The 72,089-nt window shown below is 35.6% G+C and overlaps 7 non-coding genes across 7 annotated transcripts; 3 read left to right on the top strand and 4 right to left on the bottom strand.

Annotated features, from left to right (window-relative positions):
• Positions 1 to 502: 502 nt before the first annotated feature.
• Positions 503 to 575, bottom strand: TRNAM-CAU (transfer RNA methionine (anticodon CAU)). Its single transcript has one exon. It is a non-coding gene; the product is annotated as a tRNA-Met (tRNA).
• Positions 576 to 1,286: 711 nt separating this feature from the next.
• TRNAK-UUU (transfer RNA lysine (anticodon UUU)) lies at positions 1,287 to 1,359 on the top strand. Its single transcript has one exon. It is a non-coding gene; the product is annotated as a tRNA-Lys (tRNA).
• Positions 1,360 to 8,077: 6,718 nt separating this feature from the next.
• TRNAM-CAU (transfer RNA methionine (anticodon CAU)) lies at positions 8,078 to 8,150 on the bottom strand. Its single transcript has one exon. It is a non-coding gene; the product is annotated as a tRNA-Met (tRNA).
• Positions 8,151 to 12,507: 4,357 nt separating this feature from the next.
• Positions 12,508 to 12,580, top strand: TRNAK-UUU (transfer RNA lysine (anticodon UUU)). The gene has a single exon. It is a non-coding gene; the product is annotated as a tRNA-Lys (tRNA).
• A 10,355-nt stretch (positions 12,581 to 22,935) lies between these two features.
• On the bottom strand, positions 22,936 to 23,008 carry TRNAM-CAU (transfer RNA methionine (anticodon CAU)). Its single transcript has one exon. It is a non-coding gene; the product is annotated as a tRNA-Met (tRNA).
• An 8,794-nt stretch (positions 23,009 to 31,802) lies between these two features.
• On the top strand, positions 31,803 to 31,875 carry TRNAK-UUU (transfer RNA lysine (anticodon UUU)). Its single transcript has one exon. It is a non-coding gene; the product is annotated as a tRNA-Lys (tRNA).
• A 557-nt stretch (positions 31,876 to 32,432) lies between these two features.
• TRNAM-CAU (transfer RNA methionine (anticodon CAU)) lies at positions 32,433 to 32,505 on the bottom strand. Its single transcript has one exon. It is a non-coding gene; the product is annotated as a tRNA-Met (tRNA).
• Between the last annotated feature and the right edge of the window lie 39,584 nt (positions 32,506 to 72,089).

Below are 72,089 nucleotides of genomic sequence, written 5' to 3'. Positions count from 1 at the left end.
ATATATATATATATATATATATATATATATATATATATATTACTGGCACATATATATATTACTAAAAATAAATGTTAAAATTAAAAGAAAATGCTGAAATTACATACCATATGCATACGTTTCTAAAAATATATATATATCATTTCCTTGTTTATGTTTAATTGAAATCTTCGACATTCATATTTGATAAATCTAAATCGTCACTTTACTAATTTCGAGTCTCTACTTTCACATTCTAAGAAAACTAGAATAACTTACTACTATTTTAGAAATTGTAACTGGACTGGAAAGTGAAAAACAGGTAGTGTTCTAAAATATGTCCTACCTTTCAATTAAACAAAAGCGAATTTAGAAAGTTTTCTATTTCTCAACTTAATCTCTTTCTTCTGTTTGCTATAACTTTCCGAATTGCGTTCAAAACTAAATAGTCCTAATAATCGGAGTGCACATTAAATATACAATTCATTTGGATTTCATTTGATTGAATTTTAAGCAAAATAAATGCCCCGGGTGAGGATCGAACTCAGCACCTTGAGATTATGAGACTCACGCGCTACCTACTGCGCTACCGAGGCTGTTGTTCCGTATAACTAACTCTATAGTAAGTAAGTAGTACATGACGTTGCTATTAGTTTCTTGCTGCAGAAATGAAGATTTTTTGTAAGTACGAGGATGTTGAAAGTTAGGAATATTTATATGTTTGTACATATTTATGACTTTTCCTACAAACTCCTTCGTCTCGATATTACGGTTGGGGCGAATTAAAGAAAAAGGAAAGTAAAAGATCACTGAATTCGGGTGCGAGCGGTCCCATGGCAAGTGAGTTTGTGTTTTACAATAATACTGTTAAAATTCGAATAATTTATCCTTTGGAAAAAAAATTCGTTAGTCGAAGAATTATTCTAATATTGAAAACAGATATTCGAATAATAGAAAAATGTCCGAATAATTTTAACAGCACAACATCGTGTATGTTGATTTTCTCGAAATTCTCCCGTTTTCACCGCTACATTCTATCGTTATAAGCTAAAGGAAGAAAATGTAAAGTACAATTCTTATATATAGCTTGTAGCGATAAAATACTAATTTTTAGCGAAGAAATTTCTCTCAAGAGCCGAACTATAGAGTTCAGGAGATAACTTAAAATGTAAACTGGCACAATTTGAAAGATAAAACAATTAAATGCAATTAACTGTTTTCAGACGTTAATGTCACAAAGTGATACATTAGACTCGTCACTTCAATGGATGACAGAGCAAAGGAAAGCGCGCCATTTATCCTTCAGAGCCCGGATAGCTCAGTCGGTAGAGCGTTAGGCTTTTAACCTAACGGTCCAGGGTTCGAGTCCCTGTTCGGGCGTATACTTTTACAACTTATAACACTGATGGTATTGACTTTAAAAATTTAATTAAAACCAAGTTAATAAGTCAACTGACAAGTTAATAAGTCTAGAACAACGACAACTGACAATAAAGGATTAGTTAACACAAACTGATTTATGGTTTTAAAAGAAACTGTTGCTTCAAAACGTTCTGGAATACTTTCGGCGAGCTCTTTCATTTAATAAAGGTCACGAACATTTCGGAGAAGTCATCTTCTTTTATATATTTTAAAATTTCTTTTTCTAGACATCTCGTCTTGCTTTAGCGATTCTAAATTTTACATGACGTCATATACTTAGTGTTGTTTCTCACACTATGACAACCCTATCGTCACTCAGCCAATCAGATGTAATATATTCTCGGAACGAGTAATTGACTGCAGAAAATTGCTTCTCGCTATCTACTAGTGCTGTTGAATTTTTGTGACATTTGCGGTTTTCGGTTTTTGAGAAAACCGGTTTTCTGAGAACCGAAAACCGCAAATGCGGTTTTCAAAACCGAAACCGCAAAAACGGTTTTCAAAACCGAAACCGCAAATGCGGTTTTCAAAACCGAAACCGAAAATGCGGTTTTCAAAACCGAAACCGCAAAAACGGTTTTCAAAACCGAAACCGCAAATGCAGTTTTTGAAACCGAAACCGCAAATGCGGTTTTCGAAACCGAAACCGCAAAAGCGGTTTTCAAAACCGAAACCGCAAATGCGGTTTTCAAAATCGAAACCGAAAAAGCTTTTTTCAAAACCGAAACCGCAGAAGCTCATTTCGAAAGCGAAAGCCGCCCGAAACCGTGTTTGCGGTTTTATGAACGAAACCTTGTTTGTCCTTTTCAAAGCAGAAACAATGTTTGATGTTTTTAATTACACCTTTTAACAATTGTGAAAGCATTTATCGATCGAGACAATTGTATTGATTTATGTCTGTTTTAACTTTTTTTTATTTGCTCCAAGACTATTATGGTAATATATGTAGCACTGTACGAAAGGGATTGTTCGATGGTTGTACAAGTCACAGCTAAATTAGGGTTGTAATATTTTAAAGTCAGAAAAGTGGGGAGTTCTAAACCGTAAGTACTGATGTGAACTTGTGTGCTACAAATACTGACCTTGAATCCTTCGCACTTTTTTTTTAAGTTACTTCTTTGATGACACTTCCAATGTACTTTTCGCCTGCAGAGAAGCAAACTGGACCCCACCTGATTTTCATATATTTTGTAAATTAGACCACGAGGAACACGAATCTGAAGGAATTTTGACATTGCGAATTTCGGAACTCGAGATATTCGAACATAAAGTGACCAAGGAAGCAAACTGGACCAAAATTAATTTTTATATATTTTGTAAACTAGACCATGAGGAACACGAATCTGAAGGAATTTTGACATTCCGAATTTCCGATCTCGAGATATTCGAACATAAAGTGACCACGGAAGCAAACTAGACCCCACCTTATTTTTATATATTTTGTAAAGTAGACTACTAGAAACACGAATCTGAAGGAATTTTGACATTCCAACTTCCCGAACTCGAGATACTAGAACTTATACAGTAGTTTTACATAGTATGTATAAAATTAACGAAGAAAGTTCTGTCGCTTTTTGACCTTTCAACACCCCGACACGAGATATATGTTTCGACTCGACGAAACCCTGCCGCCAGTGAGGGCCAATTATTATCGCAGACCTCCACAAAAAGCGACAGAACTTTCTTGGTTACTTTTATACATAAGACTGATTTTCTTTGAAATTGCACTTAATTTATTTAAGATTTTCTGACAAAAATGTTATTTATTATTCGTGACGAAAAAGACATAATTATTTTATTAACAGCTATATCTCACTTACTGTTTTACACGAAATAGCATTTAAAAAAGCGAATGAATTCCAAACTGAAAAACTGAATAAAAACGTTGCTTTTCACCAAATTTTCTATCTGATAAAAAGTTTTCTTAAAACACTTATTACAGCATATAAATAATATAATGTACTTACGATTTAGTACCATTGTTTTATGATAGAATTTGTAGTACCTTGTCAAAACGTTTGTCTTCAAACTGTCAAATACAAATCGCCGTAAATTGTGTAATCTGCTGTCACAAAAAGTATACCATACTATTTTCGGATGGCTATAAGGAAGAAATACCATACTATTTTGTGATCGGTATGGTAAAATACTATTTTTCCATACTATTTTACCGTAAATTATTAATTATATGTAAACTTTGTTATTTTTAAATGACTGAAGCGAAGTAATCTCACGATGATGTTTTAACATCTGGCCATTAGGAGTGCCAGGAAATCATTTGGGGGGGCTGGCCCCGATGCCTCCCCCCCGGGGCTACATCCCTGCCTAAGACGTACCTGGAAGATCAAAAATAGTACCCATCAGTATCAACGACCTTCTCCCAACGTTCGGGGTGGGCATGGATTCCTTCGAGGTAGAACTTGGTTTACCGTGAAGCGAAGAAGGTATCAAGTGTATTTTGCACTTTTACTACGGAGTTGAACTGGAGTTCTCTAAGGTGAGTGTCCAAGGAATGGAACAGGTGATATTTGGACGGTGCAATGTCCGGGGAGTATGGCGGTTGCAATAGTGTTTCCCATCGAAGGCGTAGGATGGTGTCCCGGGTCAATCTAGCCATGTGGGGCTTAGCGTTGTCCCGTAACGAGAGAACCCCTTAGCGATTGAGAAGTGCTGGCTCCAGGGTTTTGAGTTTTTCTTGAGCACGGCTCAACTGCTGACAGTAAACAGTTGCATTAATGTTCTGCTCTGACTAGCCGGTAACAGTTCCCGATGCACGATGTCGCGAGCAGTCCACCAAACACACAGCAGGACTTTCTGCTGCATTACTGGTTTCAGCTGTTTTGGAACCAGTTCATGGGATTTTAACCAATGATGACGACGCCATGGAGCTTCTCATCACATGTCAACATCCTGTCCAGAAATGGCTCCTTTCTCAGACGAGACAGCAAAGAAACACAGGTGTCTGCATTGTACTGCTTCCCAAGTTGATGGAGGTGCTGCCGGATGGTTTCTCCACTCACATTGAATGTTAGCCCCAGTTTCTCACAGGTCCCTCCGCTGTTCGCCTCAATTGCTACCTGAAGATTTTCATTTTGTACATGTGTTGGTCTTCCGGCACGTGGTGCGTCTTTCGTGAGTGTTTTGTTACCATCCTTAAACTTTCTAAATCACCCTTGCACTGTCTGCGTAATCACGACACCCTCACGAAAGGCCTGAGATATCTTCCGCCCCGCTGCAGTGGCGTTTGACCCAAGTTTGAACTCGTACAGCATACACACCCTTATGACGCTCTGTGGAGGTTCCATATTCACTCTGTCCTTACACAAGTTCACGTTGTAACTGAACTGCCACAAGCAGGTAGAGTGTTGGATATACGCACACCAACATCTGACCTTCGCCTTTTCTCCATTCGCATTCAACTCACGGTGTGAGGATCAATTGAACACAGACCTCCACAAAAAGCGACAGAACTTTCTTAGTTACCTTTATATATCTCACAGGACAATATTTTTCGTATAGAGAATATATCTATATTAAACTTAAAGTTTTAATATCTCGAGTTCCGGAAGTCGGAATGTCAAAAATCCTTCAGATTCGTGTTCCTTGTGATCTAGTTTACGAAATATATAAAAATCAGAAGTGTAGCGGTTAAGATTATCAGAGTTGTAGCGGTTTACGTTGAATATGCCAAGACTTTATCCATTAAGTCGTCTTAGATTTTTCTTCAATCCCAAAATGCGGGTGGTTTTTCGTGATTAAGATACGTTTAAGCGAGGGACGAATATAGAACCTGAAAATCGGGTGGTACCCGCAAAAATCGGGTAATATGACAACACTAAGCTAAATAGAAAATAAGGTATATCCCTATTTAAGATCACTACACCTGCAACACATGAAATCCAACTTGAAATCTCATCCACTTAGACTGAGATCTTTTATATTATCATTATTCTTTCACCTTGTTTCTAAATAGTACTGCCACTCTTTCTTATGTTAACAAAAAAACACCACCTCCCTTTCTTAAAAAAAAGAAAAGAAAAAATAGATCGCAATACACAATTTTATTGTTGATTTGTTGCCACTCCGATAAATGAGAATGTTGTGGTTTTGTATGTGTTGACTGGTTTCTTATCGCAAGTCCCAGACACCTGCAATAGTTCATACGTGAAGGGAACACCGATCATATTTTATTCTACGTATATCATTTTACTTCTCAATAACGATAGCCGTGCCTCTTTGTGAGAAACTGCAACTTATTTTTTTTATTCTGCCAATTGTAAAAGTATACTAAACAAGAATTTCCCTACACATTAAGACATTTTAAGAAAAAGTATCTTCTTTCCCCTCTGCAAATTTTGAGCATTTTTTTCCTCCATCTGGCAACTGTGAGTCGAAGATGGGAAAGATTCTTTGCTGTTTTCTCGTCGTTACTTGACATTAGTGCTGTCGAATTTTTGTGACTTTTTGCAGTTTTCGTTTTTTTGAGAAAACCGGTTTTCTGAAAACAGAAAACCGCAAGTGCGGTTTACAAAACCGAAACCGCAAAATCGGTTTTCAAAACCGAAACCGCAAATGCGGTTTTCAAAACCGAAACCGTAAATGCGATTTTCAAAACCGAAACCGCAAATGCGGTTTTCAAAACCGAAACCGCAAAAACGGTTTTCAAAACCGAAACCGCAAATGCGGTTTTCAAAACCGAAACCGCAAAAACGGTTTTCAAAACCGAAACCGCAAAAACGGTTTTCAAAACCGAAACCGCAAATGCGGTTTTCAAAACCGAAACCGCAAATTCGGTTTTCAAAACCGAAACCGCAAATGCGGTTTTCAAAACCGAAACCGCAATTGCGGTTTTCAAAACCGAAACCGCAAAAGCGGTTTTCAAAACCGACATTTCGGTTTTATGAAATTTCACTTTTTCCAAAAACCGGTTTTCGGTTTTTTCAAAAACCGATTTCGACAGCACTACTATCTACCCAGATTAATATTTATATTTAGACAAACAGATTCCCTACGTGGACTTAGTAAGGAGTTTGAATTTCCTAACGTTGAGGAATCGACGAAGGATGTTTGATTTACTATTTTTATATAAAGTATTAAATAATAAAATTGACTGTCCAGAGCTACTCACGAAAATATATCTGAGCATTCCAACAGGCAGAACAAGACCAGGGAATACCGGTATATTTTTCTGTGAAAGGGCACGAACAAATATTCTCAGTAAATCTCCGCTGTGGAGAATGTGTGACTCCTACAATGAATTAAGTCATAAAACTGATGTATTAGATACATTCAGTATGTCAGAATATGTATTTAGAAACAGGATTATTACCGAGTACCTGACACTCGAATTGAATTGATTAATTGTACGGGTAAAAGTATATATGTATATGTATGTATTATACAACACTATAATTAGGCATTAAGCCTGTTGTGTTGTTTTCTAAATAAATAAAAATTCTGTAGCGATCAACGTTAAGGCCAGTAATGTTTATTTTCTGTCGCTTCTGGTTTCAATAGAGAATTTAGTGTGGAGATAAGATATGGACGATAATATGACTCCGAAACTCGTTTCTCGATATTTACTACCGATTGTGCTTTATAGAGAGCAAAATAAAACCGGAAATGGTTGATTTCTGCAACGTTTGGATTTAAGAGAGGTTTAAGAGAGAAGACAGTGCTTGTTTTTACAAGGCTAAAGCGATTCCAAAAAAAAAAAGCGTTTCTCGTTATTTATTATAGATTTTACTGTATAACGATCAATGTTAAAACCGGAAGTGGTTGTTTGCCACCTTCAATTTCAATACAGGGTCAAGGGGAAAAGTAGTATATTTTCTTAAAACGCTAAATAGTTTCCAAAAAGTGTTTCTTCCTATCTCTTATTGTTTTTGGACTATGTAGATTTGTTGAAACCGGAAGTTGTAGTGGATTGTATCACGTCCGGTTTTAATACAGAGTTAACAATTGAGATAATATATTTTCTTGGAAATTTCAGTTGATTGCAGAAAACAGCTTCTCGCTATTTATGCCATTTTTAATCTATAGCGAAAACCGGGAAATGTTAATTCTACCACTTCCGGTTTCAATATCATCTCCATTAACAACCTCAATTCCTAACTTTGACCCTTTACATCATACCCAAAATTAATAATGGAGATCCATTAAGAAGTTCTTGAGATTTCTTTTGTCTCTGGAGAGCTTTCATAAACCAAACTTCTAAACAATTAAATTTTCAGAATTATTTTTTTTAAAATCATACTGAACTTGCGAATTGTATGTATTCCTCCGTAAAAATATAATTTCGTTGAAATACTTTAACTTTTTTTATTGAATTTAAATCTTCGAAGTCCGTATTTGGATGATTCTATTACGGCACTCCCCCGATTTCCGACATTCATTGTTTCTTCATTCTCACATTATAGGAAAAATAGATTAATGTATTTATTTGTATTTTAGAAACTGTAACTGGACTCTTAAGTGAAAAGAAGCTAGTTGTGAATATTAGACTTATCTTTTGATTAAATAAAAGCGAATTTAGAAAATTTACTATTTTACAACTTCGTTTTTTAAAATATATATATAATACCTCGAACAATCCGGATTGGTTCCAGATTATCGGAGTAATATTGTATTTATGAGTCACTTTCTTTACCTTTTATCGTAGTTGAAGCAAAAGGCACGCCCCGAGTGAGGATCAAACTCACGACCTTGCGATTATGAGACTCACGCGCTGCCTACTGCGCTATCGAGGCTAATAATCGCTAACTTGAAATCTAACATGAAGTACACAGTAGATGATGTTGCTTTTATTTCCTTGCAATAGAAATGGGGGCTATAGAGGTAATATTAAGAATAAAATGTGGAGAGTTACGGATGTATATACGTTTGTGTGTATTAATTTCTTGGAAACTCCTTCATACACATTTGTTTAATTCCTTTATATTCCATTCCATAATACTGTAAATTAAGAATAAATGTGCATAAAATCTGATAAATTATATTAATTAAATATAATACGTATACTTGCGGAGGAATGTTGTGGCTGAAGTCTTTATCCATGATGACTTTTATATTCTCATCTCTCCAATGGCTATATTTTAACAGTTTTGTCTTCTACTCCAGTTTCATTTCTTCAATCCTCTTTTTCTCCTCTTTCGACGAACACACAAATCCTAGATATGGTTTAAATGTGTATACACTATATAATTAATGATCATGATATTAGTAAAAAGTGTCAACACTCTGATAAATTCATGAATATTATTCCATAGTAGTTGCAAGATGCTAAATGCAGTGAGACTGTATATACAGGGTGTCCCAAAAATGGTTATACAACCCAGCATCGATCAAATATAACATTTTAATTAATTAATGTAATGGATTTATTTGCTTTGGTTTGTTCCGAGCTTAAGGTACAGGTGAAAATAAATTAAGAACAAATAAGGAAGAAACTAAGTCAATACATGTGTTGATAACAACAAGTAAATGATATAAAATGTCATGACCGATCAGTAAGGGGCTGTATACCTTCTTTTGGGCTACCTGTATATCCATCCATGAGGTCACATAAAAAATTACTTCAAAATTGGGATCTTTGAAGTATCGCTTCTCCAAATGGTAAAAGCGTCCACGTTTGAATACATTTCTAATTACAGTTTTTATACTAATTTGAAGACGCTGAATCAAATGAAACTGGTTTCAAACATTCGCGCCCATTGTGCCAACAGAAAAATGATGCGAGATATATAATGGGATCTCAAATGTGAGATATAAATATTATAAATATACTAACACCATATGGACGAATACATTTGAAGATAGCTCCTTTCGGTTCAGCGTTCTCAAATTAGTATAAAAAACACAATTAGTAATTTATCTAAGAGTGGACCCATTTTTACTACTAGTATTATTGTTAGGTCTTTGATTTTAAATTTGAACAGAGGAAAACCTAACAAGCAATACTGTGTTGGTTGGTTTGGACTTTAACGTCCCTTCGATCACCGATTTTATGCGAGAAGTGAGTATAAAACTTTGGATGAACTCCAAACCACTTGAGCTCTCACCGAGAATCAAACCCCGGCCGCTAAATTAAAATTTCAAGACTGGGAAAACATTACTTCACCCACACTTGATGACCACAGTTTATTTTATTTTCTCACTTTCTTGTTGAAATCACAATTACTTTCGTACATTCATGGAAAGAAAGAACGAAAATCATAATTTTCTAAACATGTTTTAAAAAGTTCTTATTTTTAAGGAAGATTTTAATACTCCATACATAAAATTATAGATATAGTTCTTAACTGTATTTTCCTTTGTCTTATTAGCAATATCAACAACAGAACTAACATATGCACTTAAAGCACTTATAACTACTGTAAATGCACCCGTACTCACGAGATTGGCAATGCTCATGACTTTGGAACTCACGCACACACGACAAAACCCTCATGAAGTGTGGGCAACTTACAAACCTTGATGTCAGCGGTAATTCTAAATTGTGTTGCAAATGTGCTGTTGAAATGATGGTCTGAAGGTTTTGGTTGAGTAATTGTGATGTAAATATGTTATTGGTTGTAAATTTTTACTTTTGAGCTCTACGCTGAGTGAGGTTAGTATAAAGTGGACAAGTTTACTTTTAGCAACAATTAGTAAATATAAAACCACGCTAAATTGTCTAAATATTGCAAAACATTCGTAACAATGGACGCGAGCACTAGGCCGACAGACTTAGCTATCTGCGTACGTGAATGACTTGTCCCACGTGGTTTTATGTTGCGCCATATGGTGAGGTCAACGAGTGAATAGTAATTATCAGGGCCCGGATTTTGTTGACCTAAAATTTTCTAAAAAGTGACCTATAAAATGACACTAAAATTCCTGAAAAATGACCCTAAAATTCACAAAAATTGACCTTAAAACTTGCGTTTCTTAAAACGTTTATTTCGTTAAACATTGTCATTTTTTTGAATATCTATTAGATTTTAATTATCATTTCTCATTCCCAAAGTTTTGTTTCAGTTAGTTGCAGTTTATTGATCAGTCCATTGTACGGCATTGTACGTACTTGAAAGTGTCAATTCACTCCCGAGTTGAAACTAGGAAGTACACTTAAAGAATAGCTGTTAACAAGTGTAGACTGTATACATGAGAATAATAGATAAAAACCCCGTTTAAAATCTTTGTACGTGTTCTAATCCATTTTTAGTTACTCACGTGATCACATTCCTTGTGGTCATTAATACAAAACCATCTGTTTGGCCACCTACGAACTCCTACCCCTACTCAACCAGCTAAAGCTTAGTGTTCATTAACTTTTTAGGAATGCTATTTTTCCACTCCAATAGTCAGGAAGCAGGAAAAGATCTAACTTCGTATTTTTCAAATCCGTAAACAGTGTTCATTTTAAGATTTCCTTATGTAGAAGGAAAAGAGAAAAATGACCATAAGTGACCTGAAAGTTACCTTAAAATATTAAAAAATGACCTGAAACTTCAAAAAGGCAAAAAGTGACCAAAAGTTGACTCTAAAACAATATACTTTTAGAACCTTGAGTTGAAGGATAACGTTTTTATTTAAAGTTGCCTTGTCCTATGCGTAACAGAAAAAAGTTGACTTGTCAACAAGATCCGGGCCCTGGTAATTATGTTTGTATTACGATGCAATCTGGAACGTTCAATTGGTTCAAAATTTCTCACCGTACTCTATTTAGTTATACACATAACTATAAATGTAAATAATTATAACTATCTATCTATATCTATCTATCTATCTATCTATCTATCTATCTCTCTCTCTCTCTCTCTCTCTCTCTCTCTCTCTATATATATATATATATATATATATATATATATATATATATATATATATATATCAGGGATGCCCACAAGGGGGGCTATGACGCAAACTGCGTCATTGAAATATTTGGGGGGGTTAAAATCTATATAAATATGCTTGAGGGTGTGTAAAAATTAATCGAAAAGATTTTTTTTTCATGGAAGAACACCTACGGATAATCGAGGGGGGTGCGTCATGGACATAAGGGGGGGTGGGCACCACTGTATATATATATATATATATATATATATATATAAACTGAAAATTACTTTTGGGAATGGCTAGCAAGAAGAAATGATAAGAAAATGGGGTCATAATACGAAATAGGTTGAGAAAGGCTAGATATACACAAATGCTTTCATCTTTGAAATTGTGCCAGTTATTGTTCGCTGAGTTTTTATATTCAACTACAAAGTTCATTCTTAAATTGTTCCATCTGACTTCTAATATGTTTCTGTTCTTAAAACGGAAGAAATTCACGATGTTATAACCCACCCACTTGACACGGTGGCACAGTAGTTTTTCAAATGGTTTGAGACATTGAGAATTGGAATCCTTCTTTGTTTGTGTCCATGTCATATGGGACTGAGTGAAAGACAGAATTAATAGAAGACCGTGGAGCCAATTATACCGATTGGGGCGAATTAAAAAAGGAAAAAAAAGTGAAAAGTAAAAGAGTGCTCAATCTCATGCGAGGGGTCTCATGGCAAGTGAGTTTGTTGTGCAAAAAGTGCTGTTAAAATCCGAGTGATTTATTATTTGAATAATAGATCCTTTGGATATTGGCTATTTGAATATTCCATCAAAATTCGTTACTCGAATAATTATTCTAATATAAAACAGAGACATTAAAATAACAAAAGAAAAGTTGTAATAATAATTCAAACAACAAACATCATATCTGTGGGTTTTCTCAAAATTCTCCAGTTTCCACTGCTACATGCTAAGGGAAGGAAACTTAAAAGTACAATTCTTATACACAGCTTGTAGCGATAAAATGTGTACTAACTCTTTTAACCTGTAGTGATAAGATGTTAATTTTAGCGAAGAGAGATCCCTCAAAAGCCGCCACTGCGTCAGATTGAACATTTTAAGGAATGAACTATAGAATTCAGGAGAGACTGTATGATAACTTAAAATGTTAACTGGCTCAATTTGAAAGATAAAATGATTAAACGTAATGAATATTTAATATTCTCACTAAACAATACCATTTATCCATGTACTTCAAGGATAACAGAGCTGAGGGAAGTGCGTAATTTAAGATACAGAGCCCGGATACCTCAGTCGGTAGAGCGTTAGGCTTTTAACCTAACGGTCCAGGGTTCGAGTCCCTGTTCGGGCGTATCGTTTTATAGCTATTACATTGGTGGCATTTACATTAAAAATTGAGTAAAACGAGCTTATGAAGTAAATACATTTGAATGGAATTTAGAAATTATTGTAATTGAAACAGCAGTATGTAAACTGTTTTTTTCTTCAGAATTGAAGCTACGGATAAAATAGGTTTGCTTAGAACAAACTGACTTAGTTTCATTTTTAAAAAAAGAAGGAAAGAAAAGAAAAAACTACTGCTTCAAAACCATGTAGAATGATTCGGCATACTCGCGGCCAGCTCTTTCGTTTAACGAAGACTATGAGCATTTCAGACATCCTTTTCTATACTTTGTTAAAATTCTCTTTAACGATATATTGTTTTACTTTAGCTATTCTAAATTTTACATGACGTCATATACTCAGTGTTACTTCTAAGATTATAACAAACCTATGGCCACTCAACCAATCAAATTTTATAATCCGTTAACGTTCTACGTGAGAATTTTCATGATAACGTGGCATTCGATGTCAGCCATGTTGAATTTGGGTGATGTTACACAGCTACCCAGATAGCACGAATACTTGCGGCAAATTTTTGCTTCGTTTAGTGAAGTAAACAATCTGAAAGTTTGCGAAGGCAAAATTTCTTAATATTTATTAAAAGCTTTCAATATGATCTGCAAATTTTCGCTGATTTGTAAAAATAAATTCACCACTGCAATTAACTTGCATCTTTTTTGAAAATATAGCGTTGAAAGTTTGCCGTCGCAAACAGTTTGCAACTCTGTAAAAAAAAAAAAAAAAAAAAAAAAAAACATTTCGAAAAACTTGCTGAAAGCAAATATGTGATGATATTACCGAGTGCGCGCGCATCGTACCCAGAATTCACTGCGCTACATCAACTGTGACAAAACAAGCGGGAAGTGAGAATCGAGAAAAACCAATGCACCAGAGGACTCCAGAATAAACTCACTGGTCTCTTATCAGATGTTTTTATTGACCCAGGCAGCCTGACGTTATTTTGTGAATGTGTGTGAGAGTAAGTATCGTTGAGTAAGTAGATAAATTGCGATATCCTTTGGCTGTGCGTTTATTGTTCGTAAGTTTCTTATCTTTGTCAAGTAGCTAAAGATGTTTAATGCTTGCCACTAAGAAAAGACTGATCCACATTATAAAAATTTTGATGTTTCATAAAGTTAGGTTTCACTTTATAAATTTGCAGCAAACATTACCTGATACATTTGCTGCAAACATGCTCTTGCGATGGTGAAAACACTTTCTGCAATGTTGCTGCAAACCTAATATTTTCACCAAATTTATCAGCTCATTTTCGGAAATTTTGTCAAAGAAAATTTGCACAAAATATTTGCAGCAAAGTCCTGGCAAACTTTCTTGCTGTGCAGTCGCAAACATTTCGTTTGTATTGGCAGCTGTTTTCATTTTCTGAGGCAACTTTGCTGCAAACTCAGCCAGCGTCAACTTCGTTATTTGCATTGAACTTTCGGCAAATTTTCTCATTTGAAAAGGCAAGTTTTTTTGCAAACTTTTTAGTTTGCCTTTGCAATTTTTTAAACATTTTTAAAATTTTTTCTGTGCTATCTGGGTAGTATCACTCATTCCTGCGCTTATGGCGAATGTAATAAGATTTTGTGTGGTAGTAACGTATAGCTACACACGACAGTCAATAGTAAGCTGAATTTACTGTAGTACGGATAGTGCATATATGTTTTAACCTGTATATTCAGTCTTGTGTCGTTAAGCAGTGTAAGGCTCTATACATATATCGGGTTCCAGATCTTCACAGAGTGGAGTGGGAATAGGTGAAAGCTGCTTGGAGCGAGGTCCGGGCTGTAGAGAGAGTGGTCGATAATGTCAAAGCTATGTTCAAATCTGTTGATGATATGTGCTGGTTTGACCATGTGCTCCTCGTCGATGACGTTTTCTCTACGTTATATCTTTACATTTGATATAATCTGGAAAGTTTATTTAATCCGAGGTTTCTCAACCTAAGACTTCCGAACGGAGGTGAAAACATATAAGACGTAAATATAAACATATGTGTGGAAAACTGAATATTGAAATAAAGATTATTGAAGTAAAGATTATACATATGTATATAGCTCTAACTATATTTCTATATATAAATATCAAAATTGAAATTGCTTTTGGGGGTCGCCGGCACAAGGATGATAAAAAGTGGTTCGTAATATGAAATGGGTCGAGAAAGACTACATAGTCGTTTTCATCTTTGAAATTGTGCCAGTTACTGTTCTCTGAGTTGCTTTTACTCAACTAAATAGATCATTTTTAAATTATCCGATAAGAGTTCTAAAATTATTTTGTTCTTAGCAAGGAAGAAATTTACGATTTTATAGCCGCAGACATGGCACGGTGACACAGTGGTTTGTCAAACGGTTTTGAAACATTGGGGATTGGAGTCCTTCTGTGTTTGTGTCTATGTATGGGATTGAGTGCAAAACAAAATAAGTAGAAGACAAATATTCCGGTGAGACGAATTAAAAAAAGGAAAAAGAGAAAAGTAGAAAGTGCTCAGTTCTGAAGCGAGGAGTACCATTCCAACTGAGTTTGTGGTGTACAATACTGCTGTTAAAATTTGAATAATTGATCCGTTGATATTTGTTATTCGAATAAAATTCGTTGCTCGAATAATTATTCTAATATTACAAACGGATATTTGAATAATACAAGAGAAATTATTCAAATAATGGATAATTTTCACAGCACAGCATTGTGTCTGTGCTATCTTCTCAAAATTCTATCCTTTTCACCGCTACATTCTATCGTTACAAGATAAAGGAAGAAAACTTAAAAGTGCAATTCTTATACACAAGTTGTAGCGATAAAAAGTGTACTAATTCCTTGGCCTGTAGCGATAAAATCCTTTTATATATATATATATATATATATATATATATATATATATATATATATATATATATATATATATATATATATATATATATATATATATATATATATATAGCGAAATGAGTCCCCTCACGAGCCAGAGAGAATTTTTAAAGAATGGACTATAGAGATCGGGAGATAACTCAAAATCAACTAGCATAATGATTAAATACAATCGAGTATCTCAGTCGATATTGTCAGAAAATGATTCATTTGATCCGTTTACTTCACTGAAGAGGACGTCGCAGTAGCCAGTAAGTAGAGCCCGGACATATACTGTGTTCGGTTGTTGAAGTGTGTAGACGTGTCTTCGCTCTGTACTATTACCTGACCTGGATAGCAGTGCGGTTTTGGAAGGATGGCGCTGCTGTTGTGTTTACATCAGTTTGTTGGCAAGCGCGGTAGGACAGGGGAGCGGAGAGTTTCATTCTGCAGTGTATCCAACGGTTTTTAAAAGTTGCAGTTAGGATGTTATGCATAGCCTAATCTCTTTTCGCTTAATAAAGAACGTCGTAAAGTTGTGTGGTTGTAATAAACCATTCCTGCAGTACTGCAGATGTATTGTGGATAGTGATATATGAATGGAAATTACCAATTTAAGAACAACATAGAACAATTGACAATTCAGTGAGCTTCTACCGTGTATTAAGCAGATTGTATAAAAATTGATTACGTTTTATTCGATGTCATTATAAAACAGGAGCAGCCTGTAAAACGCTGCTCGCTAATTCGTTCGCAAGTTAATGTGGAGGGTGTATTTTTGTTGTAGTTCTTTTTTTGCTTGTTACTTAAAATTTTCTGCAAATAACTTCAATAACTTTTGAAAGTGTTTGTCTTAGCTTGAGCCAGAGGCGGATCCAGGCTGAATGTTTGGGGGGCGGTCGTTCGAAGTCAAATCAAGGTAAGAGTGAATTGCAAAAAAAAAAAAAAAAAAAAAGTAAAACAACTTTAGTAAAGAAGAAGTAGCGATTTTCTGCAATTTCTAGAACAGAAATGGCCACCTGCGATTTCGAAGGTGGACATTTTATTGCGCAAGTAATTAAGTAATTTCTTGCAATTTATTGCTTTATTTGACTTCTGCAATGTAAAAAAAAGTAAGGCCTACCTATTTTAGGTTTTATTTTACATTTATTATAATACAAAAGTGAAAATTAGATTTTATTTTTAAAATTAAAAATATCCTATTCTGCGGGAAGGGGGGGGGGCAATCGCCTCGGCCCCTGGATCTGCCCCTGACTTGAGCATATGCGTGAAGTGATTTATTACGAACAGGACAAAAAGAACTCTGATAGATTGATTACAAGTAATCCAGTTAGAAACACTGCTGCTTGCATTTTAGTTCCAAAACCGGCCGCCCGCACTCGTTGGCTGGTCAGGATATACAAGGCTTGACGTGTTTACCTTCAGCGTTGCTTTCCTTAGCACTCAAGTTTGCTGTTTTTTTTTTCTTTTCTTGTTGTGTTTGTCTTCGTGACTGATTTGGTTGAATACATCATGTCGTTAAAAAGGGTAAATACCTTAAAATACGATTTTGGTGGTGTTTCGGAGCGACCAAGTAGCTTGACCTTGCATCAGTGGCTCAGTGATAATTTTCGATTTTCTGTTGATGATGTATTAAGCATAGAAATGGACGTTTATCGTAAATTTTTGTTTGTGAAACTTCGTACGGAAGACTTATGTGAAAATCTTTTGCGTACTTCTGATGGAACTGTGTATTATACTGATACAAATGGAAAACACACAATCCCAGTTTCGTGGGCTGATGTTCAAATTGTGACTGTTAAGTTGTTATGTACTCCAATGGAACTTGCAGATTCAGACATTCGAAAAGTACTTAGTGACTATGGTGTCATATCTAACATCTCTGATGAAATGTATTCTGTCGAACATGTGTACCCAATACGAACGGGACGTAAGCTAATACGTATGGAAGTAAAAAAACCTATTCCATCTTTTGTAGTTATTCAAGGGCAAAAGTTTTGTGTAACCTACCCTAATCAGATACGGACCTGTCTCAGGTGTAATGGTCCACATATGTATTCAAATTGTCCTCTTCGCGTACCCAGTGATCCTAACAGTTATGCTGGAAAAGTGGCTCCTACCATTAAAAATAGTGATCCTTCAGCTACTCTTATGCCTAAATTTGATAGCATGCCAGTTCCATCTCGCAACAGGAAGAAGGCATCAAATATAGTTTCTTGCCCACTTGACCCCAGTATGCCTGCCTTTGACGAAAATAATTTTCCAGTACTATCAAGTTCCGTGTGTGAGACAAACAATACGAATCCTCTTTCGTCAGGAGTTCAAATAAATACATCTAATGGTATTCTTACTGAGAAGCCAGTTAACTGTGATCATGATCCTCAGCTACCGTTATCTCCAGTACAAGAGGTACACATTTCAACGGAAGTCCCTCCATCTCATTCTGCACATGACATGACGATTATACCTAGTGAGCAAGAAGTTTCTTCTGATAAGTTGTATTCTACAGAAAGCGATGGTGAGGTTTGCAGTTTCCCTGGTTCCCAAGAGCGGAATGACTTGCCTGATAACAATGCAACTGATCACACCATGTCTACTTAGTCTAGTGACATACAGGTTAATTCTCCTATCACAGACTTAAGTGCAATTACCGAAGAAACCCGTACTCGTCGCAAACGTACAAAAAGGAACGAATTAAGTCAAAAGTTGTTCAAAAAGTCTGAACCTGACGCCAATATTTCTAGCATGTCTAAAGGAGGTGCTGCTATGCTGTAATTCTTTCTCTTGTAAGTTGTATTTTTATTGGGTTCAGTTACACTGGGTTCAACTATGTTAGTTTCTTTTTTATTACTTAGGTCAAGTTTACTCTATGCTATTTATATGTTCTAAATTTTGTTTAATTAATTCCTATGTTAGTTGCTATGCTATTTTTGCTATTTTCTTTCAAAAACTTTATTTTTTATTGGTCATTGTGTGTATTTGCCAATGTGATGTTGCTTAAAATAGCTACAATTAATATTAACAATTTACAAAGCCCCGTCAAGAAATTTGCACTCTGTGATTTTCTATGAAGTGAAGGAATTGATGTTGCTTTTTTCCAAGAAGTTGGTGTACCGGACCTGACTCTAAGTCCATCATACATAGTCGAAACTAATTTTAACAATAGTGGTACACGTACAGCAATTGCTTTCAGGTCTTCCACTCGTTTCTCTTCTCCTGTGTGTCACCCGTCTGGTCGCATACTAAGTGGTAAACTAGGAGATATCAATCTTGTCAACCTTTATGCGCCGAGTGGCTCACATGCTCGAACCGACCGAAATTCCTTCTTTTCCCAGGATGTAGCTCTTACACTAGGACCTAATGTTGATAGATTAATTATGGCAGGGGATTATAATTGCGTTTTACGGCCTGAAGATCAAACCCCAGGCTTTAATTTCAGTCATGCCCTCCAGGAATTAGTGACTGGACTTCATTTACAAGATACATGGATATGTCTGAAGCCACAGGCACGTGATTATACGTACTTATCCTATCAAAGTGCATCACGCCTTGACCGTATATATGTCTCCTCAACATTGGTGCCCTGTATTAAACAAGTTGAAATTGTACATACTTCCTTTTCTGATCACTCTGCTTATGTTGTAACTTTTTCTTTAAATAATCTAAATGTTGAACGAGGTAGAGGTTACTGGCAATTAAATATATCATTATTGGAAGACGAACACTTTTGCGCTGAGTTTCAATCGAAATGGCAATACTGGCTTAGGCAGCGGAAATATTTTCCCACTATTACAGAGTGGTGGCATACTTACTTCAAACCACAATTTGCGAGTTTCTGCCGTTGGTACTCCTCCGAAAAGTCTAGAGATCTTCGCAAATTGCTTTACTTTTATAACAGATGTTTACGAGAAGCTTGATGTGCTGCTGTTTCTGATTTGTTTATGTTACCTCAGGTTAAACGTTATCAAGCATTGCTCTTAAATTTGAATCGCCGACGTGTAGGTGGACTCAAGATTAGAAGCAAGGTTCCCTTAGTAGATGCTGATTAAGAACCATCATTATATCATGTACTTCGTGAAATGAAACGAGGCCAAGGCAAATGGGTCCATCACATTCGTGATGAGGAAGGACAACTTCATGAAGATCTTACCTCCATTAAAAGTGCATTTTTGTTGTATTACCAGAACCTTTATGGTCTTTCTGAAGTTAACACGATGCCTGAGGAATCTTTCACACCACCGACTTGTGTTCTTGATGATACAGCACGACAATTTCTAGTGCGTCCATTTACTATTGAAGATGTACAACAAGCAGTCATGGCAGCTCCTAAAGGAAAATCTCCAGGACTAGATGGAAGATCTGGAGAATGGTATATTAAATTTTTTCCCCTCGTTGGTGAGTTACTAACTTCTCTAGTTAACGAATATTTCAGCGACAATCCACAGAAACTGTATCGTACTCCTGATGTTACAGTGTTTATACCCAAACAAGCACATCCTACAAATGTTACTCACTATCGACCCATAACTCTTCTCAATTGCGATTACAAATTACTTGCTCGTTGTTTGAACAATAGACTCCTTCCATTTATTGAAATTCTTGCTGGACCATTTCAGTATGCCCGAGGAGGTGATAGGAAAATTTACCACGTGCTACAAACTCTGCGTGATGTTATTGCGAATTACCAGTCTCACAATACTAATCATGCCTTGCTTGCCTTAGATTTCAACCAGGCATTTGATCGTGTAAATCACAATTATTTGTGGTCTTTGTTGCAACATATGGGAGTAGACGACTTATTTATCCGTTGGATTCGAGTTTTGTATGATGCCGCACAGTCAAAACTAAAAGTCAACGGGTTTCTGACCACTCCTATTGCCATAAAACGTAGTGTTAGGCAAGGCTGTCCATTAAGTATGAGTCTATTCATAATTTCTATATGTCCCTTACTATACAGCATCAATCAACGTATCCAAGGTCTTCATATCTGCACTGTTTCTGTCAAAGTGTGTAGTTTTGCTGATGACGTAACTGTATTTCTTCGGGACCCACAGGATTTAGAACTAGTTGAAGATTGTGTTCAAAAGTACTGTGATCATTCAGGCGCACTTCTTAATTGAGCTAAAACTAAACTTATGCCCTTAGGTAATGGTTCTACAAATTCATATGACCATTTCCCGACAGTGGTGCCAGTTCTTAAAGTATTGGGCATTTATTTTTCCTGCAACTTGCATGAGAGCATTTCTAAAAATTTTGAAGATGTTTTCTTGAGGGTCAGATCTGTTTTACATCAGCACCAATATCGTCAACTTTCGTTGATATCTCGTGTGTATTTTGTGAACACTTATGCCTTTTCTAAGTTGTGGTACATATGTCAAATTCTGCCTATGCCTAAACTTTATATTCACAAATTTACAAGCATTGGTAACTGGTTTTTGTGGGCCGGTATGATTTTTCGAGTGCGCTATCCAGCTACCTGTTTGCCCTATCATGAAGGAGGACTGAACTTGATACATGTTGAAAGTAAAATAAAAGCTTTATTCTACCACAGAGGATTCCAAAATATACAAGGAATTGGAGACCAACTCAGCAGTACATTACTTTCATCTCTAGTTGATACCAATGATGGAACATTACCAGTGTGTTTGCCTCTCATTCCTCCCGACTTTTGTTATTTTACGGACGTTATATGTACTTACTTTTACTTGTCTGCCAGTGGCATCCAACATATTCCTAAAAGTGTCAAACTTCTTTATACGTTGCTATTACAACAACAAAACAGCCGCTGTCATTGCATAACTTTCAACTTACCTAATACGAATTGGACACAGATATGGAGGAACATTTCCTTCAATTTTTTATCAACCTCAGCTCGTTCGCTTTGGTACAGGGTTGTTAACAACATCATCGACACTAAGGGAAAACGACATCATCTCCAGATTACAGACGACAATCGATGTGATCTCTGTGGAAACGTGGATACGTTGGAACATCGTCTCACGCTTTGCAAAAGATCATCACCAGTTTGGAAAATCTATTGTGAAATGATTCAATATCTGTGTAAAATCAGCTTTGACTGTATTACTGTTGAAATGCTTATGTTACCTAATTTTAGACATTTTCCACAACAGAAACATCATTCTGTCGTTTGGCTTAGTGCAAACACCATTGAATATATTCTGTCTCCTCGTTCTCCTCAAGCACACCACAGGTACAAGGACTTTCTGTGTCTAAAATATGGTAAATTTCCCCCACCAAGGAAGAAAACACTATTTGCCAATTACCTTCATTATCTCTTCTATGGTCACTCTGTGTAATTATAATGTAAAAGTTTTTCTTATACAAATTTTTGTGTGCAAGTAATTACAACTGTAAATTATTTAACTTTCTCACTGTAACTTGAAAATAATGTAAATAAAAAGTAATTAAAAAAAGATAGCTCAGTCGGTAGAGCGTTAGGGTTTTAACCTAACGGTCCAGGGTTCGAGTCCCTGTCCGGGCGTGTAGTTTTACAACCTGTTACATTGGTGGTAATGACATTAAATTTTAGTAAAACGACCTTAAGAAGTAAATACACCGTGTACATATGGATGAATATTAAAATTCATTCTAATCGAAATAGCAGAATGTAGACTCTTGTTTCATCCAGAATAGGAACTACGGAAAATAGAGGATTGGATAAGAGGAACTCATTTAACCTTGGAAAATGATTTGGAATATTTCCGGTGAGATCTTCAGTTTAACGAAGATCACGAACAATTCATAGACATCCTTTTTTAAACTTTGAGCTGAGTTGATTTTGAGTTTAACGTCCCTTTCCGCAGCGAGGCTATATCAGACGGGAATTACTGATTAACGTGAAATGTGAACCACATGAGCTCCTGCCGGAAATCGAACCCGAATTTTTAAAAATTTTAACAACATATTGTTTTGCTTTAGCTATACTAAATTTTATATGATGTCATACACTCAGTAATGCTTCTAAGATTATGACAAGCGTATCACAACTTTATCAAACAAGTTTTAATATCTGTTAACATTTTATATGAGACTTTACATGTTAACAACATGGCATTCTGTGTTAGCCATGTTGAATTTACATGATACTACATACTCAGTGTCATTCATTCATCCGGTTATAGCGAATGCATTAAGCTTGCGTGTGGTAATAACGTATATATACGTAAGTAAGTGCGAAGATACAGTGTTTCTTCATTCTAAGAAAGCTAAAATAATTTATTTGTATTTTAGAAATTGTAACTGGAGATTTAAGTGAAATCAGATAGCCTACTGGTGAATATTAAACCTACCTTCTGATTAAACAAAAGCGAATTTAGAAAATTTACAACGTAACGTTAATTGCTCCAACATTCCAGATTGCGTTCAAAATTGATTAGCTCAGATAATAATCGGAGTCACATTGTATTAATAAGTCACTCGGTTTTTCTTAGATTTAATTTTAAGCAAAAGATGTGCCCCGGGTGAGGATCGAACTCACGACCTTGAGATTATGAGACTCACGCGCTACCTACTGCGCTACCGAGGCTGATGCTTTCTAAACTGAAATCTAATATTAAATAAAGAGATGATAGCGTTGCTTTTTGCTTGGAATAGTAATGGTGGTTTTTCAAGTAATCTTAAGAATAGAATAATACGCGATACCGATATTTATGTTTGTATGCCTGAATTTCTTAGAAATTCCTTCATCTCAAATTTCTTTATTTCCTTCATAGTCTATTCCAGAATAGTGCAAATTAAGAATAGGTGTTCATAAAATCTAAAAATAATATAGGATGTAAATATATTACGCGCACTTACGGAGGAATGTTCAAGTTGAAATTTCTTATCCATGATGACTTTAAAATTCTTGTCTATACAATGGCTATACTTACACTTTTGTCCTTTAGTCGAGTTTTGTTTCTTTAATTTGCCTTCTCTTCTCTTTTGACGCATAAACAAATCATAGACATGGTTTTAAATCTTCAATAAACTAAAGAACTAATGATCATGCTATTAGTAAAAAGTGCGCACGGTTTGATAAACTAAATTCTCTTTTCATAGTAATTTGAGGATGCTGAATACAATGAAACTACCTTTAAAAACATTTGCGTTTGGATCTCGAATGTGGGATATAAATAAATCTAAATATCCCAACACTACATTAACTTACACATTAGAAAATAGTTAAATTCTATTCAGTTTGTTTCAATATAACTTCATTGGATTCATCATTCTCAAATTAGCATAAAAAGCGCAATTATGAATTTATCTAAGCGTGGAGACATTTTACTAGTGATATTATAATTAGCTAGTTGATTCTAAATTTGATATGTGTATGTATTCATAAGCGAGGGAATAGATTTCATTTGAATAGAGGAAATGTTAACAAGCAAGATTGGGTTGCTTGGTTTACAATTTAGTGTTCCTTTCAGCACAGAGTCTATACAAGAAATGAAGCTACAGCTTAACATGGGATCCGAACCACGAGAATTCCCGCTGGAAATCGAACCTGGGTCTTCCACGCCAAAAGTGCGTATGCTAACCGCTTATCCACGAGGGAGCTCGCGTTTTACGTCGATTCCCACGACTTTATTTAAACCAGAAAGTGGTGAAAATCTAAGATTTCCTGTTTCAGAATTGATCACCACAGAACGGAAATGGTAACAGAGAACGAGAAGCATTCTTTTGAAATTGATTCAGCATCCCAATAATAAGTTCAGTCACCAAACTTATCGCTGTACTTGATTCGGAAGCCATACAAATCTACGACCACTTTCGGTTTCAATATTACCTGCATAGATAAAAGATTAGAGACAGCTAGAACTGCTTCTTGAAATGGGGTCAGTGTCTCAAGAATAGATTTCATTTTCAACTTATCCCTCTATTGCAACCGAAAGCGATAGGCTATGTCCATGGAAACAGGGACAAAAATTGATCAAAGAAATATAGTTATAATTTTTAGTCAAGTTGTTCTTTTGATAAAAAATATAGTTGTATGTAGCTGGCATCATTAAATTTTTTTCAGAGAATTACTATTTTCTTATTTTTCCCGTAGATTACCTTTCATCTACTAAATTTTAATGTTGATTATATTATACAAGCCTTATTTATTATTACATAGGTCTTACTTTTTTCTGTCGGAATCCCAAGTAAAATTTCATATAACTGATGAAACCTTTTCTTAAAGTAAAGTTCAATGTTCGACTTAGTTAAACTGTGCTTATTTCAAGTTATTATAAATGTATGTTACTTATACTTAATAATAAAAGACCATTGACAAATGTAACGTGAGTTACCCGACTCTGTGCATATTCCACTAAAATAAGTAGTCATAAAATGTAAATAAAAATTTAATATTTTTGTCATAATTAAATTGTGTGTGTCCCTATCTTACATAGTAATTTCATGCATATAGCTATGCCAGGAAAAAAGAAAATGTACTAAAAAATCACAGGTTCTGAATGTAGGGAAAAAATGTAACGTGAGTTACTATACTATTTTCTTTTCTCGTAGGTTTGCTGTATCATATAAAATGACGATATTTGGTAATTATCTGTATAAATATGACAGCTTTCCTTTTTTTAAAAAAGAAAACGGAGCTTTTAAGTTTATTGTGGTTAGTATGCTTCCAAATATACGTCATTACGTAACGTGAGTTACCATGGACTTACCCGATAGATCTACCACTTCTGGCTTCTAGAAATAGTATTATTTAAAGAAATATCTGTTCAACGATTTCCAAATATTTATTTTTTCTTTCACTTCTCAAATAAAAGACCTTTTGTGTTACCTTCACGAAAAGAAATCAATAATTATGGTACGTGTGAACGGAAGCATACACATACTTTCATCAAGAAAGGGTGGGGGTTGAAACTGTCCAATTCATATCATTGAAAAAATTGTGCATGCGTACCTTGGTAGGAGTGTAGATTAAAAGAGCCATGGCCTTTTTATTCAAATTTAATCATAATGTGTTCCTGAAGTCGGAAATAGTGTTTTCAGAAATTTTCAGAGTAAGAAATCCTTAAAAAGCGCCCCCTAAGTTACAACGGAATTTAAGGTCTATGCGCGGAATAGGTAAAAGGCACACGCCTTTTCGATTCAAATTTAATCATATTGAGCTCTCTAATAGTATTTACAGAAAATTTTAGACCGGGAAAACCTTAAAAAGTGTCCCAAAATCACGGTGGGATTTACCGTCTGCTGTTTATCAGTTTAAATTTGAATCATAATGTTCTTTTAAGGTCCCAAATAGTGTTTTCATAAAATTACAGACCCGGGAAACCTTAAAAGGTTCCCTAAAATTACGATGGAATTCACTATCTATGGGTAGGGTAGGTAGAATGGCCCGCAGTTTTTCTTTTCTTTTTTTTTTTTAAAGTTCAAATTTGATTACAACCTGTTCCTGAGATCCCAAATAGTGTTTTCTAAAAATTTCAGAGCGAATAAATGTAGTCCCTTTTATCTACACATCTACACCTTACTACAGTAAATGTTTATTTTTCATAATAGACTTCCCTTCTTGAAGATGACATTAATACCTGAAACTCTCCATTGTATTTGCCAGTGCATGCGAAAATATAAGATATTAAATTTTAAATCATGAAAGGTTTATAAGAGAACACAAACAGAACATTTCTAGCAGAGCGGGCCCAACGTTCATTAACTTAGAGCAACGTTTCTCAACCTACGGACGGTCCGTGGACTACCCTGGGAAGATGGTGCAGGTTGTCCACAGACAGAATTATAAATATCATAATAAAATAAGTTTAAAATAAATGAGTAAAAAATTTCTACATAAAGTGGACAGATATAAATACATTGGAAAAAGATGATCCATTAGAAAAGATGGATTACAATATACTTTTTAAAAATATACCAATATTTTATCCCACTATACTACTATTATCTCTACTTTATTCTAAAATTATGGAACATATTTCAATGGTGAGACAAAAATGAGGAAAATTACGTACAGTACATGACTGTATTTGTCTTTGTCACTAGCTTGAATAGGACCACAATACGTGCTGGCAACAATTAACATTACAGACGGGAAGGAGACATAGAGGTCGGCGAAGTATCATAAACGAGAATTTTATTGCTTTTGCTTTCCTTTGTTGTTTAAAGTCAAATGTGGTATTCGTATTTGTTAATTATTGTTATTTATAAATATACAGTATTTCCTCTTATCAATCGAAGCTCACTAGATCTTCAGAAGTGCTAATGTATAGTTCGGCAAAGTGTATTATCAGTTAATTTCACTTCTAATATACTGTATTTTAGAAAAGTGTTCTAATAATGGATAAAGTGGCCAATTTCCAGCTTTACCACGTTATGCCTACCCACTCACCACTGGATATCTTTTTGCCATATATGAACGCAGTCTCAGTGATGAAAATTTTCCGGAAAATTTTCCGACTCATAAAAACATATTCCACTTATTCCTACATCATTGTTTAGTCGAGATGTGAGGTGGAAAATTTTCTTCTATATTTTTCCGGAAAATTTTCCGTTCTTAACAAATATCAGTGATTAAGTAACAATTCTCAGTATTCCCAAAATTGATTGAATTCATATATAGAAATGTTAAAAAGTGAAAGATCGTTTAAAGAATCTGAAAATTTTCATGGCTTAGACAATTATCAGTACGATGTAGGAACTGGTGGAACAATTTTTCATGAATCAAAAAATTGTCTGTCCTGTACAATGATGAAAATTTTCCAGGAAATTTTGAAACGGAAAATTTTCCGATTCGTAAAAACATACTCCGCTTATTCCTACATCGTTGTTTAGTTGAGATGTTAGATGGAAAATTTTCTTCTATATTTTTCCGGAAAATTTTCCGTTCTTAACAAATATCAGTGATCAAGTAACAGTTTCTCAGTATTCATAAAATTGATTGAAATCATGTAGAGAAATGTTAAAAAGTGAAAGATCGTTTAAAGAATCTGAAAATTTTCATGGCTTAGACAATTTTCAGTACTATGTAGGAACAAGTGGAACAATTTTTCATGAATCGAATGAATAAGTGGAGTATGTTTTTATGAATCGGAAAATATTCATGACTTTTAATAAATTGAAATTTTAAATAATAGAATGGGATATTTGTACTCTACGAACTCGAGGTATGTTCTCTGCACTTTGTATACACACGCACGCACGCACGCACACACACACACACACACACACACACACACACAGAGCAAAAGAGAGAGAGAGAGAGAGAGTAGTTGAATTGAGTTGATTTTGAGTTTAACGTTCCTTTCAACGGTGAGACTATATAAAACGGTACCAACTGATTATCGTGGAATCCGAACTACATGAGCTCCCGCTGGGAATCAAAGCCAGGTTTTCCATGCCAAAGGCGCGTATGCTAACCGCTTAGCAACGAAGGAGCTCGCAGAGCAAGAAAGAGAGAGAGAGATACTGTAAAATTTTATTTCCCAACTTGGAATAGAAAATTTTCGGTTCCCGAAAGCTAATTGGAAAATTATAATTTCTTGCTGACTAACTTTCCTCTACTGAAATTCAATTCTGTAGCTTTATGTGCAGTTAAATATAGTGGAAAATTTTCCACCTAACATCATTATACATAATATCCAAAATTGTCAGGCCTATGAAAAGTGTTTTCCACTTGTTTCTACATCGTGATGAAAATTTTCCGATCTATGAAAATTCCTCTCACTTGTTTCTACAGAGCAATAAAACTTTCCGATTCACAAAAAAGTTGTTTTACTTCTTGCTTCAAAATGATGAAAACTTTCCGACTCATAAAAAGTTCTTCAATTTTTCCATATAAGGCAGAAAATATTTCGATTCATGAAAAATTGTTTAACTTGTTCCTACATAGTACTGAAAATTGTCTGAGCCATGAAAATTTTCAGATTCTTTAAACGATCTTTCACTTTTTAACATTTCTATACATGAATTCAATCAATTTCATGATTGCTGAGGAATTGTTACTTGATTACTGTTATTTTTTTAGAACGGAAAATTTCCACCTCACACCACTAGTCATGATATAACCCGATATAACCCAGATCGCTGTACCTACCACCGCCATCCATATACGTCTACTGTATATACTGCACAATGTAGACTTCATTGCTCTAAGTAGCATTTTATCACCTTTATCAGTAGTGATGCCAATCTGGCTAAATCTAGCCTATATGGAGAAGTATTTGGCCATACATATCTACGAAATGCTTATAGCTTTAAATATAGCTTATTTTAGGAAACTCTTGCCATTTTTGGATTTCTTATTAGCCGTTAAAATTATTCTGAAAAAAACTTTTGCTTTGAAAATAAAGTGTAATTTATTAAAAATTAGCCTCTTTGTCATTATTGATTACTCTAGACAGAGGGTGTATTACATATTACGCAACAAACACTTGTTTTACATTCTTCTCTCTCCCCACCCGCCGATTTACAACTACTTAACAATACTTATCGACAGAAAGAATTTTAATGTCGCTCCCGTAATGGCACCGTTTCTTACGAGGGTCACTACGAAAGTTTTGAGATGTGGAATAACTTACATACTTAAAATCAATTTAACACTTACATTTTCTCAAAGTATTCACCATTACTGTACACACTTTTGCATCCTCGAAAACCACTTTTTCTTCAAGTGTTGAAATGAAAAAATGAAATGAAATCTTAGATTTTACGTCCCATGGTTATGCCGGTTAGGCTAAAGGAGACGGTGATGATGAGTAATGAATGAAATGGTGGAATGAAGAAAGTGGGAGGAAACGGGAGAACCCCGACAAAACCCACGCACACCGTGTTTGTCCACCACAAAGTTCACTTGGCGGGGGCTGGGATCGAACCCGGGACCCCAAGCACCGGAGGTGAACGCTCTAGCACTGAGCCACCGCGGCCCTTTCTTCAAGTGTTGAAAGTTCATTCTCGTAAGCCACTAGAGCTTCTTCAGGGCTGTAAAATCTCTTCCCACGCATGCGATCTTTGATCCTAGGGAACAGAAAAAAATCACACGGGGCCAGGTCAGGGCTATACGGCGGATGAGTCATAAGTTTGACCGTAGATTCTAAAAACTGAATTGTGATGTTGGCTGTGTGTGCGGACGCGGTGTCACGATGAAGCAGGAACCCACGCAATCCAGTTCTTGGACGCCGATCCCGAAGCTTCTGGAACACTTTTGTTAGGCAAACAGTGGTGTACCACTGAGCAGTAACAGTCCTTTGTTCTTCAAGTGGAACAATTGCAACATGGCCAGATTTGGAGAAGGAAGTTGCGACCATCTTCTTCCCCACACTTCGCGGTCGCTTCACTTTCGTGGGTGGATTTTCGTCTGGAAAGATCCAAACTGTAGACTGGCGTTTATTTTCAGTCAAATTGATAGATCCAAGTCTCATCACAGTAACAATGTCAGAGATGCGTCGAGAATTGCATCCATCAAATCTTGCAAGCATTTCTTCACACCATTCCACACGCATGCGCTTCTGCTGTTCAGTCAAAGTGTGAGGCACCCAACGAGATGAAACCTTCCTGAGCCGAAGATGATCATGAAGAGTTTTTTGTTACTGCTGGCGATCCAATGTTCATTGTAGATTCAATGTCCTTGAAAGTTGTTGGAGGATTTTCTCGAATCATTTGTTCCACAGCGGCAATGTTTTCATCTGACACAGCTGTTGCCGGATGTCCAGCTCTCTGTTCATCTTTAAGCAATGTCCGGCCTCTTCTGAATTCACCAAACCACCGAAAAATTGTAGCACGGGAAGGAGCAAGGTTCCCAAATGCCCCTGCAAACGGTCAAGGCTTTGTGCCTCGTTCAAACCACTTTTGAAATCGTAAAGGATCATTGCCCGAAAATGTTCCCTTTCGAGCTCCATTCTAGACAGCCGAATACTGCTCACATCAACAAACAAGTAAAGGCGATACGGCCACGCCGATAAGCGAGGCGAGTTCATTGTAAGAATGAAAGTTTTCTAATACAAATTTACTAACTGTTTGGTTCTTCAAGCCACATAGATTGTTTTTGTTTTGTTTTTTTTTAAATGAAAAAATAGGATATCTAATTAGCTTGAAACTCTCAATGCAATCATGATGATTCATGTGGGTGTATGGAGAAATAAGAAGTGTTTGTAAGGACTATGACCAGTCGAAAGAAGTATTTCTACTACTGAAAATTGGGACAATAGAACTCTACACAAACACAACCAATCCACAATCCAATGATGGTGCATCCAGTTCTAGCGCCTCGGCTAGATATATCATCGATGACGACTTATTTTAATTTAATTGATAATATTGCTGTTGACTTTCACAAATCAGATGAGTTGTTGATGGATTTTATTGTAATTTAAAGTCATGTGTGTTGCTTCTTACTCTTCATCGAATAAAATTCAGGAAAAATTTTAGTATAATTTACTTATAATCCTACACACAAAAAAGGGGTTTAAAATCTACATTGTGGGTTATAGGTTAGCAGTTCAAAATCTAGCCAATTTTTGCGTAAAAAAAAAAAAAAGAAAAGAAAAGAAAAGAAAAGAAAAGAAAAAGAAAAAATCCGAAGCCCATCTAGCCTATTTTCTTCAGAGGATGTTGGCAACACTGTTTGTCAGCTTAGAACAGGAACTTTGAAGAGAAGAGCAAGTGATTCTAAGCAAAGCTAATTCTGAGACGAATGTTCTTACGGCGACTAAATGTGACTCTCCTATAAAAGTTAAAGCAAACAGTTCAAAGAAACAAATACAATAGAAACTACTAATTTGTATTTGGAATTAGAATTTACTTCATCAGGTGATGAAAATGAACAGAAACCACAGTGCGTTTTGTTTATAGAGTTTTGTCAAATGAGTGCATGAAACCTGCTAAACTCCTGACGTTTACAAACAAAGCATTGTGATGTGAGAAACAAACCAAGTGAGTAGACTTGGTTTTAAGACACACTAACTTGTGTGAAAGATAAAATTTTGGCTCGGCCATGGATTCAATTAATAGCAAAGTACTGGAAGGTTTTACCTTTTAAATTTGGGCAGAGGCAAAACAGCGAAACCTCATTCTATTGGGGAAAATTTACTTCCTACAGCTATAGAAGTTGAGGTTAAAACTAGTTGGTAAAAATTTTGTTGTTTATTTGCATCCCTGCAATAAGTATTTTCCCGGAGGAATTCTAAATGTTGTTTTAGATATATTGCGGAAATATATGTCCCAAATATTAAGAATATACGCATGCATAAAAGATTGGGTTATGTAAAATTACTGGGACGTATAAATATTTCAGACATTTTAGAGGTCCTCAGGTTTAAGGAAGTTGAGGAACGCTGACTTAGAGCATTCGATGCTGGAAGCAAGAGCCGACCGAGTGGGGCGCCCGGATAGCTCAGTCGGTAGAGCGTTAGGCTTTTAACCTAACGGTCCAGGGTTCGAGTCCCTGTTCGGGCGAAAGAACTTTTATATCATGTAATTGCAAACATGCAGGGGGTAACTTAATGGTTACAATTTTATATATATATATATGTGTGTGTGTGTGTTAATGAATACGAAGTTTTCATACTTTCAAATTAATGATAATGAGTTAAGCTTTTTGAAGCTTAACAAGGAAAGCTGAAGTATTCCGTACTTAATACATTATTGTATGACAAAGATACTATTATTCTACAAGAATAAAGAATAATATGGATCAAAAATGGTTGCGGTTGGTTTGCCTTCTGGTATTTTGTTAAAATAAACAAGATTGAGATTTTGCTGGCTATGATGTATGTGTACTAAAACACTCTTATTACATTAAGATAATTTGCAGTTAATATCTAAATTAATCTTAATTTGCAGTTAATATCATCGTAGCATCAGAAATTATCAACTAAAATTTTAATATAACATATTTGGAGCAACCCTGTTTGGGACGGACCAGTCACACTTTTAATTTCCAACAGATGCCGGTGCCTGAGCTATACATTTCTACATTCATGAGCAACTGTTCTAAAGCTTATAAAAGTTAATGCCCCGGGTGAGGATCGAACTCACGACCTTGAGATTATGAGACTCACGCGCTACCTACTGCGCTACCGAGGCAACAAATAACTACTTTGAAGAAACAGAATTTGTCTCAGAATTTTTCTTCGTATTATTGCACAAATTTCATTCTAAGAGTTTGTGTAATATTCAGTCTATATTCAGTAGAGAGGTTGAGATTTGGCTCTTAGGTCTAGCCTAGGACTGGGACGATTGAAACGAAACCTGCAGAATCCATAACTCTTCGGCCTTCAATTAAAACTTGAAAATATAACATTTTCTATCTACACATACAAAGTGGGAGGAGGCAAACTGATGCCGATTTCTATATTGCTTTGAGGCAACCGTTCGGGTTTGTCATATATAATCTAACAAGACATCAATGAGGATTTTAATACAAATACGTCTTCCCAAGGAGACTTCAAGGGGCAGGGTCCCCATAATCGGCGCTCATGGTGACAGGGCATCATGCCCCTCAAAAATTGTCCGAATAGGATCAGCCCCTCTATATGTATAAATAGAAAATATTATTGTTCGTTTTTTTTTCTTTTTAAAAAGTAGGCCGTAAAGTTATGTATTCTGCAAAAGTTCGTTTCAGTCCTCACAATTCTTTTAGGTTAGACCCACGAGCCGAACCATTACCAATATAGTATAGTTACTGAAGTTAGAAAATGGTTTGAAATTGTGTGCAGCTTTACGTGGAAATGAAGTATGGAGTTACAGAATGACCAAATAAAAAATGCTATGTTAATCCTTACAATAGGTGATAATACAGATTAATTATTTATTACTATAAGCAGACTTCTTAATTAGGGAAAGCCGGCAAAATGATTCCCTTTAGATAAATTTGCCTCTAGATCTTAGCTTGAATTTCATAGTGTGACCATTGTGTACGATTATTCATTTTCTAGGGATCGTAACATTTATATTTTGGAACATATACAAGCAACATTTTGAATATTATTTCCACATAGGGTCTGTATTTGAACCTCCACAATATATTGCAAAAGGATTGTTTTGCTTTAGTTATTAGACAAAATAATCCCTCCATTGAAAATAACAGGAAAAACGTTCTAAACTTCTGCTAATGTATTTACAATAGAGTTCCTCAAATCTGGACTACATAGGACTGGACTCTGTCCGGATCACCGGAAGTCCGGATAAATTTTAATTTAAGCTTTGTCTAAGGTTTCTTTTATGTTTTTTTTTTTTTTTTTATGTGCTTCTGTTGCCCAAACTGTCATTGCTAACCGTTTGGACTCAAAAATCATCAATTTCTTTCTCACTGCGGGCGTCAAAACTTGCGCAGTGCAGAAGTACGACCATATCCTCGTGGATCTCAGACTCCGACATTCCTTTTAATTGCAGATACTTGACGACTGACCTGTACTCGATGTTTTCCATTTTCCCAACTTCTGCCATTTCACTCACTTCAAGAGTCTGTAAAAGACAAATTACTTAGAACACATTAATATAGATATAATTATTCTCTTCTAGATTCGGGCCGCGGTGGCTCAGTGATAGAGCGTTCACCTCTGGTGCTTGGGGTCCCAGGTTCGAACCCAGCCCCGGCCAAGTGAACTTTGTGTTGGACAAACACCGTATGCGTAGGTTTCCTCGGGGTTCTCCCACTTTCTTCATTACACCATTTCATTCATTACTTATCATCACCGTCTCCTTTAGCCTAACCGGCATACTCGTGGAACGTAAAATTCAAAGATTTCATTTCATTTCTTCTATTCTAGATTCTAATTTTCTATGTTAGGCTATAACTTTTCAGTCACTCCTCGTAAATTCCACTTTTTTTTTTTTTTTACTATATACATATTTAATCCCGTCGCAGAGGAATGACATTCTTTATTAGGAAAAAAATAAACTTTAAAAATGTAAACATAAAAAAGCTGCTTATGCTGAAAGATGAACAGGCTATTTCTATTGAAATTAATCGTTTGAAATTTATTAATTTCTATATTTCACTGGATATAATTCCGAACTTTAACTTTTGGCATAGTCATTTTCAAAACAGGATAAATGCGAAGTTTATTTTTGCAGATCTAATACTCAATATAAATTATATGGAAGTTCCATTGAAAGCAGGCAGGAAGAATCATCATAATCTGAGCACTTTTCGAAAGTTATTATTTATATTTAAATAACGGAGCTCCAACTAGAGCATCTACACATTGCCCTAGTTGTTCGGATTTAACATTAATGAACAATAAGCAGTCACTTGGGTCTGTTTATCATAGCTCTCTGGGTAGTGATCACTTCCCTACCATGCTTAAAATAATTTTAAAGGATTTTCATGAAAACTTGGTTATAAAAGAAATAAGTATGCACACACAGATCCAACATATTTCACATTGAATGATCAAGCGTTTCTTCCATAGTAAAATATCAAATAATTAATTTGCCATTTACTACTAATAAAAAAAATATTGAGTTCTAATCAATTACAGGGTGTTATTAAGTCTGCTATACATCGATCAATGTTATCGGGAAAAGACAAAAATGTTTACACTGTCTTCTCTTCCATCTACTCCTTAAACAAAAAAGTAATTTTCTTCAAAACAATTATTTTTTTACTTTTTAGTTTGTTTCATTTTTTTTTTTTTTTTTTTGAAAAACGAAAGCTAGTTTTTAAGAAAATAACTTTTATGTTTTTACTTGTAGTACAGTTTGTTCTATTTTGTTTGTTAACTTTATATTAAAAACTTGTTTTTAAAACATAGTTTATTTTAATTTTCAAATGTGTTATGAAAGATCGTGAAAAAAATATTGAAATTTTGTTCGGGTTTGTGAATATTAACCCCTGTGTGCTAGATAATTTCTCTTTACTCAAGAGTAAAGACGGTTGCATACGAAAACGGATGATATAGATTTTTAAACAAGAGCTTAAATTTTTGTATATACTATTATAACAATGGAATATATGGTACTGTCAAGCGTCTTATATTGCTGTACCAAAATTTCACCATCGTATGACATTGAGAAATAAAATAAATAAAGGTTGCAAGAGTGAAAGACGTACCTAAAGCATTGCAAGCTAAAGAAGAACACGTAAGAAAGCAATAGAGATACTTAACACCGCTAAAGAACAGGTTTAACTAAATTGGAAAGCAACGCAAAATCCGGCACGGTGCGGCGGCTCAGTGGTAGAGGGGTTATTGGTTTGAGCCCCGGGCAAGTAAGTTTGTGGTGGACAACATCGTGTCCGTGAGTTTTCTCGGCTTGTCCCGTTTCCTCCCACATTCTCATTTTACCAATACTTTCATTCACTTGCTTTAATCAAAATGTCTCCCTTAGCTTGACGGGCATAAACGTGAGGCTGAAAGATTTTATTTCATTTAATTTTCATTTTGCAACGTAAAATATGTGATATCTAATGTAGTGACGAACGCAAAAGTTCGCCAAGTTCTAATCAATTGCAATCAATCAAGAAAGCAATTCAATCTTACAAGTTCATATAATTTTATGCGTCTTTTACACATATGTTAATGTACGGTAGTAAATAATCATTTTTGCATAATATCTTGCTCAAGATGAGAGGTGAGCTAAAATTCCGGAATCCTCTTGTGTACGCCACTGGAACAGTAATACTAATCGTGCAGATCATTATTATAAATCGAAACTCAAATTTTGTTTGCGTTGACTCAAACACATATTTAATGAGGCTCCAAGACGACTCTTCTGTGTACGAAATATTCTTTTTAAACGAACAGTAAGCGTGTAGTAAATACATACTAGGACTTAATTACTCGAAAATTAGTTTCAAAACATAGATCCACCAGTTAATTACCGCATCGGTTAAATGGTCACCTTATATTGTATCTGTTCCAACAATGGTTATATAACCTAATATAATGTCGCCATATGTTGTTACATGTTTGGCTAGTAGGTAATGGTATGCTTTGAGCAGTCATGTGCTATTCAGATGTTAATGATCTTCTTTCGCTCATAGAGATGCAAACTGAAGTCTCAGGTAAGAGAAGGAACATTAAGTGCCAAACATCGAGAACCTTGAGTCATTCGGCTATAGTTTTTTTTTCTTTCTTTCAAATCTATTTTAGTATTGTCCTATTTAGATTTTCTCCGCTACCAGTACGCCTAACCTTCCTAAACATAACACATATAAGGCTACACTTTATGACTGTGCTAAAGTGATTTCTCACATATTTATGCTTTTATTGTGGTGCATAGCTGTTACAAAACATGAAATCAACACCGGTAAGTTTAGCAAGGTTAGTTTTTAATTTTTTCTTCTTATATGATTTATTTTACAAGATCAACTGCTACTACGGATCTGGCAACAGTTCCCAACTTCAAATCAGTGTCAACATGGGACTAGCTACGGGAGTGTGAAAATGGCGTATGTGCGAAAAGAAAAATTTGTTGTGTGTGGTTGATTCGTTTTAGTTCTGCACATGTTTTTTATAGTTCTTTTATTAATTCACTCACTTCAAAAACTTAATTAAATATTATTCAAGTGCAATAATAATAAGGAAACAATGTTTAAAATGCAAAGGATACATAAAGATATAAAATTAATCTAGCCTGAACAACAAATGACAATCAATGCATTAATATTAAAACTAACTATTCAGTTTTATTTTATTAATTCAATTTAATATTACTTTCAGTCATGTTAATAATTCAATCAATAAGATAATGTAATCATGTGAATATTAAAGTAATTAGTGGAAATAATGTAATAAGAAAATTTTGACTTAATACAAATTATTGATTAAGATTAATACAGATGGCGGCGAACTCTATTACAATGAGCAAAAAGACTACAATGGAAAATAATTATTCAATATTAACTTTAATCAATTAATGACTATGGACATTTAAGACCTGTAATCTCTGCTGTCCTGTTCTTATTATATATTATATGGATTAAAACATTTAAGCTAAAACAATTTAGCATTTGTAGCACACTAGGGCGATACATGTCTGGTGCACCTTTATTTTCACCAATAAGGTATTGATGAATGGATTAATGACTGTGGTTTTCAAAACTCAAGACAGAAGTTTGTTTTGATACACCAATGTAGATATTACAAGTAGCAAAAGTTGTTTCTCGTTATGTTTTAATGTTTTCGCTCTATGGTCATCAGTATTGAAGCTGGAAGTAGTATTAAATTTTTACCACTTCTGGTTTTAATAGAAGGATGAATGTGGAGATATAATCTACTCTTGCGACGCTGAATTGATTTCAAGAGAACGCTTCTCGCTCTCCTTGGCCGTTTTTGTTCTGATCCCTGTCAGCGGGTAGACGGATGGACATAGACGTTCCACAAGACTCCCATACTTATGCATATTAGGGATGGGCAAAACCGGTTTTTATAGAAACCGGAAACCGGTTTCTAAAAACCGAAACCCGAAAACCGACATTTCGGTCTCTCCACAAAAACAAAACGTTTCGGTTTTTCACCGAAACCGGTTTCGGTTTTCTTCAAAAGCGGTTCGGTGAAAACTTTTGGAAAACACACAAAACTATTTCTGTGGAAATGGGTTCGGATTCCTGAGAACAATGAAACACTATTCTGGTCAGAAATAGAAACTTTTACTGGAACTGGTTTTGAAGAAAACCGAAACCGAATCCGGTGAAAAACCGAACCGTTTTTTTGAAAATTTTCAAAAACCGGTTTCGTTTTTTCTAGAAACCGAAATACCGGTTTTTGTGTCCACGACTAATGCATATATATTATTGTCTTTATTCAGAAAGAAACAGTGCTTCCGAAAACGAATATGTAGCTTACTTTCTTGAGAATTTTGTATAGAAATCGTGCTTCGGATACAATGCTAGTGTTGCGCACTTATGAGACGCTGCCTACAGTACTCTCGTCTTGTCTCGTAAACTCTGTCGAATTCCCGTATCGTCTCGATTCTAGAATTTGTTCTCGTCTCGTCTCATCCCTACATTTTTCTCGACTCCAGTTTGTAAATTTAGGATTAGAAATTAGATTCAGTTTTTTCGAAATCTATGATCATATTAGCCCGTCACTTATCTATGAAGCATGACGTCCCTCGGCGGCCACACTATCCAAGGAAAGAGAAGGAAGAAAGAATTGGGGAAGGAAGGAAGCGGCTTGGGACTTGTATATTAGGTACTATCCCAGCATTTGCCTGGTGTGAATGAGAAAAATCAAGGGAAAACTTACTCAGGATGGCTGCACTGATAAAGCTTTTACATTGTTTCGACCGAGTGTCCCCACCAGGAATCGAACCCAGAACCGAAGACAATAGCGTTAGCGACTATGCTACGCGGAGCCACTTTTGGTGTTCTGATGTCCTGATTTTCTTTCTACTTTTATCTAGAAATTATCAAAATTTTTCCACTTCACGAGAGGTTCATGAAGTGAAGTGTATGATATAACAACATTAAAACTATATTTACTCTTGAGTTGCAGCAATGACTTACGTATCTTTAAAGATTTATAAATGCTCATCGTTCGTGCTCTCACTTTATCAATTTATAGTCTCTCTTTTTTTTTTTTTTTTTTTTTTACTAGGGCCATGTCACAGTAAAACAGTGTTAGAGAACTAAAAATTGGGTGAACTAATGTTCCCTACGAGACTCGAGAAATTTCTCGACTCGAAAATGAGACGAGAATTGTTGTTTCGTCTCGTCTCGAATTTGAAAATACATTTCTCGTTTCGGCTCTTGTCTCGTTTTCGAAACAAATGAAATGAAATGAAATCTTTGAGTTTTACGTCGCACGGTTATGCCGGTTAGGCTAAAGGAGACGGTGATGATGAGTAATGAATGAAATGATGGAATGAAGAAAGTGGGAGGAAACGGGAGAACCCCGAGAAAACCCACGCACACGGTGTTTGTCCACCACAAAGTTCACTTGGCGGTTACTGGGATCGAACTCAGGACCCCAAGCACCAGAGGTGAACGCTTTACCACTGAGCCACCGCGGCCCCTTTTTCGAAACAAGAATCTTCACGTGACTAGAAATTTCGCATCTTGTGGGCAACACTAATAGTGGAATACGCAGAATTTCATCAAGGGGTTTGTCCAAGAACTCAATCTCATATCCTTTCCTGCTTGTGGTTCGGGTCCAACATTATCTATGTCTTACATAGAGTTGCTGATGAAAGGGACGCAGAACTCAAATCAAATGAAAATAATATCCTCTTGAGACAAGTGTGATTTTTGAATAGTATTTAATACAATAGAAATATTTATTTGATATATCATGTGATTTAGTTTAGTAAACTTTTATTTTTCCATAATCTCTTGTTCAAAGGGGTTCAAACCCCGAACCTTCTCTTGTGTATACCATTGAACTGATCCGGTGCGAGCAGTCCCGGGTTCGATTCTCGGTGGGGGCACTCGATCGAAAAAGTGTATAAAAACGCTTTTTCAGGCCAGCCATCCTGAATGGGGTTTTCCTGAGTTTTCCTAATTCACACCAGGCAAATGCCGGGATGGTACCTAACATATAGGTCCAAGGGCGCTTACTTCCTTCCGTTTCTCCGGATAGTGTGCTCACCGAGGGACGTCATCCCTCAAACGTGACGGGCTAAATGGCCATAGATGCCGAAAGCCCAGAAATCTACCCTCCCTCCTGGGCTACGTGATCCTTGCTGATGAGCTGGTATTTCACTTAACTGGAGAAATTGTTTATAATAACTACAGGAGTTGAAGCTTAATACATATGAACTTTGAAACATATACATTTAATGTACTATAAACAATAATACATCTTAAATGAATCATAAAATTAAAATATACAAAACAACACGCCCGAACAGGGACTCGAACCCTGGACCGTTTTTTTTTCTCACTTTTTTATTGTTCTTTAAGGATTACAGAGTAATTACATATGGAATACAATATACTATAACAGCAGGAGTATTACATGATTACAGGATGAATATACAAATAATATTTACAGCATTTATACAGTAGAGAAGTGTCACACAGATATCGACAAATAGGTTACAAGAGTGCTAAAATCGTGATTTGATGGAGAGAAGTAGAATTTTACCATGCTATTTTTGAACTTCAAATATATTCAGAAAGTACAATGTCCAGGTAGTTCGCAAATAGCTTTTTCTTTCTAGCGGGCGGAAAGTGTCTGTATTGAGCGCACAAGAAATCTTGATAGTCTGTTACAAAGCGTAGTTTTGAGGATTGTAGTATGTATTCAATCGTATGAGCTGCTAACCATGTAATTGAATTGAGTTTAGTGGTTGGATAAAAGTGAAAGTCCGGTAGAACGAATATGCGAACTGTGGTAAGAGTAGGAACTGTACGGCAGATTTTGCTGACAGCTGTTTGGAATTTGAGCCATATTGTCGCTGCAGATCCACATTGAATTAAGCGATGCACAATATCATCTTCATTACCACATGTGACACAACTAGTAGTGTCACTAAATTTTAGACGGTGCTTTTTGGCATTCGTGGGGAGAAGCTCATTGACAACAGTGTACCAAGTCGATTGAACAGATCGTGGAATGTGACGAGCAAACACATTGCCCCAAATCTGGGACCAATTGTTGTTTGGATGTTTCAGTTCCATACGAGGAGGCTCAAGGTTCAGCTGGTTGAGGAGCAATATATAAAAGCACTTCACTGAAGTTATTGATGCTTGTTGTTCAGCACTCATATAAATATAATCAGCAACCACGTCTCTGAAATACCAGTAGCAACAAGAGATTGAATTAATATGGAGAGGCAAGTTTTTACCTATACGTTCGATACAATCAGCTAAGATACCATGGCTGACCCAATTTACATTGTGTTGAATATTTTCTAATGATCGAAACTTGAATAAAGCAGTAGCTTTACATTCAATATGAACAAGACCCAAACCTCCATGTCCGGTGGGTAGACATGTATATGGGTATTTGACTCTGAAGACGTGACCGTGCCAAAGAAACCAATTTCCAACACTGGTAAGACGTTTCGCAATGTGTGAGGGCATAGGTAGGATCTGGGCTAGATACCATAGTTTGGAAAATGCGAAGACATTTAGAAAATACACTCTGGACCGTAAACTGAGTTGACGGGATCTGTGAAGTGGGAGAACATGTCGCACAGTATTAACTAACTGGTTGTAATTTAACTGTATGGTTTCAGCAAGGAGAGGCGTGAAGGTTATCCCAAGGATTTTTAATTGGTCGACCGTTCGTATTTGTGTGATAAAAGAGTTCTGTACAAGTGGCAGTATTTTAGTCTTTGCACGATTTACCAGTGTGCCAGACATATTCACATAATCGTCAATGCATGCTTCTACAGAATGAAGATCCTCTTGGTCACGTAAGAACACCGTCACATCATCCGCATAACTGCAAACTTTTAATCCATTATTATGAAAAGAAATCCCTTGTATATGTGCTGCAATGTGCCAGAGTAGAGGACTAAGGGAAATAATAAAAAGGGTCATGCTCAGAGGACAGCCTTGTCGGACACTGCGTTTGATTTTTATGGGCTCACTCAAAAATCCGTTTATTTTAAGTTTTGTTTGTGCTTCATCATAGAGTACACGAATCCATCTGATGAATTTCTCTCCTATGCCAAACTTTTGTAGAAGCGCCCATAAATAGGCATGATTTACTCTATCAAATGCCTGATGGAAATCAATAGATAAAACCGCAGGAGTGCTAGAGGAAGCTTGGCAACTAGCAATTACATCCCGAATCGTTTGCAGAAGATGATAGATTTTCCTATCTCCTACACTTGCAAATTGGTATGGCCCTGCCAAGGATTCCAAATATGGTTGTAGTCTGTTATTCAAGCAGCGGGCCAGAATTTTATAGTCAGAGTTCATTAGTGTGATGGGTCGGTAATCAGTAACTAAAGTCGCAGTATTTACTTTGGGAATAAGGACTGTCACTCCTGGAGATTTATACTTTTGCACAGGCGCATCACTGAAATATTCATTGACTATGTCTGTTAATGTGTCTCCTATCAAAGGGAAGAAGCGTTGGTACCATTCTGCTGGAAGTCCATCTAGACCAGGAGATTTGTTAGAAGGGGCATTCATCACAGCAGATTCTACCTCTTCTTTCGAAATCGGGGTGTCCATCGCTCTAGCTGAATCATAATCGAGCACTGGAGAAAGGTTGTGGAAAATCTGTTGTTGGGTGTTTGCTTCGCCGCAGTCACCAAATAGGGAACTATAGTAGGTGTAAAACGCTGTTTTGATTTCAGAGAAAGAGGAAAATGTGTTTCCTTCGTCATCTTGAATGCGTGCTACTAATTTACTCGCACCACGCTTATACTCCTGTATAACATGATGTAGGGATGGCTCTTCTTCGAGGTCGAATATAGGAGATTTACTTCTGATAAGTACACCTTTCATTCTGTTTCTGGTCATGGTTAAAAGTTTTGCTTTAAATTTATTAACAGTACATAGAAGCGTACGATCAGAAAGTGCTGAATGTTGAGCATCACATAAACATCTGTAATAAAAATTGTACAGGTTACGATCATCTCGACTCTTCTCTGACGAATACCATCTGGAAAAACTAGAAACACGAGGTTTCAGATATTGATGCCACCATTCGCTGAGCGTTCGAAAATGTCGTCGTTGTGTCACCCAATAGTGCCATTTAGCTGTAAAAGCTTCACAGTAATTAGTGTCAGCGAGAAGGGAAGTGTTGAAGTGCCAGTATCCTCTACCACGTTCAATTTTGACATCAGGAATTTTCAAAGATATGGCGTATGCGTGATGATCAGAAAAGATGGTAGGAGTTACTTCTACGTCTATAATCTTTTTAGCTAGGCTGGGAGACAAATAGATACGGTCAATTCTTGAAGCTGAATTATTCCGAACGTAAGTATATCCACGTTCATGTGGACGTTTCAATGGCCAGCTGTCTTGTAAGTGAAACCCTTTAACCAGTTCATTTAAGGTAGGACAGTAGTTAAAACCAGGAGATTGGTCTTCAGGACGGAGTACGGCGTTGAAATCTCCAGCCAGTAAAAAATGGTCAGTGTTTGAGGAGAAGGCAGATGGAACATCATGTACATAAAATTCATTCCTTTCTACACGATGTTGTGATCCGGATGGTGAATACAGATTTACGAGCTTTATGCTTCCTAACGTGCCAGTCATTATTCTGCCGGTTGGGTGAAATATTTCAGGTGTGAAGTTTACGTCACTCTTGACTACTATTGCAGTACCTGTGCCATTGGTGGTGTAATTATTATAAACTGTATAAGCTGCACCGAGATTTAGCCTTTCTAAGCCAACTTCCTGTAGTAGCGCGACATCTCTATGCGACTGACTTAGAAAATCACGTAACGAAAATTCTTTCGTAGGTGACTGCAGGTTGTTAATATTGATAGTAGCTATTTTAATAGACATGATGATGAAAAAGAAAAACATTGTAGAAAAATGTAAATCGGTTTGTAAGGACATCATATTTTACACAAGCTATTGAAATCAGGAAGAATCGATATGCTGAATAGAAATATCCTACAAACTGCACTATTACTGGAAACGGAAATGTCATACAACGTTCAATGTTGTCAAGAAATTGACAAACAGGAAACAGACACGAAGCGTATACTGTACACAACTAACCTAAGGTTAGAGTACTTACTTTTTATCGGAGGAACATGTAGAAACACTATGTTCAGACTGTTGATCACTTCTCTGAGAGAGGGCTTTACTCAGTTCTTGTCGTTTGGTGCGTTTACGTTTAGTATGGTCGGGGGAACTGGGTGCACTTCTTACTGTTTCTCGTGGAGACGGGTAGGCCTGCACTTGATCATCTGCTGGAAGACTGAGAACGGGGGAAGACAGAGACGAAGCACTGAGAGTTCCTAAGATTGGTTGAATGGGGGTTGCACTTTCATCGGTAATCATGGTACTGGAATCATCTTCTGGACAAGAGGGTAAGGAAGTAACCATATTTGAAGGGGTGCCAAGTGGAGAGGGAGTTGAACGTTGAGGTTGCGGTTTTGCCTCCGGAATATCACCTGGTTGTTTGTTCAGAGAGGGGCGCTCATCAGCCTCATTATCACATGAAAAGGTTTTGTCACGATCAGCAGCACATTGAGACATGAGGGGTGGAAAATCACTGGTATTGTTGATATCAGATGACACAGGTGTTACGGTATTATGCTCACTAACATGGGAAACACAACTTTCGGACACTGAAACCTTTGGAGACATTGCAGGTAAACTTGCTTCACTTCCTCGTGGCAGAATAGGTGGGGCAAGGTTGGAAAATTTCGGAACAAAATCCGGGGGTGATGTCAAATTGGAGGGCTTTGGAACAGATACTCGTCCAGCATAACTCAAGGTACCAGAAACAGCCTGTGGGGGAGGACGGAGTGGACATGCGGAGTGTAGATGTTGGAGAGAATTGCAGCGTAAGCATGTCTTTTGTTGACCGGGATAGGTAACACAATATCTACTGTTCTGAATACTTATGAACGAAGGGATGGCATGTTTCAGTTCCATTTTGATCAACTTAGTACCTGTTCGTATAGGGTAGACATGGTCGGCTGAATAAAGTTCATCCTGTATACTATATATCTTGCCGTATTTCTCAAAGACATCCCTGACGTCATTATGTGACAACTCCAAGGGAGTAACATGCAGTTTCACTGTTAGAATGCTAACATTTGCCCAAGTTACTTTTATGTCATATGAACTTTGTGAATCGCGAAACTTTACAACACCATTTGTATCACGAAGGATTTTTTCACATAAATGTAAAGAGACCAATTTGACAAAAATACATTTACGATACATGTCCATTTCGATACTCAACACTTGATCAACAGTAAAGGCGAAGGTGTTATGCAACCACTCATGAATTACAAGAGACGTAGGGCGCTCAGAGACAGGGCCAAAATCAAACTTCAGAGTGTTTACTCGTTTGAGAGTTGACATCTTTAAATTGAGCACAGTATTCAAAAGGAAGAAAACGAAAACTTAAGAAAAGCAAAAAAAAAAAAAAAAAAACACTAGAAAAAAATTAATAGAAGCTTCACTATATCAAACAATGGGAAAACAAACACTCACACGTAGAAAGCGAGGTATTTGACAACCAAACACTACGAAGTGAATCAATCACAGAGAGCGCGCAGCACACGTCCACACACTCCAGCAACCAAACACGTTATTTTAAAAGCCTAACGCTCTACCGACTGAGCTATCCGGGCAACTGTCCGGTCATGTTCACTCCACTTTATTTTTTTAAAACCATCTCTGTAAACTAGTTTGTTCACTGATGCGTTCTATAGAATTGTCATCCACCACTGAACCATGTTGCCACTTTTTCATCGTTTAGATACTCATTTACAGTAAAACCTGTCTTCAGCGACAACTTTTGCTTAATGGAAAATGTCTAAAACTTCAAGGTAATTTTTATATGATCAATGGCTGTCTGCAAGATCTAGCAAGGAAGAATTGACCCCCCATGGATTTTCAAAAGGGGTTTAGTTCTTCGAAATCTATATCAAAACATACGAGATCTCCTTACTCACACATTGTAGTATATAATATATTTGTATTAAGTACTATAATATATTAACTTAATTAATAAAGTCATGCAATGTAAGTTGTTTTACATTAAATACCATATTCATATGTCCCAAATTTCACATAAGTAAATCCCCACGCTAAGCGGGTTTGCATATCCAGGCTCCTAACTATGAAAATATTTACGATCACTCCAACCCCAATCATTTCACAGATTCAACCTGTTGTATATAAGTTATTAGGACGTAAAATTGAATGTAATTTATACGAAAAACCCTTTTATGCATTGCAATACCTGTAACGTCCAAATATTCACCACAAACTTATAGTTGTATCGACATAAACAAACAAACAAAAAAAAGTGTGGAGCAGGAAACCACTTTACACAAAAGTCAAAAGAGGTCATTGAAGACATACGAACTGGTCGAGCGGTTTGTGTCACTAGTCTATCAATCAGAAGTTTCTGTGTTCAAACCCTGTAGAAAATATTCTTTTTTTTTCTGAAAAGTGTGTTCCTATTTTCATCAGAGGACTCAGAACATTTCTTTGAATAAATCTTTGGAAACTACTTTTCTCTCAAATTCGATTAGAAGCGAACATTATATGAATTGCTAATCTAAAATCCACAGCTGAGAACAAAATATTAAATATGTTCAATATGTCATTATTATCATTTGATTTGTAATTAAAAACTAATTATAAGCATTGACGATTTCAGAAGATTCTCCCCGGTAATGGTCAAGATATGAATGAGAAAAAACTGATAAAACATTATTAGTCTACTTTGAGCATGATCGAAAATAACTTATGGCCACGAAGGGGAAATTTATGTCGACAGGGTCTCAAATTCTCCGACGGGTCATGACCTGAAATTATCATTGTTTGAAAGGTTTCCTTAACAAATAGAATATTATATTTATTTCTCGTTCTACGTTTTGAAATGGAAAAATCATAATTTTAAATAGAATTATAATACGATAAGCATAAAGATTTATACAACTAATGAAGTAAATATTCTTGTGTAAGCTATCGATTTCTATTCGGATTAAAACTCGAATACTCGTTTGCATCAAACTTTAAAGTAATTCCTCTCTCTATATATATTTCCTACTGGAAAGCATGTTTAACTCCAATTACTTAATCAATATTTTTAATAATATATTTTTATTGTAATACTCTTACTATTCAATGTTGTATGCACTTAATTTCTGAAAGCAAAACCTCACAAATATATAATTGACTAGTAAATATTATCAAATAAATTATCATTTAGTTTACGTAAACATTGCATCGCCTGATTTGAAACTATGTATTTTAAATAATAATAATAATAATAATAATAATAATAATAATAATAATAATAATAATAATAGTAGTAGTAGTAGTAGTAATAACATCATAGCCATATCTTTATCAGAATTTCAGGCTTAGTCAATAAATGAATTCAACATATTCTCTATTCGAAGCTCTATTTAATCGAATCAGATAGAAATACGAAGAGGAACTTCGAGAACAGGTAAAAGAAAAATGTTACTTTGGTGGGTTTGGAAGTAACTTTTAAGAGTTTTTTTTTTTTTTTTTTTTTTTTTTTTACAAATTACAGACAAATGCCTTGGACACTTTTTTCTTTTCTTTAAGTTAACTGATTCACCGAACGTATCTGACATATGAGTAACTTGTCTCTATTTTCTACTCGGTTATACACGTTTTACACTCTTTTCCATTAACCTTGAACGACAAGAACACGAACACAAAAACATCCACCTAGGTATGACAGTTAAAATTCCTAACTTCCCCCACGGGGAATCGAACCCGGGACCACATACACCTGGGGCGCACGTGCTAGCCACTAGACCAGCGGGAAAAGCAAATGAAATGTATTTTGTAGTGTCTGAAGTTTATAGCTATTTCACCCTATTGTAGTATGTCTATTGATTTTTTAATGTTTACCGTATTCGTTACTTTGAGGAATGATATATATTATTGATATAGGCTTTATTACATATTCGGCCATAAATATTATATAAATTATCAGAATTATTCATGATCTTCCATGGAAATTCACTGGTGCATGCACAGTAGACAGACAGTGTAATTGGAAGATGAGTTCAACAGAGGTTATATCTTCCGCCGATTATATTTTATTTAATAACTATTTAGAAGAGATAACGAAAACGAGTCTACATAATGAAGATGGAATTTCCGTAGAAGATAGAATGGTGAGGTGTATACGGTTTGGGGTTGATATGGTTGTTGTTGCAGAATCTAAAAAGAAAATTAGTAAGATGTAGAAAACTTGAGAAAGGCTTGTGAAGAATATGGGCTGAAAATAAATGTTAGAAAGACAAAATCCATGGTGATTGAAACGAAGCGATCGGTGTGAAATATAGAAGTAGGAGCGGGAAAAAACAACAAGTGATTAGTTTTCGATATCTGAGTACTATTACTAGTGATGATATGACATGCGAACGTGAAATAAAAGCAAGGATAGAAATGGCGAAAAGAGCCTTTAGGATGGAGGAAATAGTATTTTGAGGGGACCACGAATAGAGTTGTAAAGAAAAAGACTCATAAAATGCTTCGTTTACTGTATTTTACTGTATTTATAGGACATAAACATGGACGAAACTGTAGAAACTGTTAAGAAGGAACTGTATCATGACGGATGTGCTAGAGGGTATGGTGGCAGGGAAGAGAAGGAGAGGACGAATTAGACTATATAGAAACATAATTAGGCTATTGGCGATATCAAAACAGAAAAATCGTATGTGAAGATGGAGAGGTTAACCGAAGATCGTGGAGCATGGCAGCTTCTCAGCTGCGGTAAGTGACCCGCTGGTAATGGCGGAATACTTTTGATATAATGATACTGATTATGCACAGTAGGAACAGAAATATCCACTTTACTGTCATTGCTAATACGAATCACAATGCAAATTTCTACAGGTTGTCAAAATACCTCTCTCTAAAAGCTGTAGAAAACTATCTGTTACTATGCGAGGGAAAATCATAGGTCGAGCAACAATTAGACAAATTGCCATTCAGATAGCTAGGGGTATGAGCAGTGACGAGAAAACAGTGAAGAAATTGATTTAGCGGTATGAAGAAGGTAGTGAATATTTCACATCTTGGCCAAGAAGTAGGAGACCAATAATAATAATAATAATAATAATAATAATAATAATAATAATAATAATAATAATAATAATAATAATAATAATAATAATAATAATAATAATAATCCCAGGAATTTATATTTATTTCCAGCAAGACTTTTGCATACCCTCCTAGTGCAATATGATGTTTTTGTAAAACGGCAATTATAAAATTGTCAAGCTGAATTTGAAAGTCATAATAAGTAGTGCTTTATTTATTTATTGCACAATTCTTTTATGCCAGTAGCTTTCGCCACCTTACTCGCTCTTCATGCTTACTCAGGAGGAAGCTGCGGGTCCCTAGGTTGGGAACTACTGCTTTCCACCAAGGAATTCAGACATCCTGTTAGAAATTTGTGTTCTGACCAACATCAGAAAGTTGTGTTCTTCTGTTTCTACTGCGCATGCACCAGTGAATTTCCATGGAAGATCATGAATAATTCTGATAATTAAATAATATTTATGGCCGAATATGTAATAAAACCTATATCAATAATATATATCATTCCTCAAAGTAACGAATACGGTAAACATTAAAAAATCAATAGACATACTACAACAGGGTGAAATAGCTATAAACTTCAGACACTACAAAATACATTTCATTTGCTCTTCCCGCTGGTCTAATGGCTAGCACGTGTGCCTCACGTGTATGTGGTCCCGGGTACGATTCCCCGTGGGGGAAGTTAGGAATTTTAACTGTCATACCTATGTGGATGTTTTTGTGTTCGTGTTCTTGTCGTTCAAGGTTAATGGAAAAGAGTGTAAAACGTGTATAACCGAGTAGAAAATAGAGACAAGTTACTCATATGTCAGATACGTTCGGTGAATCAGTTAACTTAAAGAAAAGAAAAAAGTGTCCAAGGCATTTGTCTGTAATTTGTAAAAAAAAAAAAACTCTTAAAAGTTACTTCCAAACCCACCAAAGTAGCATTTTTCTTTTACCTGTTCTCGAAGTTCCTCTTCGTATTTCTATCTGATTCGATTAAATAGAGCTTCGAATAGAGAATATGTTGAATTCATTTATTGACTAAGCCTGAAATTCTAATGAAGATATGGCTATGATTTTATTACTACTACTATTATTATTATTATTATTATTATTATTATTATTATTATTATTATTATTATTATTATTATTATTATTATTATTATTTAAAATACATAGTTTCAAATCAGGCGATGCAATGTTTACGTAAACTAAATGATAATTTATTTGATAATATTTACTAGTCAATTATACATTTGTGAGGTTTTGCTTTGAGAAATTAAGTGCATACAACATTGAATAGTAAGAGTATTACAATAAAAATATATTATTAAAAATATTGATTAAGTAATTGGAGTTAAACATGCTTTCCAGTAGGAAATATATATAGAGAGAGGAATTACTTTAAAGTGTGATGCAAACGAGTATTCGAGTTTTAATCCGAATAGAAATCGATAGCTTACACAAAAATATTTACTTTATTAGTTGTATAAATCTTTATGCTTATCGTATTATAATTCTATTTAAAATTATGATTTTTCCATTTCAAAACGTACAAGGAGAAATAAATGTAATATTCTATTTGTTAAGGATACCTTTCAAACAGTTAAGATTTTAGGGCATGACCTGTCGGAGAATTTGAGACCCTGTCGACATAAATTTCCTCTTCATGGCCATAAGTTATCTTCGATCATGCTCAAATGGACTAATAATGTTTTATCAGTTTTTTCTCATTCATATATTGACCATTACCGGGGAAGAATCTTCTGAAATTGTCAATGCTTATAATTAGTTTTTCACTACAAATCAAAGGATAATAATGACATATTGAACATACTTAATATTTTGTTCTCAGCTGTGGATGTTAGATTTTCAGTTCATATAATGTTCGCTTCTAATCGAATTTGAGAGAAAAGTAGTTTCCAAAGATTTATTCAAAGAAATGTTCTGAGTCCTCTGATGAAAATAGGAACACACTTTTCAAAAAAAAAAAAAAAAACGAATATTTTCTACAGGGTTTGAACACAGAAACTTCTGACTGATAGACTAGTGACACAAACCGCTCGACCAGTTCGTATGTCTTCAATGACCTCTTTTGACTTTTGTGTAAAGTGGTTTCCTGCTCCACACTTTTTTTTTTTTGTTTGTTTGTTTATGTCGATACAACTATAAGTTTGTGGTGAATATTTGGACGTTACAGGTCTTGCAATGCATAAAAGGGTTTTTCGTATAAATTACATTCAATTTTACGTCCTAATAACTTATATACAACAGGTTGAATCTGTGGAATGATTGGGGTTGGAGTGATCGTAAATATTTTCATAGTTAGGAGCCTGGATATGCAAACCCGCTTAGCGTGGGGATTTACTTATGTGAAATTTGGTCCATATGTTTGTATTTACAACTGCGCTTATGTGTATCATTTGTCACATTGGAAAAATCTTTGGATCTAATGTAAGAACGAAAAGCTTTTTAGCCTAAAGAGACCTATCATTTGAGGTTTTATCATTAAATTAATGGTGAAGATTAAATGGGGTGTTTAGTTGATTGTAGGAAACAGCTTCTCGCCATCTACTACCGTTTTTGCGCTATAGTAATCAACGTTAAATCGGAAATGGTTGGTCTGTACCACTTCCGGTTTCAATATTATGTTCTTCAATGAACATGATTCATAACTTTTGATTCTACATCCTGGCTTAAATTAATGGTGATCCATCAAGTTTTTTTTTTTTTTTTTCTGGACTCCTAAATACGTGGACGAACATTAACTCTACTTAGTTATGGTAAGCTACATTCCTTAAAGATGGATATATGAGTGTATGTATGTTCCAGCATAATTCTGGAAAACCTGAAGCAATTTCAACCAATTTGATATATGACTTATAATATGAGGAATAAATGCTGTGGAGATACGACACCTTTAACACCCGTAGGGTAAAGGTAGGAAAGGGATAACATGCGAGAATAATAAAAAATGACCGATGTTAGCATCGAATTCATAGTTTTCGGGGTCACGGAGATGAACAATGACACTCTCAGTACAATTTAAGACTCAGTTCAGAAAGAGAGAGACCTTATATACGAGGGTAGATCGGAAAGAAACGCACATTTTTTCTCACCAGATATTGCAGCTAGAATGGTGAAACTGCACGACGAGAGAGCTTGAAGTTTGCGCTACAGAGGGTATTTTGTTCTCCCGTGCAGTTCTAGCGAGAGAAGCCTGAACTACGAAACAAACAAGTCGTCCACGTGTGAAGAGAAGCGAGGTGTGGTTTGATTTTTGTGGACCGAGTAAAATTCACAGGAACATGTGTGGCGTGTATGGGGACGATTGTATGGACCGTAGCAATGTCTTCAGGGGGTGTGCATTCTTTGAAGAGGGCCGTGAGAACCTTAGTGATATGCCACGCTCCAGGCGGCCGGTAACAGCCTCAACACTTTTGGGTGGGAGGTGCTGGAGCATCCTCCGTACAGTCCTGACCTGCCACCGTCAGATTTTCATTTCTTTGGTCCCATGAAGAAATTTCTGGCCGGCCAACACTTTGCGACAGATGTGGAAGTGATCAGCAGTCCGCAGATGGCTATACTCCAACCGAACGGACTTCTACGAACAGGGCATCTTGAAGCTGGTAACACGCTGGGAGGAATGTGTTGAAAAACTGGGTGGCTATGTAGAAAAGTAGGTCAAAGATGTAAGTTCATTCGTACTTTGTTTAGTTTCGGTACATATTAAACTTTTTTTTTAAAAAAATATTGTCCATTACTTTCCAATCTCACCTCGTATATAATGTCCAAAATGAACGAGATTAATGTCGAATTCACAGTTTCCATGGTCCCTAATCTGATTGATGACAATTCCGATGTCGTTTAAGCCAAAGTTTAGTCCCAGCGTATTTCAAAATTTCCCATTTTAAGGCGGGAAATTCCAGTTGAATGTAATTTCAACCAACCCTATTGAATTTGAAAGTTGAGTTGTTGGTGTTTCTCATTCTATGTTAATACATGAAGAAAATTTTATATTTTGATTGAGTTTTCAAACTTTGTTGTAAAATTACAACGTTCAAATTGTCGTTGATAATGACACAGAATTCAATCGAAAAAGGAAAGGCAGAAACGCTAACGTTGGAAATTTTTAGGATTATAAATTAATTAATTTCGTAATAGCCTATATAAAGAGAGGCAGAGGAAGCTAAATATGCCACTCCAGGCTTCAGCCTACTCGCCGTAGGCACTCAGTGATGCCAACCTGAAACGTTATAAAATCCCATTTCGAGATGCAAAAAATTTCCTTGTTCCATCTTACTTTCTCACGTTTACTACTACTACTACTACTACTACTACTACTACTACTACTACTACTACTACTACTACTACTACTACTACTACTACTACTACTGCTGCTGCTGCTACTACTACTACTACTACTACTACTACTACTACTACTACTAATAATAATAATAATAATAATAATAATAATAATAATAATAATAATAATAATAATAAAACTTTGTATGTCGTGTGTTGATTCTTTCAATTCTTTGATGAATTTCCAATAAATTTCGATCCTCCATTATTATAAAATAGGTTGTGAATAATTATTTTTGTTAATCGAGAACAAGTATGTTTTCTTATGTTGTCAGAATTGCACTCCATACCTTTTGCACCCTCACCTTATACTGAGCTGAATAATACATTAGAATTTCGTTTTCCACATATTTCATGTGGTACGTACCGTTGGAAATTGCTTGTCGTTTGGTAATTTACTTTCTTTCATTTGTTCATTGCTTTGGTTTCTTTTTCCTTCAAATATCAGAGCACAATTTTCGTTTCTTGGTACTTGACTTTTAGGAATCACGTATGATTAAGTCACTCCTCACTAGCATGGACTTTGCTGATAACAAAGAAAAGACTTCAGACTAAAATTTGACAACACTGGCATTTTATTGATGCCTCATTATGTCTACTTTCCGCTTATAGTGCATTTTGCTGGCGTGGATTATACATACATAGTGATAAATCCCATATATGTTTCCAATTTCGGCGAAAATTCCCTTTATCCCAGTCCAAATAAATAATGTCACAAAACCTCACAAGGTGGGACTTTTCTCACGGGTTGGTATCACTGTAGGCACTACTATTCTGTAGCTCAAACTATAGAGCGTCCCACTCTTAGATTGCAGTACAGAGTAAATGGAGCGCGCTGTTGCTACATTTCTTCCGCCGTATGTTTTCTTTCGAAGAAAGAACAAGAAAGACAAAGAGTGATAAGTCTGTAAATAAATCCTTCTTAAATTCATATATTTTCAACTCTTTTGTCATTCCAATCGCGCAAATTCATTTAAAACGGCGAATTGGAGGGTACGAAATAACAGTCTAACAATTGTGTGTTAGAAGTTTTTTTTTTTTTTTTTTAATGATGGTTTATAAATCGTTGCAATGAAATTTTGATGGAAGCAATACGAAATCGAGAGAACATATGAAACGAATAGAAAACATATGATTGAAATGGCAGGCTAAACAGTTCTAAACACAAATTTCCTGCACCAATTGTGCGGCAAACTAAGGAATAGCAATGGGTAACATACTGCTACTGAAGTTGGATAAGAGTGAAAACTGGAGTAGGGTGGTAGTGATAAGTGACGAGAAAATGTGACGTACGAGAACGCTCATTCGTCTGTGTGCGCAAAATATTCGCTAATCCAATTCCCTTTGTCGAACAAGTTATATCGTAAAGTATATTATGAAGGCGGCGGCTTCCCACTTCCGATGTTTAAGACTGTATCATGACGGACGTGCTAGAGGATATGGTGGCAGGAAAAACAGGGAGGGGACGAAAAGAGATTACAATTACTGGACGATATCAAAATAGAAAAATCATGCGTGAAGACGAAGAAGTTAACCGAAGACCGTGGATCATGGAAGCTTCTGAGTTGCAGCAAGTGGTCTGCCAATAAAATATGATGATGATGATGATGATAAATGCAATGGTGAAATGGGAACTGAACCTCCCAAGTTTCTATACTCACTTGTGACACCTCAGACACACAATATCAGTCTGGAAACAGAAGAAGAATTAAAAAAAAAAAAAAAAAACATTATATCCGTTCTAAACAAACGCGTAAGTTGTGACTTTAAATCACGTATAGTAACAGCCAACAAGATACAAATCATTGGGCGAGGAAACAAAACCAAACAATTATCAAACCCTGCTTCCTAAAGAAGCATTGGAGAGGGGGGGGGGAGAATAAAGAGGCCTTTCATTCTGCTTTGTGAGCTCATAAAGTTATTTGTTATGAAGCTTTTGTCATTTTCATCTGTGTATTCAAAGTAAATAAGAGAAGTGGAATTGCAAACGAAACCAACTTTTATTGTCAAAATTGTCAGCATCTGAAACAGCATTAAGGACTACATGCGAACCATAAATGAATCAATTACAAAACTAATAACTTTTTTTATCACCAGGAATGAGATTTATTATTAATAGATATTTGTCATATTATATACGGTATATATATATATATATATATATATATATATATATATATATATATATATATATATATATATATATATATATATATATATATATATATATATGTCTGTGTGTGTGTGTGCTTGCGTGCGTGCAACTCAAGGAAAACAAGCGAAGTAAGTAGTGGAACGTAAGATTGAGTGGAGTTGACGAAATGTTTATCGTAGGTGAGGTCCAGGATTCGATTTTGCGAATATGCTTCCGCTAAGCAGTTCGTGCTCGCATAGCATCAACAGTAAACACTCATCGGTATAGCACAGTACTCTACGTCAGTAACTTTAATACAAACATTATAAGGAAAATAGCATCGGTAAGATTTATTACTGCTTTTCTTCTGGTCAGATGCGCGCGCTTTGGAAAGTTGATGCTTAACACTAAAAGTCAGAAAATCTAAATGAAGAAAGATATTGACCTGCGAATTGTTTTAAAAATAATTTCAATCTTTTCTCAATATCTTTCTCGCTTTGCACCCCCATCTAACCTGAAAAATAAAAAAGTTTCTCACTAGTCAACTTTTTAGATATTGCATTGGAATAGTATATGCACTTTCTCTTACATTTTATTTTTTATTTTAAAATTCAAAAAGTTTTTTTGAATGCAAACTTTTCCAACAATGGCACCAAATATGGTGTTAATAGCTGTATAAGTTTCAACGTTGTATCTCTTAGAGTTCCGAACTTATGACGTGATATATTTAACGCGACATTAGAACTTGCCATTAGCAAGATTTCACTCTTTCAATTTATTTCAATACTTGAAAATTCTTCTCGATGTGAGAAAAACATATTATTTGATAGAGAATACAATGTTCTACAATAATTTATTCATACCTAGTAAAATAAACTATTTCTAAAATTCAGACTAAGTTTGGCACCAATGGGCATAAGGAAAAGCATTGTCATTTACTCCTGTACTGCAATCTAAGGATGGGACGCTCTATAGAGCCTGTCTATTTCAAGTGTGCCGTCGGAAAATATACAAAACATACCTCTGCTCCACCCCCACTACCCTCTGACGGAGGAAATCCTCCCCTTGCTTAAGGAAAGAAGAAGAAGTGAATAACCTCAGCTGCGTTGCCAATTTGTCATTCAGTCGTTTGGTCTTGATCGTAGGATACTTAGAATGACTAACAAGACAGAGCACAGCAACGTCTGTGAAATAATTCATTGTGGCAACGCTTCCGCATCCAACAATTGAAAGATCTCGGCCCCAGCAACTTGTCTCTGCTCTTTCGAGGGAGGTAAGGTAAAACACCCATCGACAGCAGCGCCAGAAGCAAGGGCGCCGATTTCTCTGTAAATTTGGGGGGGGGGCATTCAGATACAGAAGGCATATATGAGAATTTTAAGACAAATTGCATTCAAATTATGCTAAATATTGTATATTCATAAGTCCAATACAGAGGCCCCCCCTCGGCCCCCAGGATCTGCGTCCTTGGCCAGAAAGGGCACACTTCAAATAGAAAGTCTCTAACAAATAATGACCTACAAAGAAAAGAAATTGTCGCCGATAATGCTGATTTCACAATGTCAAAATTTATACAATGATGCTTTCATAGCACTAGAAATCATTTTTAGTCATTGACGAGGGAACACGCAATTTTCTGTTAAACGTATTGATGATATGAATAGAGAGTTTGATCACAAAAGGTAAACAGCTGCGTGGCAATGTTTCTTTGTCTTTTTTTTTTTTTTTCAGTCTGTCTACATATATACACACACCGTCTGATTGTGAGTTTTTTATGTTCCTCATAAACCTTTTACCCTTCAAATAACCTTCCTATTTGAGAAGAATGCATAGCCTGCAGACAAAAGATCTGGAGGAGTCTCACACATTGTGAGAAACATTTAGCACCTGACTTGTTATTCTTACTACATTTTCGATAGACTAGCCTACTGTTTGTGCAGGGTTATCTCAAAATAAATAGTATAAAATGTCACTTTAAAAAATCCTCCCTATTTAGCATTTGTTATTGTTCAACATTTTATTTTTTGGGGCCATGGTGGCTCAGAAGTAGGGCGTTCCCCTATGGTGCATGGGGTCCTTGGTTCGATTCAACTTGTGCCAAGTGAGCTTTGTGGTGTACAAACAAGTGTACGTGGGTTTTCTCGGGGTTCTCCCGTTTTTACCCACTTCCTTCCTTCCACCATTTCATTCATTTCTTATCATCACCGTCTCCTGTAGCCTAGCCGGCATAACTGTGGGACGTAAAACTCAAAAATTTCACTTCATTTTCAGTATTTTATTTATTAACACAATTTCAAATAAAGGTATAATAATGCAATTTCACACTGGAAACAAGAAACTGGTAGAACTTGACATTACTTTCTTTCTCGTTTTCGTGTGATCGCCAGACGTATATACGCACTAGTGGGAACCCATTTCAAAACACTTATTATTATTATTACTAACAGTAAGTATTCTGCCTTTCGGCAAATCCTGGGACTATTGAGTTATTATTATTATTATTATTATTATTATTATTATTATTATTATTATTATTATTATTATTATTATTATTATTATTATTGGGCCTGGAAATATTTCTCGATCTTCAGATTCCTCCTTTAACTTCCAACAATTTTTATCATCAGGAACTCGTAGATTTCGCCCAAACTCGTACACAACAATAAGGTGTTATAGTGAGCACAAGGAGTCGTGAAGCTTGACTTTGATTTACCGATTTTACCACCCAATAGAGCGCTAGAGTGTCTTCCGGTCGTTAACCAGGAATGTGATCTTTTCGATAAGCCTAAAATAGAATCCCACTTATCGAACTTGCGCAAATCGCCGGTTCCTCACACTGAAGTTTGCACACGGAACAACTTACTAAGAATGAATGAATTAGCTGAATTCAAGAATGAAAAGTGTAATAAAAATTTGAACCAACAACACACGAAATAGAAAACTTGCAGCGTCACATTGTTGGCGGTTAGTAAAACTGAAGTTACAAATTCATTGAACCAGTCAAGGGATAACATCATTTACAGTGATTTCACTATTGTCAACACGAAAATGTTTAGCGATAGTAGAAACTATATCGATATCTCGATATAATCATAGGTACACTCATGTCCAAAATGATTGTCGCACATCTATAACTGTCTTCTTGTAAGAATATAATTTGATAATAATTTTGCAGGGTACTTTTAATACTGATACTATGTGTATAATCGGGAAATATATATTTGTGGTAAATTTCATAGGAAGATAATTATAAATACGAAAATTAGAATGAGTAAAACAAAATGTTGCTAAATAGACAAGAAAGTTTTATTTTCGTTTTATTGTTCTTATTTACTGCTCTTTTGACATAAAATTTGCCACATAGTCTACATGGGCCTTATGCAGAGTAGTTTTGAGATACGATTTGCGTCATACTAAAGGCCTGACTACTGCAGGAAACATATGTTAGAGGAGCTCTTTAGTATGGCACTAATCGCGCGTCAGAACGACTCTGAATAAGGCCCCATGTCAGTGCCGATTATACACATACTAACATTTTAAGAAATACCGGGAGAATTCGTTATCAAATTATATTCCTACAAAAACATATTTATAGACATGCGACAATAATTTTGGGCATGAGTGTACATACCATGGATCGAAGTTCAGAAAAGTCACTAAGAATTTATGTCGTGTATGTTTCATGTGTTTTCCATAATTTGGTGTCCCGCCATGTAATACACCCCTCTTAAGCGTAATTCGGAACGCCGAAACTTTTCTTGAAATTGGGACATCCTGCCTAATTGAGGAGAAGTGGTAACCCTGTTGCCAACCTTCATCTATGCAATTTTGCGTAGATATGGAGAACATCTCCTGAGCGTGTAGTGTTGTCTGATTACCGCTAAGTTTCGTTTTGAACAATATTATGTCACTAATTCCTATTTAGTGAGTGGCGCTAACCGTCCGTATTGTGAAGATTGTATTGTCCCACTTTGTACTCGGCCCTTTCTTGTTGATGTTCAGAATACTTAGACCTCAGAGAACGTTTAGAACCAGGTAAAAATCTTAATCAGTCTATAGGGAATAATACAGTGTGTAATGAACGTATTCTCACTTTTATTCATGACATTGGAATAGTTAACGTGCTCTGAGCTTTTCTATGCAGTTTCCTGTACTGCTATTATTCGTATTTTTGAGTTATTTTCTTGTTATATATTTTCTATGTTGTTATTGAGCCTTTACACGTCCCTTACTTGAATTTAAATTATTTTTTTTATATCTTATTTTGATGAATTTATATTTGAACTTCGATTTTTTTTTACCGGTTTTATTTTGAAATTTTAGGGCAATATTCAGAGAGAATTTTTTAATCAAACTTTAGTCACGCAATTACTTAGTGTCGTTTTAGTTCTGTACTAAGAAGGGCGTACTTTATGATGTTCAGAATCTGTTTGGAGTTTAGCTAATTAGTTGATGTGTGTGTATAATTAACTAATATAATCCCAATACATTGGGTGAGCAAAATAAATGTGGCAATGACGGAAATCTAGGTGTGCGCAATCGTAGTCTGTAAAAATTTAAGTATATCAAATACGACATTCGAAATGCTTTGTTTATGATTTCACGTCACAAAAATTTATAAACAGTTACGAAATCGGATTATAATTAATTTATTAATTTAGTATATATGGCAGAAGTATAAGTAGAAGTCAATTAATATTAATTACAATAGAAGGATTATGTTGTAATTAACTCTCTAAAAACTGAAAATTTTCTACTCATCTCTTACTGTTCACTTTAAGAAACAATTTTGCTATTGTAGAGGATTCGGCTAAATAGCTGCTTCATAGTTAATTCACCCAAGAGATTATTAATTGCCTTTGTATTTTCATAATGTAAGTTTAAACCTGGCTACCTCCTGCTCTAAATAAATTAGTCACATGTGTGATTAACTTAATCAACTACCACGTGCTAATCAGAGATTCTAAACACACTTCTGATAACCATGCGTTAGTCAAACACTTAGTATGGGGCTAATCATACGTCAAAACACATCATACGACATCATACGACTCTGCTTAAGGACCTTAATGTTCAGAGCGCATCGACTACTGGCCTTATCCTGACGGGAACAAACAGCCTTGCTGCTGACGTTCCCATTAAACGCGCTGTAGTCAGTAATATTTCTAAGCAATATTCAGAAACATTATTGTCGGTAAATATTAAGCTTAATTTTAGTGCTACATCAGCATTGATCACATCATAAAGTCTCCTCAAGAATTTCATTGATACAGGTTAAATGACAAGAATTTTAAAGATATGCAGTTACATAAATCACTTGATTTAAACTTCCATTGCAGCCAAATGCTAGCAGCTGTACATTGCTGAATGAAAGTAATTGGAAACCATTAACCCCGTGATGAGTAGCTTATGCTTTGACACAGAGAAATATGGTTGTAATATGACGGTGTCAAAGGTCAAATTTAAAAATGTGCACTTGACCTATAATGGTCTCTTCTTAATTGACATTATTAAACGATCATACCATATAGAACTAGCCGTTGAAGAAACAAATACTTATTACTACTACTATTTAGGTGGACATATTAGAGACTAACCTAAGGGAACGAACTATCTTTGAGAAATTGACAAATATAGATTAATTGTCAACAGCAGGTTATGCTTGTGTATCGCCGTAATTCCAAGGATTACTATTAAAAGTGGTTTAACTTGTCATTACTGTTCCAAACACAACAAAATTCAAAACTATTCAAACAAGAGAATTTAAATATGAGATTTTCTATTTCTTTCTTTCTTTCTTCTTCTTCTTCGTTTTTTTACAATATCGTGGATACATTTACAGTATGACGTCATGAGTGTACTTACGTCTCGAGGTCTAATACAGGTAATATAATATTCAGTGTCCAATTTATAAGGAATTGAAAGAAAATTGTTTACAATTTATTTGTTTATTCATTTAAATATAATAAACTTAAGAGACTCTTACTTACTTTTTCTACTATTTAGCCATTAAAACTTTTTCATGTAAATTGCTCCTTGCACACATAAACATATAAACTATTTTGCTTAGTAACGAGGTTACGTACTCTTATCATGACCAAAATACAAACGGAAACTATACAAATATGTGCAATGGAAGTAGAGTGTCTCAGTGATTGAACACTCCATGTCCGCGGGTCCTTCCACTGGTTTGGGTAAGAAACCTCGCCGCCCAAAACCTCAAAGGCAAAGATATCGCCTCATGCAAAATCTCATTTGGCCGAAAATCTCGCGGGACAGAATCTCGCCTGATCGGAACCTCACGAGACGTAACTTCATCTAGAAAAGAATCCTGTCATTACAAAACCTCGCCACAACGACTTCTTTCGTGTAGTGTTTTATATATTGCTATATCTATAAACTTTAAAAATAGTTACACATAGATAATTATACAGGGTTGGGCCCAGCCGACTGTCACTTTTCAAGCTTGAATATTGCGCAGGCACAATGATTTATATTGGTTGGCAGCATGGGAACCGAAAGAGGAAAGAATGCCACCTTTTTTGACCCATTCTTGCCTTATTTATCACATTTTACCTTTCTTTTTCTCTTATGGAAACTGCTAATATAATCCAATCATTAGTAATAACTGTTTCCAAATCCTTTATAGACCAAAACTTTTGGGTACATATATTGATATATTTATGATAGTTGGTTATGCAAATTTATGTACTACACGAAATGTCCTGAAAACAAATACTAGTTCATGGAATAGCATTTTGCAGATATTACCTTGCTTACTTTCCAAACTTTTGATCTTCTTCATTAAGTTATTATTTTTAAAGTAGAGTGAGTTTAATGGAAAAAGTGATGCATTATGGAAGAACAGCTATAATTGAGAATATGAGATGAAACGAAAGAACCCACGGACATATTTAGTTGAAAAGAAACTTTATATATATAAACAAGCGTCAATTATCCGCTTCGTTGGGTTAAAATAAGAAAACTTAGTAATATGTTCCTTTAGTTAGTCACTTTTTAGTATTGCTGAAGCGCTCTCTCATATTGGTCATTTTCCATCATTATATATATATATATATATATATATATATATATATATATATATATATATATATATATATATATATATATCCCTCTCCCCCAAGATATGGGGCTGAATTTGGATTTAAACAGCATGGGAAGTGTCACTATTCATCTCAGCAACCCCGGAAACTATGGATTGAGCTCCAATATCGGTCATTTTCCATAATTTTTATATGCATATGTCTCCTCCCCTAAGTTGCACCGTCAAAATTTAACAGTAGAAACCATTTCAGGTTCGAACCTCATCTATGTTGAAAATTTGATTCGGTCTGGTGGTTCAAGTGTTAATTTATATACCCGGTGGCCCAAAAGTAGGTATACAGTTCCTACTATATTTTATATAATTTCTTATTGTTATCATACAGGTAGACCTAAATGGCGTGATAAACATCTTGGCATTTGAAGACGGCGCTCCAAGTTCCCATTAAATGCTGCTAGCAAATGAGAGGCCAGCAGTATTGCCACGTCCATTTTGTATACATCCATGTCTATCCCCTGCCGCGCTGTAGTTTATCTGCTTAGTTATGGCGACACCCGTTTACCACTCGGCAAAGTCGCCCCAAACCTTGCGTTTTATTCGTTTAGCTTAAATGCCAGGATGTTTGTCATAGGCTTTAGTTTCTTTATTATTTGTTCTTAACGTCTTTTTACTTATAACTTAAGTTCAGAACAGTCGAAGCAAATAAATCCATAACTAGAATGTTATACTTGATGAATGGAATGGTGTATACCTACTTTTGAACCACTTTGTATATATATATAATTCATACAAAAAACAGCATGTCTAAATCAATGCTACCAAGGTGTCAGAGCAATTAAGTAAACTTACAAGCAAGTAATTAATACTTTTGGGGAGCAGGGGAACATGTTAAATTAGGGAGTGTTCTAATTTTCGAACCTTAGCTTGTTCTCGTACAAGTTTCAATGGACCTGCACTGTGTAGTCGCTAACGTTCTCGCCTTTGGTGCGAGAGTTCCCAGCTTCGATCCACGGTGATGACACTGGGTCGAAAATGTGCCATATGTTTTTTTAGGCTAGCCATCATGAATAAGTTTCTTCCTGGGTTTTCCTTATTCACACCAGGCAAGCCCCAGGCCGCTTTCTTCCTCCTCATTCCCTTCTTCCTTCTCCACTTCTGCGGGGAGTGTGATCGCCAAAAGGGTCAGTGTCCACAGTTTGAGGGAAATTTCCCTAATTAGGGAAATTTCGTATGTAAATTTAAGCAAAATGGGAAAAGGGATTTTTTCGATAAAACGCGAAAATCCAGGAAAATTCTTGAGCAGACTGATTGATCAATGTAAATGAACTATCATAATAGCAATGCCTGTTCAAAGTAGCATAATTTGTACCCAATACCAGTGTTCGAAGTGGAAAAAAGGCAGAGATGCTATGTTTTATTACGATTTTGACTAGACATATCGGCTATCTAAATGTTAAAATACAGTGATGGTATGTTGTCTAAACGATTTCATCTCTATTTACATAGTGACTGAAAATCATTGGAATGCTTCTCTGTAGTTACAGGGGTGGAAGACTTGAAGAGACTTTGATCCTCTGCTAACAACTTTCTGAAAAAAAAAAAATAAAAATATCCCCTTATGTTCTATTATAGAGAGTTATACGCGAAAATGATCAAGAACAGAAATTTTATATTAACAACTTCCTGCGGGAAAACTCCAGGACCTCACTTGACTGAGAGGTATTCCAAACTCCCGGAAGATCCGCCCCCACAGCAGACAATCCCTAAATCCACCCATGCTCAAAACACGATATTTATATGCATTAAGACAAGAATACACACATATACATATATATATACATACAAAAGAAACAATTCAATATGGCATATCAAAATCTAAACTAGATGAACTTTCTTGAAGATATCTCATTTTAAAAAACAAAAGGTGGGGAAAATATAACAAAAATGGTGTTGTCAACTTAGAAGTTATTTCCACATAAGAAATAAAATCTTTTCCCTTGCAAAACTCTTCGTCAATTACTGTGTACAAAAATTGATTTATTAAAGATATTTAGCATCTACTCTCCAGTGACGGTATGTGTTGATCACTGAAAAACCAGAGGTGGTATGTCTTCATCACTGAAAAACCAGAGACAGTATGGCGTACCACCGCATACCGTCTCACTTTGACTACTGCCCAATACTCTATTTCCGCTGGTTTTTTTTTTTTTTTTTTTTTTTTTTTTTATAGAAAAAAGTGAATGAGAAAGTAAAATTAATAGAAGTAAAAACAAATGAATAAAACAAACGTGGTTGGAACTTCCTTTAATATAGCTAAATTAATTTTATCAAATAACTTCTGTCACGAACTGGACACTCAACAAAGTAGGGAAAATTTTGTGTCAGAGGAGAGAAATGTTCACAATGAAACCTACGATCACTGTGAGGGATGCCAGTAATGACCAGAAATGTAATCCTAGTCGTAAAGCTTTTAGATTTATGTTTTTTTTTTCTATTCTCTTTCCTTTTTGAGTTGTTAGGTTATTGAACTTAGGTTCATAGAGGAAATAAACACCTTCTTCCTATAACCAATACAGTAGTAATGCAGTACCTTTAAAGATTCACATCCTATTTATGACTGCATTCATATATTCCAAAGCAAGAAATATGTAAATATAGGTAGTACTGGTCTAATAACAAACCAAGAGTGGCAGTTGCTGGAGAAAGCAGATTTGCTGTTTAGCAACTTGTTTCCTAATGCACGTTGGTTGAACTATAAAACAAGAAAAATTAACACAACCTTAATGCTGTTTCAAGTGATAATTGTAAAAGGAAACAGCGAACACCGTTAAGGTTTTAGCACGCACATGCAATAATGCTTATTCACTAACAAACAATACATGAATATACATGCGTTTTCTTTCCTTCTACTGGAAAACGACTTAATTTTGAAACCATACTTTATTTATATATCCGCCACGGCAAGTGTATACTATGCTGATATATAGGAAGCGTTTTAATATACTGCCTTGAGGAGGTACCTCACGATCAGTGGCGTATTTAAGGCGGGCTTTCGGGCTTAAGGCTCACACAAAATTTTATTTACTATTTTAAAGTAATCTTGCAGAATTTTTACATTTCCAGGAACAAAGTTAGCAAAGCCCCTCGAAACAAAGAAATAAATTCACCACCAGTGTTTCTTTCAGAAACAACGTTCCGGTGGGGGGCTCACTTAGTATTCCGGGGAGGCATTACTGATAGTATTCTATTTACTATTATATTATAGACGTATTATTTTGGTCTGTTCCGGGGGCGCACTCTCAGAGTTCAGGGGGCATTGCTCCCTCCCAAAATACAGGTCTGGAAGAAAGCCTGTACAACACTGCTGACAATAAGGAATTTATGATTTGATTTATTACGTGCAATAGCAACTGCCTGTGTCTGTCTAGAATTCAAACACGTGATTAAAATAGAGAATTTATAATTAATCATTGTTCCAATTTCTGCATTTGATTGTTAATCAAGAACTACTGTATTTGAATAGACGCGTACTTTGTTTTTGCTTTATGATCTCTCCCTTTAGTAGAATACAAAAGCTGTTTCACTCACTATCTCTTCAGGAAGGATGAAACTTTCCAACGGTGTGCATTTTATCCACATCGAGAGTCTCTCAGCGGAAGGATAGGGGAAAAGTTGTTTGCTTATATTTTCCCTTCCCCTCAGCATTTTGGAAGGAGGAACTCTCCCATCAAAGATACTACAAGCATAAAAAGCGGTATCGATAAAGATAAATGAACATTATAGCTAGTGATGCCCTGTGTATGTGAGAACTATTTTCTTGCATACAACAAATAACAGTGTTGCCAGCCTTCGAAAAATATTTTTTCAAATTTTAAATTTTCTTCTCCTTCTTCTTCTTTTCCGGGTTCGGCTCGAGAGGCACAATAGTTACCTCGTTGTAATCTGTGTCCCATAAGCTTTCCAATGAGGCATAACTTATATCTCTGTGACAATTGGAGTATCGCTGGGTTGCCAACGTCAAGGTAGACCGAAATATTTCGAAAAATATGTACAAGATGGTTCTCGTAGGAAACACGGTTGTCTCACTTGGCATTAAACTTTTGGTCTTCAGTTTTTACATGATTGTATCCAATGTCTGGCATACACGTAAAAATATTTTTTCCTGCGTACAAGTGACAGTGTTGCCAACCTCTCACAAATTTCCAAAAACAAAACATTTATCATTTTAATAAAATCTTCTTCTTCTATGGATTTGGCACAATAGTTAACTCGTTAGAATATGTGTTCCATAAGATTTACAACGAGGTAGATTCATGTCCCTGTGACAATTAGAAGGGGTACTAAGGGCCGCCAACGTAAAGGTCTACGATTTTCTTGAAATCCCTGTCGGTCTTGAAAAGGCTGCGTTCTCTAAGTCCAAGTATACTGAACATTCTAAACGATATACCAAATACTCAGTGGAACGATATACTACTCTTCGCAATACGGACAGTTGCGTAAAATGTGAATGTACAGGTACAATCCGCAAGAGTGTTAGAATCACTTGATCTCGGTGACTAGTACGCAACGCCGTCTGCCAATTACCCAAAAGAGATTTAACTGACTGGAGCTTATTTCCGTTGGCTTGGTTCCATTCCAATTTCCAGGGAGGGCACGTCCTTTGAAGGAAACTGCTACTACGATCAACGACATCCAAGGAGATGATTTTGAAGTATTTTAATAATATGTACCGATCGAATCAATAAATTCTTTTAGTAGACCCAGTTTTATTGCTTTATGGACAAATCCTGTAAGTTCTATAGAGTGATAGATAGGTAGATAGAGGGTCCTGGGAGGAAGTAGCAACAATTTGGGAAATTGAAGTATGGGTGATTCTACAAAAATAAAAAGTATGGACATGAGTCCTATTCTCAACGATTTGGGAGCTACAGGTTGTTAACCATTTTTAACCTTATGTTGCTTATTTCTGATCCCATAGTTATTCTACAGTGGTAACAGAAAGCATTTGAAAGGTGATGTAGTGGCCTCTCCAACATCCTATACAACATGTAGTTATGTTGCCTTTGGAAGGGAGATATTGAGGGAAATTCTTTTAAAGAATCGTTATTACCATCCAATTCTCTTAAATAATCTTAAAATAATCTAAAGAGGTGCGAGTTGCCACCATTATAAGTTGTTCTTATCTCGGAATCTCTTAATTTTTAAGGGCAGAGACACAAAATTAAAATTTGTGTTTTGACTTCTCATTTAAAATTATAAGACACGTGTTTCAGCATTTTTTTTTTTTTGACCCTGAAAGGAAGAAAATAAGATGGGATTACAATTATAATAAGATGACCATAGTGAAATTTGCACTTTTGCCATAGTGAAATATTTGGACTTCTTACTTAAAGTAATTAAGTACGTGTTTCAGCTTTTTTATATATATTTGCCTTGAAAGAGAAAAAAGAGGCGAGAAGAGAAAGGGGTGGATTCCCCATTATTATAGTAAAACGTTCATATTGTTCTAATAAAATACAACAATATCTACAAGTATTATAATAAGTTTCTCTAATGTGAGGTAGAGAAAAGGTAGCCGAAGACCGTGCAGCCTTAGGGCAGAATCTCTACAGAGCTCCAAACCAAGCTAAGCAGAGTGATGTAGGAAACCCCCAATGCTCCGAAGCAAGCAGTGAGGTTGTTGAGTCACAAAGTCTCGAAGCAGGCTAAGCAACTGAGGTTGGGATCTCGATAGAGCTAGGTGAAAGAAAAGGAAGCCTAGAGTTTCTCAGTAAACTAGAGGCTTTTAGGTTGGGTTTCTCCTAGAGCTCCAGGCAAGCTAAAGGAGGGGTGACCAATCGCAGACTGGTGACTGTCCGTTGAATCCTCTTCGTTATATAGGCTGTGGCGCTGCTGTTCCCTTGTCGTCATGTGACTGTAGGTGGTGCTGGTCGTCTACTTCTGTAGTAATCCAACGTGAGGTATAGTACTCCATCGTAAAATACATGTGGTTGTTGTTTACAAACATGAGCACATGTCATTGTTTATAAACACAAGAACGTTTTACACTTAGGGATGCGCACGAGACAAGATTTGAGGCTGTCTCGTCTCGAAAATGTGCTGTAAAAGTGATGTCTCGACTCGAAAAATGTATTTTCTGTTGGAAGAGCTGTGTCTCGACTCGAAATTTGTCAGGAAAATTCTGTCTCGACTCGTCTCGTGTTCATCTCTATTTACACTACAATATCTTGGAATCCCTTAAAGTTAGAGACATGAAATTTAGTGTTTGCATTTTTTCATCTAAAATATTCTGGAATAGAACATCGCGGCTTGCAATTAAAGATACCCTTAGTGAAACTAGTTTTTCACTGATTGCAGCGCCATCTGTTACGGAAAGGTTTTGAATAAATTTTACTTATTTTTATTCCATAGAACGCGAACTTGCAATAACAAAAATGAGGGTCTTCATTTAAGTTTTCAAAGACCCTTACTCACTTTCATGGGAGAAGGCGGGGCTAATTTTATCACTGAGAATTCTCCCTGCCAAGATATTAAGTTTTATTTTGGACACTTTTTTTTTTTCGTCCGATGCTTATTTCTCCAGATATTTTGCAGTCTTAAATTGAAAAAACTCACACTGTGTATATACAAAGAAGGAAAGAAAGAAAATGATAGGGTCTAATAGTGAAAGTGAATAAAGGTCATATTTAGTCTTTTTTTTTTTTTGGCCGTCCTAGACCATCTAAAAATACCACTCCGTTAATATCAACTGCTACCAGTATAGAAATTTGAGACAGTGAAGTGAGCAAATAATCAACATTTAAGTAAAGTGGAAAAAGTGAAATACACATATACAGTAATAAAAGAGTCTATAAATTTCAGTTTCAGTTAACAAAACTATAGTTGAATAAATTATTCACCATGTGAGTGTGAGGTCACTGTTGAAGAACTTTATGGAAAAAAAATTCTTCCAACCATAGGCGCCGACTTTGGGGAGCCAGGATATTTTTGCCCCCCTTAATATTTAAAGGTGGGGTCCTCGCCCCTCCAATATAATTCAGTTGAGGAAGAATTAACAAAGAGGAGCAAGAATTTCTGTCATAAGTTTCATCGTGCCTTTAATTCAATATTAGGAACAGCCTTTTTATTCAATAGAAAACGCCGTTTTCAAAACTGTGTTCAATAGGGCACTGAAGCTTCAACTAACACTCTGGCAGCACTGATATGGTAAGTGAAGATCAATGTGCTGCGTAAAGTTGCAGTGAAGTTCCCAAATTTTGAACTTGAATTTGTTTTATTGGCTTTAGGCAAATTTGACTTAGGTCGTGAATTTCGCAGCGGAGCGGATGAAGCGGAGTAGCGGACCGAGAACTTGGGAGGGGGAGGTAGAAGAGGAGGGGCTTCATCAAACAGTTGATAGAAAACGGCTGAATATGATGATGTTCATTGTTTGTCCCTCCTCCAATCTTTTCTTTAAGTTGGCACCTGTGGGTCCGACAAAATTTTCACAAAACTTGCGGCCCCGGGATCATGACTTAGGTTGACCCATTCATAAATACCACCCTGACCACAGTTGTGCAAGGAAGATAGTACGGATTTTCATTACTTGTTTTTTGCTTTCTATGAATAGAAAAATGAATAACATTTTACAAAACATGCTTTGAAGTTTCAATATTGACATTTTATTCAAAAGAAATCAACGACTATATACAATAACCATGTTACAACACCGAATTTGTGTATTAATTTATACAAAAATTTACCTTATCTTCTCTCCACTTGGCCACTTCTCTACTTTTTTCAAAAGCTTATTATAAGCAACATTGAAACAAAAACTAGGTATGTTTGCCCATGAACCGCCGATTCTGTTTTCAAACCTTCTCCATAGGAAAACAGTCTACTAAATATGTGCTCAACACAATTAATTTTAATCTTCAATAAAATATTTGGAAGAAACTGCTTTCACATGCGAAATCCTATACTATATACAATCAGTTTACGTTATAGTTTCAGCAAAAAAGGAAGAATCTTTTTCCTCTTCTTCTCTTCTTTAATAAAAATTCGAATTGTCGAAAGGCAACATCGATTGATATTAGAGCCGTAGTTTTAAATGCTGCAAGTTTTTCTTTAATTGGCTTAATTCTAGCTCCTTCTTGTGCTTCGTTTAGGATGGTAAATAATAATTTATTTATTTCATTCTTCAGTGCAAACAGAATCTGCTTGACAACATTGTCTACATCAACGCTAAATTCTTCAGGTACTTGTCTGAAGCGTTGCTTTGTCGAATTTCTTATCGTCCTTAAATTCTCTTTGATCTCATTACAGCGATGTTTCACCCACAAATGTAAAAGAGGTCTTGAACTGGTTTTCTCATAACTTCGCTTGTTTTGTTGACTGTAGTACTCGATCTCGTGTTCTACACAGCGTCTGAAGTGCAAATTTCTCCAATTTCTTGACTGGTCTGGTCGTACGTAATTGCATTTATATTATTGTCCTCATTTTGTTCCAGATCGCATAACGTTGTTGAAGCATCAATATTGTTAGTAGGAAGTTCACAAACATCATGACATTCTAAATCTTCCATTTCTATCTCTACGATTTCTATTATTTTGGGAGACGTTTCACAATCATCATCTCGACACTCTTCAAACTGTGTAATGCTTACATACGTAACTTGTCTATTGTAATATATCAGCATTGAGAATGTAAGCTGTCGAACAAATGACCAATAAAGATAATTATTCCGTGCTACTACCAATAAAATCACAATCCTCATTGATGAATAGAATAGTGCAATTTTTGTCATGACAGTTTTGCTTTCGCTTGGGTTTAAAAGTGGTACTAACTTCACCTGAAATATATGCAGACTGTCTGTTGCATACAGTAATATTTGATTCTTTAGTCGGAGTATAATTAACTGGTACATCTGTTCTCCTATACAGGCAAATTTCTTTGTATTTTATTTTCTTTGCAGAGGTCTTGCATTTTTGGACTTCAATGTTACACATGATTGGACTAACGGTTCCTCTCATGGGCGCCCACAGAGGGAAGCAAGAGGGGGCAATTGCCCCTCGCTGGATTTTCGAAAAAGGTTAACATTTATAGGCTCTTGTGGTGACAATGGTATACTTTTAAAATCAACATTCACTAAATGATTTACAGTAACAACATTTAGCCTAAATACATCCCTAAAATTTTAATCTACTTCTATTAGTTATGTAACACCACTGGTTCTTAATAAATATTTCTTGAGCCACAATATCTATAACAGAACCTTGAAACGTAAATATTATTTATTTATACCTTCGTTTAACATTCCTATTACAAACCATTAATTTCTTGAACATCAGTTCTTCCGATAACTTCGTAATCTATTACTCAACAACTTACTTATTTATATATCCAATTACAGTAACTAAGGAGCAATGATAATCTTTACAATTTCCTTTTTTTTTCTTCTTTACAAAATATGCTCCGTTGTCGCACCTGTGATC

Source organism: Thermobia domestica, chromosome 15, assembly GCF_964235325.1.
Source record: "Thermobia domestica chromosome 15, izTheDome1.hap1.1, whole genome shotgun sequence".
Classification (NCBI taxonomy): Eukaryota; Metazoa; Arthropoda; class Insecta; order Zygentoma; family Lepismatidae; genus Thermobia; species Thermobia domestica.
The sequence above is the reverse complement of the archived record's forward strand: the minus strand, read 5'-3'. Positions and strand labels throughout refer to the sequence as shown.